At 36.9% G+C, this 72,089-nt stretch overlaps 1 long non-coding RNA gene across 1 annotated transcript; it reads right to left on the bottom strand.

Moving 5' to 3' along the window:
• Nucleotides 1–66,200: 66,200 nt before the first annotated feature.
• LOC131432348 (uncharacterized) lies at nucleotides 66,201–67,544 on the bottom strand. The gene is made up of 2 exons (XR_009229832.1): nucleotides 67,394–67,544; nucleotides 66,201–67,335 (listed from the first exon to the last, which is right to left on the bottom strand). It is a non-coding gene; the product is annotated as an uncharacterized LOC131432348 (long non-coding RNA).
• Between the last annotated feature and the right edge of the window lie 4,545 nt (nucleotides 67,545–72,089).

Below are 72,089 nucleotides of genomic sequence, written 5' to 3'. Positions count from 1 at the left end.
ACAAGCCATAGATTGGTAAAATCTGTTCATTTTTGACGGAGATATCGACATTTTTGTGTAAGCGACTTTTCACCCTATTCCAGCAGTAGAAATTTTGAGCGCTGTATGATAAAGCAATGCTTGGGCGCGACGTTAAACACGATTTTTTATACTGTTACATACAAGTACTTCTAAATACCACTAAGACAGTGACATGACATTTTGCCTCTCAACGATTTTAGCACGGTTCGTTTTTGTCAACATAATCGTTCGAGTATGACATGTAACATGTAACATTCCAGATGATGGCAGCATTTTCAAGTTGAAAGCAATTCCATTTTAAACTGAATACGCACTTGTCTTGTGTGACTAAGAAACAATAATCATCTTTATTTTCATCAATGTCTTAATTTATAGTCTGTCTTCTCCTGAGCTAGCTAGTTAGTTTATTTACTTTACAATTAGTGAGAATCTAGGTGGGAGGAGTTAGAACGCGCAGTGTAAGTCAGGTTTAACCAATGAGATCAGTTGTATAACGTCGTCCATTGTATGTTTTGTGAGTAAGAGAGGAAATAAGCTTCCTGAAGAGAGTGAGCGGGTGTGATACGGAGAGGAGAGGGCGATAGCAGTTTGGGTTATTCTCGTGAGTGTCGGTTTGAGTTAGTGTGTGTTCCTGAGTCACTTGTCGCTCTAGTTCTTGTCGGTTGGTATTCAATTGCGGGCATGAGGGTGTCAAGGAAGGGGAAGTGTCATAGTAGGTCAGGTCTGTTTGTTTTCAATTCACTGGTGGGTAACTTATTGCTTTCCGCATTTCGCTTGCCGAAATTTATGTCTATGTCGCTCTTTTCTTTGGGTCAGCGTAAATTGCTTTCATGTAGGTTGCCTTCATGTAGGTCGCCTTCATGTAGGTAATGTGTTTGTTTTGTGTAGGCATTTTGGGTTTTCTTGGAATGGTGTCGAGTGGAAATTTGTCGAGTACGTGTTTTTGGAAATTTGTCAAGTGCGTGTTCTTGGAAATTTTTCAAGTGCGTGTGGTCTGGGGTGTGAGAAAGATTTAGTCTTAAATGCTCAAATTACATCTTTTGGAAATTTGTCAAGTGCGTGTGGTCTGGGGTGTGAGAAAGATTTAGTCTTAAATGCTCATATTACATCATCCCCCTTTTGGAAGAATGATGTAACGAAGGGAAATCATTCTGTAGTGCTTTATGGGATTAGTTTACTGTTGCGTTCGAACTCCCTAACAATTTTAATGTATATTACAGAGTTTTCTTACAGCTAAAATAACCGAATTTTACAGTTTTTCTCAGAGAAGCTGAGTAAAACTTCACTTACGCCCACGGCAATTATTTTTTGATTTTTCTCTCTCTTTTTTTTTGTTTTTACGTGGTGTTAAGCTCGGTATCTGAATCTTATTTCTAGAAGTTTGATGTTACAATTTTGTATTTTATGCTTTGATGAGTCTATTTTTGTGAACAATGGTTTTTTCTTTTGATTGTAAATTTTGTATTTCGCAATTTGAATCTTGAAGTTGTGTAACTTTAAATGGACCAATATAAAATGGATCTAGCTTGCGTCTATTTTCGTTTTGTAGATACACTATGTCGTTCAATTGTATTTCTATCGAATTGCATAGGTGATCTGTTGTTGATTTTCTGAATTCTTTTTGGTGTATTAAATGTTTGTTTGCTATTTCGTGTGATTTGTGTAGTCGGTATTGTAATTCTTTATTGTACATGTCGAAATTATATATCGGTTCAATTTTGTCTGGATAAATTTCTTGTGGTAGTCTGGTTTTTACGCCGAAAACTAGTTCGTAGAGTGTATACCCATGATCTGAGTGTGGTGTTGTGTTATATGAAAATGCATAGTATTATAACCAATCATCCCAGTCAGATTGATGTTCGTTGATAAAAGATCGCAGAAACTCGTTGAGACATCTGTGATTTCTTTCCAAAGAACCAATTGTCTGAGGATGGTAAGCTGTCGAAAAGGTTTGTTTAATTTTTAACAATTTGCAAATTTGTTCTAGAACCTCGTTTTTATATTCGGTTCCTCTGTTGGTTTTTAACTCAAGAAATTTACCGTAAGTTAAAATGAAATTTTCCACTAACGCTTTAGCTACGATGTTAGCTTCTTTGGTTGGAATAGGTATATATACAACGTATTTGGTTAGTTCACACTGTATGCTAACAGGTATCTATTATTATGGATCGTTTTGGGTAATGGTCCAACCGTATCGATTGCCACTACTTCAAATGGTTTGTTAGGTGTATTAGTAATTTGTAATTTTTCTTTAGTATGTTTAATAATTTTGTTCTTTTTGCAAATTTCACAGGCCTTGATGAAATTAGCAATTGAACTTTTCATAAATTTCCATGTGTATATTTCTCTTAATTTGAGGTACAATCTGTTTTGTCCGATGTGTCCTCCTGTTGGTAATTCATGGTGATTCTTTAATATTGTTTGTATTTCCTGAGGTTTACTAATAAACTTCAGTGGTTTGTAGATAATAGTTTGTAATGTTTTAATTGTTTTTAGGACGAGACCTTTAAACATTTCCATAGGTACCATTTCAAATATTTTATCATTGCAAGAGATTGCTACTCTGCTAACTTTTAATTTTCTCATTTCTTCTTCATATTTGGAGATTGCAAGCACGAGTGTTCGTCTGATATCTCTTATTTCTGTAATTACACGATGCATCGGTTTTTGTTTTTGTATCCCTTGATATGTATCAATTATAATGTGGTTGTTTTCGAAAAAACACCTCATTTTCAATAAGTTTCTTACTTCGCTAGGAGTTTCCGTTGAATAAACAGAGAGTTGATCAGGCTCACTGTTGATGCAAGGATTATTACTTAAGTTATTCTTATAATTAGTATTTTTGGTATTATTTAATTTATCTTGTTCTTTCTCCCTTTTTATTAGTTCTTGTTTTCTTGACATTGACCTTGTATTAACCATCAAAATACTGTTTGCCTTTAATTCATCTGAAGACATTATTATGCGTGATAACGCATCGGCTGCAACGTTGCTTTTACCTTGGATATATTCTATATTAAATTCAAATTCCTCTAAATCTAACCTCATTCTAGTTAATTTGGAGGTTGGGTTTTTCATATTAAATAGAAATACTAACGGTCTGTGATCCGTTCGTATAGTAAATTTGCGTCCGTATAGGTAGGACTTAAAGTAATTAATTGACCAATGTATTGCAGTCAATTCTTTCAAAATTACTGATTTATTTTTTTCTTCGGGTGTAAAGCTTTTGCTGGCGAATGCTATTGGTAAGTCATTGCCATTAATTATTTGTGATAAAACTGCACCACATCCAACGTCTGAGGCGTCTGTGGTTAAAATAAATTGTTCATTAAAATCTGGGTATTGTAGAAGTTTTGGTGACATTAAGAAGGATTTTAAAGTTACAAAAGCATGTTGGCATTCTAATGTCCATGAAAATTTCTGGTTTTTCTTTAGTAGCTGGTTTAATGGGTAGGCTATGATTGCGAAATTTGGGACGAATTTTCTGTAATAGTTGCAAAAGGCAACGAATCTTCGCACGTCGTCGCTACTTGTTGGTGTAGGATAATTTTTTATTGCTTCGTATTTATTACTATCCGGTAGTATTCCTTTGTCTGTAATTTTGTGACCTAAATATGTTACTTCTGTATTAAAAAATTTACACTTATTGAGGTTTAATTTGAGGTTGTACTTCCTAATGCGTTCAAAAACATTCTCTAAATTCTGAAGGTGGTGTTGAATTGAGCATCCAACTACTATAATATCATCTATATATATACAAAAGCATGCTCAGGTGTTAATCCTGACATTGCGATTGTCATCATTCTTTGGAAACTGTTTGGACTGATATTTAAACCAAACGGTAACCTTTTAAATTGACCGGATTGGGTCGAAAATGCTGTAAATTTCCTGGAGTTTACTTCTAAGGGTATTTGATGGAATCCTGACATTAAATCCAGAGTTGTAAAATATTTTGCTCTACCAAGCTGATCTAAGATAGCATCAATTCTTGGCAGTGGGAATTTATCGGCTAATATTTTTTTGTTAAGTTGCCGGAAATCAACTATTAATCTCCATTTTGTATTATTGTTTTCTGATTTTTTCGGGACTAGTAAAATTGGATTGTTATATGGTGATATGGATGGTTCGATAATATCATCTCTCAACATTTTGTTTACTTGTGTTGCAATTTCGTTGCTTTGTGAGTGAATCGTTTTGTAGTTTGGAATGTATACTGGGACTCTATCGCTCAGTTCAATATTTTGTGAATAAAAATTGTTTGACGAAACTGGTTCGTCTGGTAAGCAAAATATATCAGAATAATTTGAAATTAATTTTTCCAGGCTGTTTTTAGCGTATATGGGTACATTGCTTAAATCGAGTTCAGTTAGGACTTTGTTTTTTCTAGTGTTATTTTTGTACATGTTGTTTTTCAAAATTGTGTACTTACTTAGAGGTTCTAAAATTGGCTTGAATTCTGATTGGCTGACATTTATAGGTTTGTCAGTAGTATCCATAAATTTTACGAATTGGTTTTGTGGTGAAATAATTGCGCTTGCGCAAAATAACCCTTGTTTAATTTCCTGTGAGTGTAGTACCATGTCCTCACTGATATTTAAATTTTGATAACTTCGCATCTTCCTGGTATAATGTAGTTTTTATCGATTGTATCTTGAATCGGTATTGCTATTGGAATATTGTTAATTGTAAAGTTTAATATCCAACATTCATAATCTATTAGGCATTTATGAGCCGAGAGGAAATCTCTACCTGAGATGCCATCTGCAGAAATAGGAAAATTTGGGCTTACTAGGTGGAATCTATGTTTAATAGAAACTTCGTTGTTAAATATTAATTCTGTTTCTATCGATGCGATGGTTTCTATCTCGCCATCGGTAATTCCGGTAAGTTTAATTTTATTATTTATATTGATTGTTTGTTGTGGATATATTTTGTTTGCTTTAAATACTGATATATCTGCACCTGAATCTATAATAAATGTGCATATTGAATTTGTCATTCTTATACCTACTTTGATAAAATTAGCGGCGTGTATATTCATGGTATACAAGGTCTTTCTTAAAAATTTTGGTTCATTGAGTATTGGTTATTATTTTGTACTTGTTCGTACTGACGTGGTATTATATTTAATGTTTCATTTTGTGAGGCATTTTCCGTCTGTTCCTCGTTGGTTAATAATATTCTGTTATTTCCGTTCCTTCGGAAATTTTCGTGGTATTGACCATCTCTGCGGGGTCTTCCACGGTAATTGGTTGTATTCCGCATATTACCTTCATGCCGGAATTCTTGTTTATTTGCATTAAAATTATTATGGTTGAAATTACTATTAAAATTATTATGGTTATAATTATTTCTTTTATTATGAAATAATTGTTTTTGTGCATACCTATTGTATTGCACTGGATATCTGGGTGCATTATTTTGTCTTGCCCCTCTATTAAAATTATTCACACGTTGTTGGTGCTGTTGAACTAAACGTGTGTGCCATATTTGGGAGTGGGTTATTTCGTCTGTACCCAATTCTTGTGCTTTCTGGTTTGCTTCTCTTATGTTGCTTAAATTACCAGCTTTGAGAATTATTTTTAATTCGGTGTTGTTACACCCTTTTATTAGAGCGTTTACCCCTATCTTAGTGCTCATTGATTTTGCCACTGGTAGTGGGATTTTTTGCTCGACATAGGTATTTTCGAGTTTTCAATTTCATCGCAAAAACTGTTTATTGAGTTTTTCTGTTTTAAGGTGTTTATTTTCGCTATTATACTTTCGGGAGTGGTCGTGATTTTACACCTTTCCTCGACTAGTTGTATCAAATTATTGATTGTATTGACTGTTTCAGGGATGCCTTGTCTGGCTTTTCCGGACAGTCTGGTTTTTAGAAATTTTATTGCCATGGCCATGTGGTCTGGCAGAACTAACTCATTCAGCAATCTAGCTGAGTCAATAAATGTGTCTAGGTTCTCGGGAGAACCATCGTAAGGTTGGATAAGAGCCGCCGCCTGACGTAAGTCAAACGAGGTTGTTGTTTGTGTCATTGTGTCGTTTTTGGTTGCTCTAATGCATGCTAGTTTAAATTTTATTATTTCGCAAATTTCGTCTGTCCACAGTCTCGTATTTTTTACTAAGTTGTGGAAAGTCTTGTCGTCGATAATTTCTTGTTCCTTTATAAATAAATTTTCAAGGTCTATTTTTAATTCTTGGCATCGATTCAATTTTTCTTCGAGTAATTTTTCTGATAGTTTCGTGTTGATAGAATTCTTTACGTAAATGTGGAGTTTTTCTAGCTCCTTATAATTTTGCATTTCATTTTCGCTTGGATATATATAACATTTATATAAAAAATTTTATTACATATTAAAAAAAAATTATATTATTTTTCTCTTTTTTTTTAAAGAAAAAACCTTTCCTTTCGCAATTATAAGATATAGTATGTAGTTTTCTGGACATGAATATACATGCGTAACCACATTTGTGTTTGTCGGGAATCGCCTGTTTGCGTTTTTCCTCGGTACGAATTTTAATTTCATTTAATTTCTCTTTGATCGTTAAAGGCCATTTGTCGTTATAAAAATTTTCCATTGTCGACTAAAAAATGTTTGTATACGTAATCTAAATTTAAACGTTGGTCAATTGTACCTGTCGTGCGGCCTTGATTGCTATTTTTTCTGTATATTGCTGTATATTGCTAATTTTATTAGACCTTTCAGTAGCAGATAGCCTATTGCTATTCCTACTAACGCGCAGAGTGCGATGCCTTCCGTTTCCCTCGACGGGGAGGCTATTGTGTTATTGATGGTTTCGTCTGACGAAAACCAACCCATAATCTCTATTCACAAATGTTGTTTTGTCTCAAATCAATATTTGCCTAGCTAGTTATCCCTAATTCTTAATTTAAGCACAGTACCTTTGGTTTACTTCCATCTCGTCCTCACGTTGTAGGTACTCGTGTGTGAGCGTTGTCGTCGTCTCCTTGTGCTGTAGAGGAGCCTTCCTTAGTGACCAACCAACCAACATCGGTATTCGATTAACTGCAACCAGCAACACAACGTTTTCGGAAAGTTCATCACTAATATCAGTATTCAATTAACTGCACCCAGCGTCACAAAATTTCTCGGGTAGTTCATAACTAGTATCAGTAGTCAGTTAACTGCACCCAGCGTCACAAAATTTCTCGGGTAGTTCATAACTAGTATCAGTATTCAATTAACTGCACCCAGCGTCACAAAATTTCTCGGGTAGTTCATAGTTAACGTCGCACGATGTTTCCCGGTTATTCACTGCTATGAAAAGGGCACCAATTACCGAAAGTCGAACTGATACTAACTAACGATAATAACGATCGTCATTTGCATTTTTTTTGCATCACAAAACACTCGTTTATCAGTTATTGAATTCGATTTATTGGTAGCCACTTGCTCTTCTTTTTCAATTTGAACTTGGTAACTTCGGTACGATTACTTTCACCATAATCCGTTCCGTATAGTCATATTCAACCGCAACTCGAACTCGAAAAATGTTATAGTTTTTTGCACTGTTTGCACGGTTCGAAACACTATTTAACGGTCGCCATTTAAACTGAATACGCACTTGTCTTGTGTGACTAAGAAACAATAATCATCTTTATTTTCATCAATGTCTTAATTTATAGTCTGTCTTCTTCTGAGCTAGCTAGTTAGTTTATTTACTTTACAATTAGTGAGAATCTAGGTGGGAGGAGTTAGAACGCGCAGTGTAAGTCAGGTTTAACCAATGGGATCAGTTGTATAACGTCGTCCATTGTATGTTTTGTGAGTAAGAGAGGAAATAAGCTTCCTGATGAGAGTGAGCGGGTGTGATACGGAGAGGAGAGGGCGATAGCATGTTGGGTTATTCTCGTGAGTGTCGGCTTGAGTTAGTGTGTGTTCCTGAGTCACTTGTCGCTCTAGTTCTTGTCGGTTGGTATTCAATTGCGGGCATGAGGGTGTCAAGGAAGGGGAAGTGTCACAGTAGGTCAGGTCTGTTTGTTTTCAATTCACTGGTGGGTAACTTATTGCTTTCTGCATTTCGCTTGCCGAAATTTATGTCTATGTCGCTCTTTTCTTTGGGTCAGCGTAAATTGCTTTCATGTAGGTTGCCTTCATGTAGGTCGCCTTCATGTAGGTAATGTGTTTGTTTTGTGTAGGCATTTTGGGTTTTCTTGGAATGGTGTCGAGTGGAAATTTGTCGAGTACGTGTTTTTGGAAATTTGTCAAGTGCGTGTTCTTGGAAATGCGTGTGATCTGGGGTGTTAGAAAGATTTAGTCTTAAATGCTCATATTACATCTTTTGGAAATTTGTCAAGTGCGTGTGGTCTGGGGTGTGAGAAAGATTTAGTCTTAAATGCTCATATTACACCATAATTATTTTGATTTAAACTACTTATAGCAATAAATGCTGGAAGAACATAACAATCAGTTCGTCGAGATAAGCAAAAGCGTGTGTGACCAATAATTTCAATCGATTTTCTCGGAGATGGCTAAACCGTTTTCTACAAACTCAGATTCATATGAAAGGTAATATAGTCCCAAACAAGGTTCATAAACGAAAGTCGGATCCAAATGAAATTCAGGAAAATTATATAATAAGACCTTTCATTTGAATCTAAGTTAGTGAAAATCGGTTCAGCCATCTCTAAGAAACGTGTTTTGTTTTTTCTTCACCTTTTTGCCTTTCTCATATAGAAAGGTTATGCAATCACTTGAAAAACCGACTAGTGAAAATTGGCCCGGAAGGCCAAGTGTCATATACCATTCGACTCAGTTCATCGAGCTGAGCATATCTGTGTCTGTGTGTGTGTGTGTGTGTATGTGTCAAATAATCTCACTAGGTTTTCTCGGAGATGGCTGAACCGATTTTGACAAACTAGGATTCAAATGAAAGGTCTCGTGGTCCCATACGGAATTCCTGAATTTCATTCGGATCCGACTGCCGGTTCCGGAATTATAGGGTAAAGTGTGTTCAATATTGTACACCGTCACTTAAACCGGCGAAACAAAAAACGTAAAAATTTTTCTAAACTGGTCTCAAAACTACACAAACCGATAGTAATTATCAGTAGGCAACTAAACAAACCGATTCCGGCTATCCTGGTTCCCGGTATCCGGTTCCGCAAGTACCGGAAATAGTGGTCATATATACCAAAATGGATCTCACTCACTTTTCTCAGCGATGGTTTGACCGATTTCCACAAACTTAGATTCAAATGAAAGGTTTCTCGGTCCCATACGGAACCCCTGAATTTCATCCGAATCCGACTTCCGGTTCCGGAATTATAGGGTAAAGTGTGTTCAATATTGTACACCGTCACTTAAACCAGCGAAACAAAAAACGTGAAAATTTTTCTAAACTGGTCTCAAAACTACACAAATCGATAGTCATCATCAGTAGGCAACTAAATAAACCGATTCCGGCTATCCTGGTTCCCGGTATCCGGTTCCGGAAGTAGCAGAAATAGTGATCATATATACCAAAATGGATCTCACTCACTTTTCTCAGCAATGGTTTGACCGATTTCCACAAACTAAGATTCAAATGAAAGGTCTTCCGGTCCCATACGGAATTCCTGAATTTCATCCGGATCCGACTTCCGGTTCAGGAATTATAGGGTAAAGTGTGTTCAATATTGTACACCGTCACTTAAACCGGCGAAACAAAAAACGTGAAAATTTATCTAAGCTGGTCTTAAAACTGGAATTCCTGAATTTCATCCGGATCCCACTTCCGGTTCCGGAATTATAGGGTAAAGTGTGTTCAATATTGTACACCGTCACTTAAACCGACGAAGCAGAAAACATGAAAATTTTTCTAAACTGGTCTCAAACTACACAAATCGATAGTCATTATCAGTAGGCAACTAAACAAACCGATTCCGGCTATCCTGGTTCCCGGTATCCGGTTCCGGAAGTACCAGAAATAGTGGTCATGTATACCAAAATGGATCTCACTCACTTTTCTCAGCGATGGTTTGACCGATTTCCACAAACTTAGATTCAAATGAAAGGTATTCCGGTCCCATACGGAACCCCTGAATTTCATCCGAATCCGACTTCCGGTTCCGGAATTATAGGGTAAAGTGTGTTCAATATTGTACACCGTCACTTAAACCAGCGAAACAAAAAACGTGAAAATTTTTCTAAACTGGTCTCAAAACTACACAAATCGATAGTCATCATCAGTAGGCAACTAAATAAACCGATTCCGGCTATCCTGGTTCCCGGTATCCGGTTCCGGAAGTAGCAGAAATAGTGATCATATATACCAAAATGGATCTCACTCACTTTTCTCAGCAATGGTTTGACCGATTTCCACAAACTAAGATTCAAATGAAAGGTCTTCCGGTCCCATACGGAATTCCTGAATTTCATCCGGATCCGACTTCCGGTTCCGGAATTATAGGGTAAAGTGTGTTCAATATTGTACACCGTCACTTAAACCGGCGAAACAAAAAACGTGAAAATTTATCTAAGCTGGTCTTAAAACTACACAAATGGATAGTCATTATCAGTAGGCAACTAAACAAACCGATTCCGGCTATCCTGGTTCCCGGTATCCGGTTCCGGAAGTACCAGAAATAGTGGTCATATATACCCAAATGGATCTCACTCACTTTTCTCAGCGATGGTTTGACCGATTTCCACAAACTAAGAATCAAATGAAAGGTCTTCCGGTCCCATACGAAATTCCAGAATTTCATCCAGATCCGACTTGCGGTTCCGGAATTATAGGGTAAAGTGTGTTCAATATTGTACACCGTCACTTAAACCGGCGAAAAAAAAATCGTGAAAATTTTTCTAAACTGGTCTCAAAACTACACTAATCGATAGTCATTATCATTATCCTGGTTCCCGGTATCCGATTCCGGAAGTACCAGAAATAGTGGTCATATATACCAAAATGGATCTCACTCACTTTACTCAGCGATGGTTTGACCGATTTCCACAAACTTAGATTCAAATGAAAGGTATTCCGGTCCCATACGGAATTCCTGAATTTCATCCGGATCCGACTTCTGAATCCGGAGTTATAGGGTGCGTACTGGAAGAGTTTGTGTGTCATGTTAGTTGGTGGCCGTACGAACCGACTTCGATTATACCGGTTCTCGGGTTGCGGTGCCGGAAGTGCATATAATAGTGAACCCATTTCGTTCTCTTAAGGATGGCTTACGCAATCAAAGCACTGTTTTATTCTGTATGTTATGCATAAACAATCACTTGGTTTCTTTCAAAAAGCAAAGAGAAAATTTTTGAATAGAATACCACAATATTATATGTACATGAGAAAGGCATCATTACACCACTAGGTGGATTAAAACAGGTTTTTATATATATAAAAAATAGTTATAGAATTCGCTCAAGCTTTAGAAAAAATTTCCGAGGCCCGTAGGGCCGAGTGTCGTATACCAATCGATTCAGCTCGACGAACTGAGCAAATGTCCGTGTGTGTATGTGTGTGGGTCTGTATGTGTGTTGTCAACTAAGAGTTCGAGATCTCAGAGATGGCTGGACCGATTTTGATCGGACTAGTTGCAAATGAAACGTCACCGTGAACGCTATTGAATGGTTCTGAGATCGGATGTTTACTTTTTAGGTTATTTAGTTTTATATCAAAATTATCAGTTTTTTGACAATATCTGTCGTAATTCAACTTTAGAACAGAATATGCTTTTAGACTTAGATTTCGCACGGTAATAGCTATCCAACAAGCCATATATTGTTAAAATACGTACAGTTTTCACACAGCTATATTTCTGTGTAAGCGACTTTTCGCTTTATCCCGATAGTAGGAGTTTTACGCGCTTGATGATAAAGCGATGTTTTGGAGCAAAGTGAAACGCGGTTTTCAATACTGTTTTATGCAATTGTTTCTTGGCACATAAAAGACTATGCAGCACACTCTGTTTCATGACGTTTCGGTTTTTACACGGTTCGATTTGGAAACATAATCGTTTGAACATTACATATGTATTAGAAAGATGGCAGTATTTACAAATTCAAAACAATTTCATATTAATATTGATTTATACTGCTTGCAACAATAATTGATGGAAGAACACAACTTCACAACTACATCCTTATACCATTCGAAGAAGTTCGTCGAGATAATAAAATTTGTGTGTGAGAAATAATTTTATTAATTTTTCTCCGAGATAGCTTGACTGTTTTTACAAACTTAGATTCATGTGAACAGTTCTATGTTCCAAAAAAAGCGTATCATCTCAATGCTACCCGCTTGTGAGGAATTCTGGCAACCGTCAGAAGACTGGCTACATTCCGGCTGCTGTCAAAATTGTTCAGGCGAAATTGCGTCATTATCTCGCCGTATGTGTCTTGTTTATTTCTCTCTTCCTTCTTTTTTCCTTTTTTTATATACATTATTATATTTTCTTTCTTTTTTTATACATACAAAAAACGATGGTAAATGAGACTGAAATATGTGTATGTTTGGTAGTGAGAAAGCACTGTTATTGGCAATAACATTTTCATAATTAGTATATATGAAGGGTATGTATTTATTGCCTTTCATATGTACTTTTTAATGAAAAAAATTAAATCAAGACTCTAAAAATGTAGAACCGATTCAAAACGGTTCTGCCAATCTTGTATGGCAAGAATCTGGCAGAAACAGATCCGTTAATAACCGCTAGGCGAAATTCTCTGCTGGAAACGGTTGTTGCCAGACTTTTGCCGAAATTCAGGCAGAATTCCGGCAAAAATGGCTGGCAGACATAGCCAACCGTCTGGGGGGAAATCTGCCCGCCGAGTACAAGTGGGTAGGTGGATTAAGGACGTTTTTTATATAAATAAAACGAGCTTAATCCACCTAGCAGTGAGATGATACCTTTTTTATCAATCCACATGTGTTTTTTGCACGAATATTCTTCGATATTATTTTAATGACCGTCGTTTCAAGCGGCAAATTGAGATTTTAATCACTTATTACTCTGTAATGTCGAAACTGCAAATCGGATAGAATTTGAATCTAAAAGTGTGACAATCGATTGAACATTCCATGACATTACATGTCGAAGTAAGCTCCATTTTAGAGTTTAGGGTTATTTAAGGTACTACCAAAGCCGGTATTCAGGAACCAGCATAACCCAAACCGATTTGTATGGCCATGTGACGAATAAATTGCAATAGTTTTTAATCCAACTTTAAAGCTTTTCGGGATGTTCATCTTCTATAACGGTTTGAATTTTAAAAATTCATCATCCTGAAGTTGCAGAATCGGATGTCAGTGTGATTTAAATCCGAACCGAAAACTGAATACCACTGAAACTGAAATAAGTTTATTTGGTTATCGACTATCCAAATCTGTACACCCGATAAACCTGATTAATTTATGTGAAATAGACATTTTTATACTACTCATCCTGTATCCCCTAAACCGGAAGTTGGATCTGACTGCAAAGCAAAATGTTTCATAGGATCTAAAAAAATGTTCATTTCAATCTTAGATGATTCTTAAATTTCATTCGAATCTTAGAACGGTTCAGCCATCTACGAGAAAAATGAGTAACACTATTTTAATTTCTTTTCACATATCATCCTGTAGTTCCGAAACCAGAAATCGGATCCAAAAACAATTCAGGAACCTTGTTTAGGAGCATACGACTTTTCATATGAATCTGAGTTGGTAGAAAAAGGTTGAGTCATCTTCGAGAAAATTGAGTGAAATTATTTGTCACACACGCATTTGATGATCTCGACGAATTGATTCGAATGGTATATGGGTGTAACGTTCTTCCAACATTTATTGACGTAAGTAGTTTAAATCAATATAATCATGGAATTGCTTTCAACTGGAAAATTCAGCCATCATCTGGTTTACATATGTCATATTCAAATGATTATGTTGCCAAAAACGAACCGTGCTAAATTCGATCCGAGGCATAATGTCATGAAAAAGGATGTCTACACAGTCTTTTTGGTACTTAGAAACAATTGTATGTAACAATATAAAAAATCGTGTTTCACGTTGCTCCCAAGCATTGCTTTGTCATACAATACTCAAAACTCCTACTGCTGTAATAGTGGGAAAAGACGCCTACACAAATATGTCGATATCTCCGTTAAAAATGGACGGATTTTAACAATCTATGGCATGTTGGATAGCTATTACCGTGCAAAATCTATGTTTGGAAACATATTCTGTTTTCAAGGTCAAATGTAACAGATATTGCCAAAAACTGAAAATTTTGACATAAAACTTTGTGGAACTCAAACAGTAAACATCCGATCTCAAAACCATTCAATAGCGTTCAGGGTGACGGGAAGAGCTTTCATTTGCTAGTTTGACCAAAATCAGACCAGCCATCTCTGAGATCTTGACCTCTTAGATGACAAAACACACACACGGACATTTGCTCAGTTCGTCGAACTGAATCGATTGGTATATGACATTCGGCCTTCCGGGCCTCGGAAAACTTTTCTAAAGTTTGAGCGAATTCTAGGTAGAAAACATGCTTTATCTACCCAGCAGTGAGATGATACCTTTTTTTGATCATCTGCAAGTTTCTATTCACTCATTGCCCTATAATGTCGAAACTGCAAATCGGATCGAATTTGAATCTAAACATGTTATTTGATTGAACATTCCATGAGATGTCGAAATAAGTTCCACTTTACAGTTTACGGTTATTTACGGTACTACCAGAACCGATATTCAGGAACCAGCATAATCGAATACGATTCGTATGGCCATAAATGAATATGACGAATAAATTGCAATAGTTTTGAGTCCTACTGTGAGTTTTTCTGGATTAGATTGAGTTTTTTTTTTGGATTATCACCTTCTATATCGGTATGAATTTTAAAAACTCATCACCCTGTACTTCCAGAATCAGATGAAATTTATTAATTTTATATGGGACCATAAATCCGTTAAATTTGAATTTTTGTTTTTGAAATTCGATTTGGCCTTTTTTTAAAAAGGATTGAGCTTTGAGAAACGATTCGATACTGGAACCGGAATTCTAAAATCAGTGTAGCCGAAATCAGTTAAATCCACCTCAGGAGCTGTATAGTTTACATTTGATTCAAACTGTTAGAAAATCAGTGTAGACATTTTAGTGCGAAATAAATTTTTGGGTTCCTTCCGAATCGAAAATTGAATCCCGCTAAAACTGAAATAAGTTTATTTGGTTATCGACGATCCAAATCTAATTATGGAATTGCTTTCAACTCGAAAAACCTGCCATCATCTAGTTTACATATGTCATATTCGAACAATTATGTTGCACGGTTCGTTGCTAAAATCGGTCCGAGGCAAAATTTTATGAAAAAGTATACTGTACACAGTTTTTTGGTACTTAGAAACAATGGTATAAAAAATCGTGTTCCACGTTGCTCCTAGACAGTATTTTGTCACCCAGCGCTCAAAACTCTTACTACTGGAATATGGCGAAAAGTCGCTTAGACAATAATATCGATATCTACGTTAAAAACGTGCTTAATCCACCTAGCAGTGAGATGATACCTTTTTTTATCAAACCGCATGTGTTTTTGCATGAATATTCCTCGGTGTTTTAGTTCTCATTTCATTATTTTTATGACCGTCGTTCTAAGCGGCAATTTGAGATTTTAATCACTCATTGCTCTATAATGGCGAAACTGCAAATCGGATCGAATTTGAATCCAAAAGTGTGACAATCGGTTTACGGTACAATGAGTTCACGGTTATTTAAGGTACTTCCAGAGCCGGTATTCAGGAACCAGTATAACCCAAACCGATTCGTATGGCCATATGACGAATAAATTGCAATAGTTAAAGCTTTTCGGGATTGTCATCTTCTATATCCGTTTGAATTTTAAAAATTAACCATTCTGTAATTGTGGAGCAGGGAAAAGCCCAGTGGAGCTAGTATAGTTAAAACTTTCTCTCCAGCAGACATAAAACCTCCTCATCGTTTGAATCTACAGATTAGAATTATCCAAATAATACATAATACATAAAAACTAAAACTTAGAAATTATACAATGATGAGAGAAAACTAATACTAAATATAGTATTCTAGTTACTAGAACCTATCGAGACAGATAACTGAGAAACAGCATTTTAAGAGCATTACGAGAATGATGATGGTCAAATACATTGGAGCAATTATTAAAGGTTCTTAATAACCGTAGTTAGTTCTAGATGAGAGTATTCCAAGAAATGGTTGGAAACGAAGAGTACGGTAGTGACTATCTAAGTGTAACGATTGTAGAAGATCTGAACAGTCTATACGAAATCAGTGACAAAAATGACCTTACAGACGTCACGTCCAACAGAGAGCAAATCTACACGGAACAACCGAGATTAGCTCTGCGCCTAATTCGTGTTACAAATTTTGAATTAGTTGATTTTAACAACAAAATTTCCATAATAACTATAAAATTAGTTAAAATTGAGAATTTACTTTGCTGAAAAAAACTCTTATTTTCAGAGAATGTGTTTAGTTGGCGAATATTCTGGACACAAACCAGCAATATTTCAATCCAGTACGAAATTCTCATTGACAACAAATTTTGTTATTAAAATCAGAAAATTTGTTTCTATTTATCTATCACCATCTTTACTGAAGGACAGGACAAAGAAAACAAAAATGAAATTGGTTCTATTAACAAGTTTATTAGCTAAAAACTCATGAGAAGTGTCAAAGCAAAACAATCCATTAAAAAGCTAAAAGGGACAGTCTTGTTGAAACTGCTTGCAAATTATTTAGATGTTTTTCGCATGTGTTACGATATATCCATATATAAATTTCTAAACCGATATGTAAAAATGACGTAAACTGTTAGTGGAAAGTGTATTTATTCAGAATTTGTGCGCATCTAAAGCGATTGTGCGTAATAATGGTTTTACGGGGAACAGTGAAGTGAGTTTCGAAATTGCACTCAAATTGTATATGTCAAATGATGTTTTTTGTATCTTCCAACCTTCTGGGCTACGCTGTCCGGTGTATTACTTGTACCGAGTGTTCAAAGTTTTCAGTGAGATAGTCAATTTCGCGAAGTCGAATGAAGAAAACAGCAATTTAGAAGAAAAATTTTCAAAAAGAAGTTTATGTTTCGCTTATGTCTTTCTCTCCAATACAACATCGTATTTATACCTGCCAATATAGAAAAGATAATCGTGACTGGAATTTTTTTCGGTAGTCATGTGCCATCTAGTGGCTAGTAGTCATTACGGTGTTAACGTTTTTTCGGTGACAGAGCGCCATATAGCTGCAAATGGCAGAAACCAATTCAACCATTTATGTTGGTTGAAAACAACGTTTTATTAGTTGAATGGATATGAAGCGTGCTTTAGCTAAGAAATGACAGCACGTTTAATTGGTGAATTCAACTAAAAAATAACCATTTCAACAAATATTTTATTATTATTAAGGGAATTAGAAATAAAAAATCTAAATTACCGAAAGTAAGATTTGTCTCAAAAAATAACTAACTAAAATCAGAAAATCAACTAATTTTTTCGCCAAAATGCTGATTTCGGTCTTTCCGTGTAGGTCAATCAGCTGGCAACGATCTTCGTAGCTCGGAAGGTCCACGAAAGACGACGAAGTTCAAAACGGACGAATTTGCATTGGATTGATTCAAGGCGTTGAATGTCTCGGAAATAGAAATGATGCATACTCTAGAGTTGACCGTATCAAGCTACAGTTAATAATTTTGTTTTTGTCGATTTGGCTTTTTTGAGAAAATGCTTTGAGCTTTAAGAAACGATTCGATACTGGAACCAGAATTCGAAAATCGGTGTAGTCGAAGTCAGATAAATTCACCTGAGGAGCTGTATAGTATATATTTGTTTCAAAATGTTTGAAAATCAATGCAGACATCTTTGAAAAATCGTAGTGCGAATTAAATCCGAATCAAAAACTGAATACCACCAAAACTGAACTATCCAAATCATATCTTCCTGCAGTTCCGGAACCAGAAGTCGGATCCAAACATAATTCAGGAACCCTTTCTGGGAGCATACGACTTTTCATATGAATCTGAGTATATAGAAAACATCTCCGAGAAAATTGAGTGAGATTATTTGTCACACATGCATTTGCTGATCTCGACGAACTGATTCGAATGGTATATGGGTGTTATGCTCTTCCAGCATATATTGCTGTAAGTAGTTTAAATGAATGTAATTATGAAATTAATTTCAACTCAAAAATGCTGCCATCATCTGGTTTACATATGTCATATTCGAACGATTATGTTGCCAAAAACGAACCGTGCTAAAATCGGTCCGAAGCAAAAAGTCATGAAAAAAGATTATGTACACAGACTGTTGGGTACTTAGAAACAAATGTATGTGACAGTATAAAAAATCGTGTTTTCCGTTTCTCCCAAGCATTTCTTTGCCAGACAGCGCTCAAAACTTCTACTGCTGGAATATGGAAAAAGTCGCTTACACAAAAATTTCGATATCTCCGTTAAAAATGGACGGATTTTAACAATCTATGGCTTGTTGGATAGCTATTACCGTGCGGAATTTAAGTCTGAAAATTTATTCTGTTTTCAAGGTCAATTTTGACAGATGCTGTCAAAAAACTGAAAATTTTGACATAAAACTTCGTATAACTCAAAAAGTAAACATCCGATCTCAAAACCATTCAATAGTGTTCTGGGTGACGGGGAGACCTTTCATTTGCAACTAGTTTGATCAAAATCGGTCCAGCCATCTCTGAGATCTCGACCTCTTAGTTGACAACACACACACACAGGCACACACATACACACACGGACATTTGCTCAGTTCGTCGAGCTGAATCGATTGGTATATGACATTCGGCCCTTCGGGCCTCGGAAATTTTTTCGAAAGTTTGAGCGAATTCTATACCTATTTTTTATATTTATAAAAAAAGGTAAAAAGGAACGAATCTATGGCTTGTTGGATAGCTATTGCCGTGAGGAATTTAAGTTTCTGTTTTCAAGGTCAAATGTGACAGATATTGTCAAAAAACTGAAAATTTTTACACAAAATTTCGTATAACATTCGATCTCAAAACCATTCAATAGCGTTCAGGGTGACGGGAAGACCTTTCATTTGCGACTAGTTTGATCAAAATCGGTCCAGCCATCCAGATCTCGACCTCTTAGTTGACAACACACATACAGACACACACACATACACACACATACGGACATTTGCTCAGTTCGTCGAACTGAATCGATTGGTATATACCACTCGGCCCTCCGGGTCTCGGAAAATTTTTCTAAAGTTTGAGCGAATTCTATACCTATTTTTTATATTAATAAAAAAAAGGTAAAAACAAGCTTAATCCACCTAGCAGTGAGATGATACCTTTTCTATCAATCGGCATGTGTTTTTTGCATGAATATTCTTCGGTGTTTCAGTTTTCATGACATTATTTTAATGTCCGTCGTTTTAAGTGGCAATTTGAGATTTTAATCACTCATTACTCTGTAATGTCGAAACTGTAAATCGGATCGAATTTGAATCTAAAAGTGTAACAATCGATTAAACATTCCATGATATGTCGAAGTAAATTCCACTTTAGAGTTTAGGGTAATATAAGGTACTTCCAGAGCCGGTATTCAGGAACCAGCATAACCCAAACCGATTCATATGGCCATATGACGAAGAAATTGCAATATTTTTGAGTCCAACTTTAAAGCTTTTCGGGATTGTCATCTTCTATATCGCTTTGAATTTAAAAAATTCATCATCCTACAATTCCAGAAACGGAAGTCTAAATTAGATAAAATTGGATTTATTTTAATTCGAACTTTTGTTTCTGAAATGCAATTTGACTTTTTTTTTAGAAAACGATTGAACTTTGAAAAACGATTCGATACTGGAACCGGAATTCGAAATTCGGTGTAGCCGAAGTCAGACAAATTCACCTGAGTAGCTGTATTGTTTACATTTGTTTCAATCTGTTTGAAAATCAGTGTAGACATCTTTGAGGAATCGTAGTGCGAATTAAATTTTTGGGTGCCTTCCGAAACGAAAACTGAATACAACCAAAAATTGAAATAAGTTCATTTGGTTATCGACTATCCAAATCTGCTAACCCTATAAACCTATTAATTTATGTGAAATATACATTTTTATACTAATCACCCTGTATCTCCAAAACCGGAAGTTGGATCTGACTGAAAAACAAGATGTTTTATAGAATCTCAAAACTTTGCATTCGAATCTTAGATGATTCTTAGATTTCATTCGAATGTTAGATCGTTTCAGCTTTCTACGAGAAAAATGAGTTACACAGTTTTAATTTCGTTTCACATATCATCCTGTAGTTCCAGAACCAGAGGTCGGAACCAAACACAATTCAGGAACCTTGTTTGGGAGTATACGACTTTTCATATGAATCTAAGTTGGTAGAAAATGGTTGAGTCATCTCCGAAAAAAATTGAGTGAAATTATTTGTCACACAACCATTTGCTGATCTCGACGAACTGATTCGAATGGTATATGGCTGTTAACACATGGATCAATAAGTCCCGAGACTAACAATGGAAACAACCTTTTTTTGAAAATTTTTTTTTATTCATCAACATAATCACCTTTTAGGGTCATACAATGGTTCCAAGGTTTTTCCGATTTTTCAATACCATGTTTATAGAAAAATTTATCTTTCGCTTCAAAATAAGCTTTAGTTTCAGCGATGACCTCCTCATTTGAGCCAAATCTTTTTCCCTGGAGCATTTTTTTAAGATCAGCAAAGAGCCAGTAGTCACTGGGGGCTAAATCTGGCGAGTATGGGGGGTGGGGAAGTAGATCGAAGCCCAATTCGTATTCATTTTTCTCGGAAATGGCTTAACTGATTTCTACAAACTTAGACTCATATGAACAGTCCTATGCTCTCATAGAAGGCTTCTTAATATCATTTGTACCTGACTTCTGGTTCCGGAACAACAGGATGATATATGTATTGAAATTAAAACAATGTAAAACTCAAACAAAAACTCATTCTGCTCGAACCTCCAACTGGCTGAAACGGTTGCGTCCATCTAACATTCAAATAAAAACTGCATGTTTTCTAATCATATCCGACTTCCTGTTCAGGAGATACAGGTTGATTAGTGTAAAACTTTCACATATATTTATCGGGTTTATCGGATTCACAGTTTTTGAGAGTCGACGACCAAATAAACTTATTTCAGTTTTACTGGTATTCGGTTTTCGATCCCGGAAGGCACACAAAAAATTTTATGTGGAATGCAGTACAATTTCTCTAAAATGGCTGGTTTTCAAAAATTTCGAATCCAATGTTCAATTATGCGAATTTAACTGATTTCGGCCACATCGATTTCCGAATTCTGTGTCCAAAAGTATCGAGAATAGAAAAGTTAAAAGAAGGCCAAAACGAATTCAATAAACAAAAATTAAAATTCCACACAAAATTTGTTAATTAAATCCGACTCCGACTTCCAATTTTGAAATTACAGGGTGATGAGTTTTTATAATTCAAACCGTCATAGAAAATAATGTTACTAAAAGCTCTTCAAAGTTGGGCTTAAAACTATTTCAATTTCATTTTGGGGCTAGCCAAATTTGTGTTATCAGAACTAATTGGCTCAAGTGGCACGTTCCCCTAGTTACAGGTATCATCTCAATGTTAGGTGGATTAATCATGTTTTTTCACTTATTTCTGCTCGCCTCGTGTGTTTTGTTTATTTGGTGGCTGCTCGGTCATCCATGGAAGTTGGCCATCAATGTCAACTTCCCTCTCTGAGCAGCCTAGATAGCCGTGTAGTAACACATTAGATTATGCTACCAGCCACACTCGCTTGTGGTCTCAAATGGTTCCGTGGGATGAGTATTTACTCGCTCCTAGTGACCTAACTCTCGCATGCAGTTTTCCTTTAAAAACATTCAATGTGAGCTATCCTCTTCGTGAGGAATGGTTGACTGGTTATTGGGAGCGACAACTTGATGAACACATCGTTTGTTATACGGACGGTTCTCTGTTGAATAATCGTGCTGGTGCTTGTGTCTACTGTCGTGAAATGAGGCTGGAGCAGTCTTATTCACTTGGTAGATACTGTACTGTGTTCCAAGCAGAAATCTACGCGATTCTGTGTGGAGTACAATCGGCACTTCAGCAGAGGATCTGTGGTAAACGAATTTATGTTTGTTCCGACAGTCAGGCAGCCTTAAAAGCACTCAGTTCGAATGAACTCAAATTGAAGACCTCAACATTTCAGATGCTGTTTACTTCTTATGGGTACCCGGCCGTTCTGGTATTACTGGAAATGAATGACTGTGAGTGAAGGTGCGCACATTTCGATAATCGATAAGTATCACAGTTAGAGTGACATTATACAACGGAAATCTGCGGCGATTTAAATTTACAAGTGCATGCAATTTTATTATTCGATGATGAATTTCAAGACACAATGGGAACGTTGCCATACTGGCATTTTGGGCACATGTTACACGTATTTTCTGAACATCATTTTCGTTTTGCGGAATAGTTTTACACTGAATTGAGTACTTTCTGGTTATCGTTTCTATCGATAGTTGGTTTTCGCCGCACATCAAACTGTGAATATAATTGAAACACAGACAGCTGCGTGCTGTCACGAATACTTCCAGTTCATTGTGAACAGAATGTAAACGACAATGAAGGTCGTTCTGAAACTTTAACAATGGCGGTTTCGGGCAAGCAATTGCACCCATTCACGTGGTGATCATGGGTTATCGTTTTCTTCTTAAGAATTGCACTTATTTCTTTATATTATGAACGGTAATGAAAAACCGTATGGCAAATTGGACTACATTTTCACATTTCAACCGTCGCGGCCGATACATTACATTAAACTGATAACTGATTGTTCGTCTCGCAAGAAGAATTCTGGTAACTGATTGTTCGTCTCGCAAGGAGAATTTTGGTAACTCTTCGTTCGTCTCGCAAGGAGAATTCTGGTAACTCTTCGTTCGTCTCGCAAGGAAAATCCTGGTCACGGCACCAAACTTATGATGGCGCTCACCACAAGATTATGATGAGGCTCATGTGAACCCTACGTTGTGTTTAAATTGTACGGAAATATGAAGTCTGGGACGGCTTCCAACTTAAGCCTGGGACGGCTTTCGTGCAGATTGGGACACTGCGGACACTTCGGATACATTGAGCCAAGGCACAGCTTTCGCACGGATGGGGACATCGCGGAACACTTTGGATATGATGTAATAAACTGGTACGCGTTTATTCTTGATTAACTGACTAGTATATTATAATGACTATGACAAACAATTACTATGACTACGACAATCACGACGAATATAAAAACTTGATATACTATCGAAGTATCGTAGTACTGTAGTACCGTAATACCACAGTACCGTAATACCGTAATAGAACAGTATCGTGTCTGGTCTGATCTGCACTGCCCTTATATAGTCTGCGTACATTATTATATGAACAAAGTTTGTCTCTACCGGAAAGCATATTACGTAGAATATGCCGGAAAGCCTGTATCGCAGACGAGTGTAATCGCAAACTCTCTCAACTACTAATAAAACTGATCGAAAAATAACATTGATCGTAAAATAACATTCATGTACAGTGAAGCTCACTTAACTTGTCTTCTGGCATGCAATTGTGCATTAACAGTCACTTTTATTATTATTATTACTATTGTAATTATTATTATTATCAATCTTATTACTATTCCTTTATTCTTGATAATCTATTAGCTTGTGATATTAACAGGTTTCTCCGGTATAGTAAAAAGCAACGCAATGGGGCAAAAGGAAACGTAACGTAACATCGACAAAGATAGAAACAATCAGAATAGATTAGATTGGATAGTGTTAGTAGACCAAACATATCTACATTGATTTAGGAACTTTAAAGTAATAATCGTAAGTACCGCTTCAGACATAACAGACTATATAGGAAAGCAGGGCCAAGACCGCAGCGGATACAATGCGAAATTTTGTAAAGCTTCATCGACGAGGACATTTAAGACACAGAAGCAGTTGATAGGATGACAAAATACCAATACGATACAGACGCACGACTCAATGATTGACTGGTTACAGGGTGAAGCACACACTTCCTGCCCAAGTAACAAACTCTCTGGTGAACTTATAATAGAAGATATTCGTATCTTTCATTGCAAATTGATAACCGTAAAGGAATCTGTCGCTTGGGTTACATGCTGGAGGGAACCTATCAATGATAGGCCGGTTTCCTCCTTCGTTACTAGTGTTCATTTGGGCACCATAGCCTAGTTCGTCCGGTATGGAAAGTGCGGATCATTGTAACCACCCCCCTCTGCCAGAGCAGCCCATAAAGGGGAAAAAATTGCAGTTCTAGAATTGAAACTGGATTCTGAGTCTGTTATTGGTTCTAAATTTATTTCTTGAACTCAGGGTCCAGTTCTTTATTCCAGACTTCTTCTATTCGGTTCTTTTTAGAACCATAATAATACTCCTAAAGAATTATGCGGAATTTTACTTTACTGTACTCTATACAACCCATTCTGGTAGTCATGGCGAAAAATCGTCTTCAAGTTTCAGAGTTCCGGAATATGGGTTTAGAATTCAGAGTCTGCGTGCTGAACTAACTCATCTCGTCACTCTCCATCACGAACGCTTTCATAAGAAGTTCTTTTCAGAGCCACCATCATTTGATTATAAAGAACTATACTGTTTATTTCATAATATTTAATTACGTTTCAGAATGTTTAATGTAATTAATCTGTAATTTAGTCTAGGCGCATCGTTCAAATTTCTAGTAATGAAAGAGAGGAAAGTTGCACAATTCAAACAATCGATCAGCTACCAATTCGAATTCGGAAGCATACCAATTCGGAAGCATAAATAAAGCATGTCATATTCGTATTCACGACATACAGTTATGCCTTTGACATTACACACCCGTACTTTTTTCACTTATTTCTGCTCGCCTCCTGTGTTTTGTTTATTTGTTTCCACAGGAACATGTTCGCATGACAACGAAACAGCATCGATTGCCAGAAATGCTTCCATAAAACTCGCACCGCTTGCAGTGTTGCCAACAGCACAGCTCAGCAGAATAATGGAAAACCAACAGTTGGCGCAGAAAACTTTCCTTGAGCAGCCAAAGGACAATGAATTTCTGAAGCACTCTCAAACACAATTACAGAATTTTTCTACGATCCGCAAAATGGAATGATATGCGCGGCATGAGGAAGTTTTCACCAAGGTAGGGGAAAAACTGAATGATACTGTAAAATGCGACTTTTACTGCAAAAGATGAGTTCCGTAAACTACGATTGATACGTTAATCTCATTTTGCCAAAAACATCGCGAGAAGTTTCTTTCGCAGAAACAGTTGCCACACTGAAGGATATGTTCGGGCATCAATCATCGGTTTTTTTTTCGACGCTATCAGTGTTTGCAGACAGCCAAACGAGATGCAGAAGATTTTGTCGCGTATGCAAGTTCCGTTAATCGAGCTTATGAAGATTTTAACATCCGAGAAATCACGGCGGACCAGTTTAAATATTTTGTGTTTGTAGCTGGACTTCATTCCGAAAACCATAAGGACATCCGGACACGATTGCTTGCGAAAATGGAAAACGAATCGGAGACGGATCCAATGACACTCAAAAAGCTGTTACTGGAATACCAACACAAAGAAAATCTCAAATATGACACAGCTGTTATTGAGAATCCAAAGGTAAACGTAAACGCAGTTTTCCGAGGTGAACCATCCAATTACAAAAGAAAATCTGGTAAAATAGATACACCAAAAGTAGCCCCACGACGTCCGTGCTGGCAGTGTGGTCAAATGCATTTTGTTGCTGATTGTACGTTTGCAAAACACAAATACAACTGGGATACAAATTCCAGTGGTAGGCACAAATTCGTGGAAGTTTTAATCAACAATAAATTGATGGAACTCCAGCTCCATTGTAGTGTTGGTGGCTGCAGCAGACAAACCACTTCCACTTGTTTTAGAGCACGGGTTCCCAAACTATTTTGGGTCATGGACCCCTTTACTAAAATTAATTTAGGGCTCAGACCCCCATCAACAAACTCCTTTGAAATATCTTGCTTTTCTAATATTAATGTAAAATACTTACCAGTTTCTGCGGATGGTCAAATAAACACAACTTTTTTAGCGTAAATATTTCAAATAATAACTTATACCAAACAATAGGGGATCGATTTCTAGACCTCGTGAGCTGTTTTTCAAGATGGACTTGGACTTTGTACGAAAGCAAAGATCCAACTGTTCTTGACAGCTGGGCCAAAACCAGTTTTCAAGACAAAACGACTTGTACCGTTTCATTCACAGCGGCTCGTCGAAAAATAACTTATCCGGTTGCAGAACAAGGGAGTACTTCAATGAGTAGATTTTTCAGCCTGGGTGGCACCTATTGTTGCAGTTCGAAAGGCTCAACGTGACGCCGATGGAGATCCGATGGTTCGGATTTGTGCGGACTTTTCAACGGGACTGAATTCAGTATTAGAAGCGAACAAGTATCCACTTCCTACTCCTGATGACTTCTTCGCAAAGTTGTCAGGAACTCAGTACTTCAGTGTTATTGATTTGTCGGATGCCTTGGACTTTGATGGTGTATATTTCTTTGTCATCGTTGATGCATTTTCTCGATGGCCGGAGATATATTCGTCATCTACGATGACGACGAAGGTAACGATCCAAAATCTAAGAAACTCTTTTTTACGACTTAGATTGCCGATGGTAATAGTGTCGGACAATGCAGCTCAATTTGTCAGTGATGAGTTTAGGAGAGATGAGATAAGATGAGAATCATTTTGCAAAAACAATGGTATCAAACAAATGTTGACTGCTTCTTACCACCCGCAATCTAACGGACAGGTGGAATGTTTTGTAGATTAAATGAAAAGAGCTATGAAGAAAATTAACAAGAACTCCTCCAGGAGACACTCGAGGTATTTCTGGCAACTTATCGTTAAACGCCAAGTGAAACCACTGGACAAAAATCGCCGAGTGTACTCATGTTTGGTCGACGAATGGGGACTACACTTGACCTACTGCGTCCTATGCAATCACCAGATATTAGGCAGTCTGGAAAGAGATGCTCGATGCGTCGATTCATACCTGGTGACTTGGCAAGTAGACACAGTAAGACACAACAAATAGAACAGGAGTTAGACAGACTATTGAAATAGGATATAATCGAAAACGCACCTCGTGGTTCACCGTCGTTAGACCAAAACTTGAAAATCTTGAAGAAGTTAGATTGTGTGTTGACATGCGTTACGCCAATAAAACCATCGTGCCGCAACACCATTTAGTGCCCATCTTTGATAAAATATTTCCTCACTTGAACAACTGTGAGATTTTTTCGAAGATTGATTTCGCTCCAAGCTGACAGGGTCTGGTTCACGAGACACTGTTTAGATCAACATGGCATAAGCCCGACCGAAAAGAGGCGGATGGGTAATGTCAGAGACATAACTGGATGTCGTGAATACGAAAACAACTGACATGTTCCTTAACACTTCCGAATATCAATTGTATGAATTATGCACGCATTCCCCTTTTTCACATTTTTCGCAAAAACAAAGAAAGCTTCACATGATCTCGATTACTGTGAATTTCACACAGCGAAAAGTGCACAAATCTAAGCAAACTGTTCTTGATTTGCAGTAAACTGAGGATATTTCCCTACGATTTGCGAACAACAAATCCTAATAGTTCTTTAGAAAACTTTTAGAGCCATTAAAACGGCTGACAATGCTCTCCACCGTTGTTTTTTCCCAATGCTAATGACTGGCAGCTGTGACGTAATCGCTCTTGTCGAAAGCGAAACTAGCTGTGCAGACGACAAAAAACACATCTGCTCGCAGGGGCGATAGAATACAAACTGATTGAATTTTTGTTAAGAGATTTCCTTTTATGTGATTTCGTTTGTAGCTTTTTTACTAATGGGCGGTCCTAACGGCTACAAAAATAGCCGCATACAGAATTTTAATGTCGATTATTTCATTTCGGATTTGCATATTTTATTGAAAGAAACTATCAATATGCTGTAGGGATTCGTTTCCAGCATTCAGAAGAGTCAAATTGCGTAATTCTCTACGACATTAAACTCTGGAACATTTTTCGCAAAAAAAGGCTTCACTTGATCTCGATTACTGTAAATTTCACACAGCGAAAAGTGCACAAATCTAACTAAACTGTTCTTGATTTGCACTAAACTGAGGATAATTACCTTCGATTTGCGAACAACAAATCCTAATAGTTTTTTAGAAAACTTTTAGAGCCATTAGAACGGCTGATTTTGTGTAATGCTCTCCACCGTTGTTTTTTCCCAATGCTAATGACTGGCAGCTGTGACGTAATCGCTCTTGTCGAAAGCGTGCAGACGACACAAAACACATCTGCTCGCAGATGCGATAGAATCCAAACTGATTGAATTTTTGTTAAAAGATTTCCTTTTATGTGATTTCGTTTGTAGCTTTTTCACTAATGGGCGGTCCTAACGGCTATAAAAATAGCCGCATACAGAATTTTATTGTTGATTATTTCATTTCGGATTTGCATAATTTATTGAAAGAAACTATCAATATGCTGTAGGGATTCGTTTCTAGCATTCACAAGGCCAAATTGAGGAACTCACTGCGATATTCACCACTTTTCGGAACATTTTTTCGGACGATTTGTTGTACAGCAGCAGATATTCTGTTCTCTTCCTTAGAACGCGTTCTGATTGGCTGGTGTTGACATGGAGCAAATGAGACAGGTTTTTCAATAGTGTACTATTGAAATACTTCAATGCTTTTGCTATACACGTTTAAATTGAAAAATTTCGATTCTATTGGTAGTTAGATTATATAAATCCTTTCACAGATCACTGAGCTATGAGCTTTAAAAATACGAGAAAGGCAAACGCGCCTTTTGAATTATCCTCTTTGATACTCGTTTATACCAAACATTTCAGAAAAGTTTAATTTTGAATTATTTGAGACTATGTCACAAAACTGAAAATTTTATCATAAAATTGTGATCATATTTCCATGTCGGCATGTCGCAAGAATTATGTTGATTCATTAGATACAACAATAGATATTCACGATTAAAAACTTATCACTCTCTCAGAGGGTAAATTTTGAACAGGCACCCCATAGTAAAGTAAGTCGTATGCACGACAAAAATGGGTTGTATAGAGGTACAGCAAAGTAAATTCCGTATAATTCTTTAGGAGTATTATTATGGTTTTAAGAAGAACCGAATAGAAGTCTGGAATAGAGAACTGGACCCTGAGTTCAAGACCTAAATTTAGATCCAATAACAGACTCAGAATCCAGTTTCAGTCGCTGCTGGTTCTCGCCTTGATGGCCAGCAAGCGAATGAGAGATGCGACCTGAGCGTTTGAGGTTTTAACCACGCAGAAGGTGCATTCTCCGTCGCTGCTGGTTGATGATTCCACTCCCACGACGTCTGCTTCCATCGAACGCACGAAAAGAAATGATCGATTTTCGACCACGGTTCCCCTTTGATACGCATTCAGTTGAAGATATGTGCCTGACTACCTCAAAATAGTCGTCCTTGCGCGAAAAACCCAAGCGAAAGTAAAGAGTTTTCCGCGTTGTTTTCAAATTTTAAGAAAACTTAATTTTTGAGTTGTTTGTGGTTATCGCACACTGTTCAAAATATTATCCTGAATTCCTGATCATATTTTTGATGAAATGGTGAAAGAATTATGTTGCTACCATTAATACAAGTCGAGATATTCACGATTAAGTTCTGCCCATTTTTCCATATGGCTAATTTTGAAAAGGCGCCCCATAGTAAAGTAAGTCGTATTCACGACAAAAAAAGTATGGCATAAGCCCGACCGAAAAGGTTGTATGCAAGACACGACCGATCACGATTACATTAAAAATGAAATAATTCTGAGGTACCCATAATAAATACAGAAATAAAGATGATGATGGATGCACTAAAAGTCACAAATTACAAACTTGCTCTATTTTTTGTGTTTACATTTTTGACGAATGATCAAAATGACAATTAAATTCTTTCAGAGTAATTGATTCTAGTCTATTTTATGCCTTCAACAAATTTTTACATTTGAACATTTTTGGAAAATATCCTTTAAATGAAAGTCAATTATGATGATTTAAAGTTACTTAAAAAATGAATTTTGGATTCGAACAACCTCAAGATATAAATTTAGACAAATGAAACGATTTTATATCATAATAATTTTCAAGCTAGAGAACGTACAAACTTAATCTTTTTATAAACAGCGATTAGAGATTTTAAATATATTGATCGAAAAATGTGGATGTGGAAAATTTGAATAACCTTCAACCAATAAACTCAGTAATAGTGTAATTTTAAAGATCCTTCGTTAAAAAGCGTCGATAATCTTTGGCAAGCGTCTGAAAATAGAATGGCAGCAATACAAGGAAGAAAATATGTTACACAGTCCGCAGAATATATTTTGTTATTAATTGATTTTCACTTTTGCATATTAAGGAACCAATGCATACGCAACTAAATTCTTTAATTTTGTTCATATTGTAACTTGATTTTATTAATACATGAACGAACATTATCATTGTTACAACGCATGTAGTGATAAGACACTTGTTGTTTTGATGTAAATGATAATTTAACTGAAACTGGCGGTGACCCGAGTTTATTAAGGATTTAAATGATACATGTAAAATCGCAGATCAGCTTGTCTTGAGTTTTTCTCTAATACTGTATTTTATTGCATCTGATAATTCTATATATGTGAGTCGTTGTAACTTATTTGTACTACGTTCATAATCTTTTGAAGCGTTTTATTCCTGGTGGGAAAACAGCTTGTTCGAATCGATACTGCATACTGCGATTTACATTGCATTATTTTTGCTACACTTAGTCTGGATCCCCTCTATAAGATTCTTGGAAGCAAGATTAGACCAAAATCAGGGCTGGTAATAACTAAATACCAACGAGTAGAGTAACTGGGTAACCGTTTGTGTAGAGAAAACATCGTATCAACATCGTCGTGTCAAGTAATCAGCAGATGAGCGCTGAGTGCTCATAAAATATTAGAACCCATTGAGAGACGATTTGTGAGTTGTGATTTGATGTGTTTGTACATCAACACATTGAATCAGATTCTTATGACACTGGGCCGTATGAATAAAATGTTGTAAAGTCTGTTGTTTGTAGTATCTTCTCAAAAACAAAGTCCACAAAGTCCAGTTTAACGCGGTTTGGTATGAATAAAAAAACAAGTTCGAAGATGTAGTTAATGCTACTTCCGAATTTAAGCATTTACTGCATACCGTATCGGCACAGAGCCGGAAAAGCTGGCATAAGCATTTACAAAGCAAGAAACGTACTTACATCTGTAAAAATGCCACTTTTGTCGTGAATACAACTTACTTTACTATGGGGTGCCTTTTCAAAATTTACCCTCTGAGAGAGTGATAAGTTTTTGATCGTGAATATCTCTTGTTGTATCTAACGAATCAACATAATTTTTGCTACACGCCATTGGAAATATGATCACAATTTTATGATAAAATTATCAGTTGTGTGACATAATCTCAAATAGTTCAAAATAAAACTTTTCTGAAATGTTTGGTATAAACGAGTATCAAAGGGGATAATCCATAAGGCGCGTTTGCCTTGCTCGTATTTTTAAAGCTCTTAGCTTAGTGATCTGTGAAAGGATTTATATAATTTAATTACCAATAGAATCGAATTTTTTCAACTTAAACGTGTATAGCAAAAGCATTGAAGTATTTCAGTAGTACACTATTGAAAAACCTGTTTCATTTGACCCATGTCAACACCAGCCAATCAGAATGCGTTCTGAGGAAGAAAACAAAATATCTGCTGCTGTACAACAAATCGTTCGAGAAAAATATTCCGAAAAGTGTTGAATATCGTATTGAGTTCCACAATTTGGTCCTTCTGAAAGACAGGAATGAATCTCATACAGCATCCTGATAGTTTCTTTCAATTAAATGCAAATCCGAAATGAAATACTCGACATTAAAATTCTGTATGCGGCTATTTTTATAGCCGTTAGGACCGCCCATTAGTGAACAAGCTACAAACGAAAGCAAATGTATTTTGTGTCGTTTGCAAAGCTAGTTTCGTCTCCGACAAGAGCGATTACGTCACAGCTGCCAGTCATTTGCATTGATGAAAAAACAACGATGGAGAGCATTACACAAAATAAGCCGTTCTAATGGCTCAAAAGTTTTCTAAAGAACTATTAGGATTTGTTGTTCGCAAATCGAAGGTAAATATCCTCAGTTTAGTGCAAATCTAGAACAGTTTGGTTAGATTTGTGCACTTTTCGCTGTGTGAAATTCACAGTAATCGAGATCAAGTAAAGCCTTCTTTGTTTTTGCGAAAAATGTTCCAGAGTTTAATGTCGTAGAGAATTACGCAATTTGACCCTTCTGAATGCTAGAAACGAATCCCTATAGCATATTGATAGTTTCGTTCAATAAATTAGGCCTATTGTATCATTGATCAACCCAGCCAAATAATGTTTTTTTTTATTGGAAGATTATAATCGGTTGTAAACGCTACACCTACACCAACCATATCAGTATCGCACCCACGTACAACAGTTCAGCCTGGAATTATATGATGGAAGTCAGCGGCTTCCATCGGAATTCGAATTCAACTCATCACTCTCCATCACAAACGCTTTAATAAAAGGTTCTTTTCAGAGCCACCATTATTTTATTATAAAGAACTATACTGGTTATTTCATAATATTTGTGTTTCAGAATGTTAAATGTAACTAATCTGTACTTTAGTTTAGGTGCATCGTTTCAAATTCTACATACAATTCCATACAATTGATCAACTAATTGATATTCGGAAGTGTTAAGGAACATGTCAGTTGTTTTCGTATTCACGACATCCAGTTATGTCTCTGACATTACCCACCCGCCTTTTTTAATATCTGTACTTCACTTTATCAGCAAACACACGAGTAGCAACCTCTAAAGCTACCTACCGAAAACTTGTGTTAAATACTACAGTTTGTAGCATGTTTTGACAGCAACGTGATCCACACGTAGCATTTACTACCGAATTTCAAGCATGCTACGTTTTATTCATACGGGCCACTGTCTCGCTTGTATTCCCCATCCACAAGAGTTGGCATGGGCGGCCAATTTTCGAATCGTTGCCATTTAAATCCATCATCACGTAAGGAGACAACATCACATCACGCTACGGTTCGACTTTTGTTTTCGTACATTAATGCTCGTGCTTGTTTTAAGTACCAGTACATACAAATACAAAACCGAAAATCACTGGTGTAGCTCGGTACGGTGATGCCAAACTCAGTACTCACTTTTTAAAACTAGGAATGAGAGTTGAATGCTATGAAATCAAAACTGAGAACCATCAATACCATCATAATTTGATGTCAGCGATTCTCTGTATAAGTGAGGATGTTTGTTTAGATCAGTGATGAGTTTCATCTTTACCATCAATTTACGGATTGCATCGTGAATCATGAAGTGAGCTGATGAATAGAAAAAATCGAATCTTATGAGTCAGTTTTTGCACCCTTAACCAAAATATTATGCTTTATACGACTAAATCAATTTCTAGCTATTCTATTAGGTTACACGATTATTGTTTGGTTTAATAATAGGGTCTGAGGGATTATGCTGAGAGATAGTTCTTTGTATTTAGCCACATTTAATGAAAAATAATTATCTATGATTATCATCATAACACAACTTTATACTGAATTTATTTCCGCGCCACCGTGTTGTTCGTATGTAAATGGAGATTTCAGTATGCAAACTACCCGTTGACAAATAAAAAATTTTTAAACTTTTTCGAATCAAGTTAAATGTGGAAAATTTATCAATAAATCACAGAGATACAAGCGCTTCAAATTAGGTTCGAAAAATCTATCGCCAATAATTCTAAGTTAGCCTGCTATTTACCAGAGAATCAAGATAAGCCATGGGTAAACTAAAGCAGAAATATATTCGGCCATATATTTATAGATTCCCTTTTGTGCTATAGTTCATACTGCACGCTTACTTGTGGGTACTCAGTGGGTGAATCAAAAGTACTCATTTTCGAAAACTGTGAACAGCTGTCAAAAAATGATTAAAATATAAAACTTTCACTGAGTAGAATTAGCTTCATCCGACATTTTCATGTTTGAAATATTGAAGATTTAAAGTTGCTTAAAATGGAAAAAATCAGAGATCTAGTGAACAGTGAGTCATATCAGGCTCTAGTTGGTAAGTACATACTTTACATTATACAGTGCATTTCTATATTGTGAAATAAAAATCAGTTTTTCAATGCCCTATGCGTGATTGCTCGGAAATGATGCCGAGGGATGATAAACTGTTCCGGATCCATACGTCATCAAAGCACAGAATCAAAACCAGTGCAAAAAATATAATATCTTGGGCTATGGATACAAAAGATCATGATTCTATTGAGCATTTTGTATTTTGAAAACGATTATGATTTATGTTTTATGATTTCGAAAATGATTTTTCCTATTTTTATGTTTGATTATTTCAGTCTGCTTTCTTCTTGTGGCATAGTGGATATGAAAAAGGACCCCACTCTGGATATATTTTTCATCGAGTGCGTAACATTATTAAAAGTGCACCCCCAGAGTTGAAACGATTACACCGTCTGCAATTAAATGAAACTTTGTAAAACTATTAATTTTCTTTTTAGTTGTTGAGAAATCATAGAAACGTAAAATCTATCCATATTCAATGAAAAATGACAAGTGTCAACAAAAACGAGTAATTTCTACTCAAATTTTGCGAAAAACGTATTTACCCAAAATTGCGTAATACCTATTCTACTCAATTTTGGGTAGGTATAGTTTTTGCGAAATTGGGTAGCTTTTGACTCAATTTTGGGTAGCCACAAATAAGCGTGTGCGCAAATCGGATGAGAGTTTGACATCATTCACTGAGACTGTCATTGGCTCGTGAAGGTCAATTCAATTCAATCTTTTAATGGTATGGAATTGAAATACTTAAATCACGTAACCGCATAAGTTTAAGTTAAATGTTTTCGAATCGATTGGTAGTTAAATTATATGAATTCATCAATACATGACTGAGTTCTAAGCGTTCAAAATGATGATAGAAAAGGGTTACGAAAATGGTTATTTTTGCATTTTTTTTAAATGACACCCAGTCTCGTACAGTGATGAGTTAGCAAAAGCGACAATCCAACGAGCGAACGCATATACAATCTAGTCATCACCTCACTGGACGAGCTACTTGTTTCATTCGCAGTCAAGCATCAACTGAAATCAAGAAATTATTTGCAGCATATATTTATAGATTCCTCTTCCAACTACGCAGAATGATGCGGTGTTTTTATGCATGACGCAAAGCTTCCTATGCCGAACAAGAAAATGACGTCAATTTGGTCAACTGGGATTGGTGGATGAAAACATAGGTCAATTCTAACCATTTTTTCAATAGTATGCTATTGAAATACTGAAACGACATTGCCATACATGTTTAAGTTAAAAGTTTCCGAATCGATTGGTTGTTAAATTAAAGACTGTCCCATAAAGTATGTACGCACTTCGATTTCGCTGTAAATAATTCACAAGTGTTAGATATTCAAATTTTATTCGATATACTGATAATATTAGACTACAACAAGAGAATATTTTTCTCAACATTTGCTACTTGGCCATTGTAGACTAGCTGGCGCACCTTCTTGCGAACATTCCTCATCAAGTTCCGTACAGACTTCTTGGTGACAAGTTTTGACACTTTTTTCCAATCTTTTTCGAACTGTTGAATGGTTTCGGCTGCCGAGACATGTTACCTAAGATGTGCCTTCGCTAATGCCCGAAATTCCTCAATTGGTCGAAGTTGTGGGCAATTTGGTGGATTCATGTCTTTTGGGACGAAAGTGACATTTTTGGTAGTACCATTCTACCGTTGATTTCGAGTAATGGCAAGAAGCAAGATCTGGCCAGAAGACAACAGGATCCTTGTAGATTCGAATCATTGGTAAAAGTCGTTTTTTTTGTAAACATTTTTTGTTCATTGAAGCAGTGGTGATGAAGTGTTTCGAAATCTTACCGCAGCTACAAATTGCTTGCCAGACCATAGCTTTCTTATCAAATTTTTCGATTTCAATCGATGTCTCGGACTGGTTTAACACTTGCCTATCTCGCACCGTATAATATTGTGGTCCCGGCAAGGATTTGTAATCGAGTTTCACGTAGGTTTCGTCGTCCATGATTATGCAGTTCAAATTTCCAGCAAGAATCGTATTGCACAGCTTCCGGACCCTCGGCCTAATCGATGCTTCTTGTTTCGGACTACGTTTTGGTTGTTTCTGTTTCTTATAGGTTCGAAGATTCAAACGTTCTTTAGCACGAAGAACATTTGACTTCGAAGTGCCCACTACAATCTATCCGTTGCAAAATCTGTCATATACCGGGTAAAGCCAATATAGCCGATCCGACTACCCAAATTTCGGAAATGTATCGCTTATGATCTTTAGGAAGAGAGACAAAGTTGCTGGCTATCCTCGAGTCAGCTAAACCTACTGCACTCACTATGAGCGAATAATCGACCACACTCTACGTTGTACCGAATTGAATTCAGTAAAGGAAGCTTTATCTACGGGTAGGTGGAACGAGTCACTGAAATCTTACCATCCGTTTAAGGATGAACTGAGCGTAGTAAATGATAATGTCATAAGAAATGATCGAAATTGCAATTCCAGTGGATACACACCACAGAGAATTGAAACTAGTACATATATGTCATCCAGAAATAGAACGGACAAAGAAACGTCTTCGAAGCAAAGTATGGTGGCCAAACATTGATAAAGAAGCTTAAGAAATAGTAAGATCATGCTTGGACTGTCAGTTAGTAACCAACAGTACTCGTATGAAACCCATGGTAGTCAGAGAATCACCTAGTCAGCCTTGGCATACTCTAGCTATGGATATACTGGGACCCCTTACATCTAAACAATCTATTCTAGTACTGATCGATATGTATAGCCGAATACATATACAGGAGAAATTCATCACATCTGAAAAAGTTACCTCAGTCCAGCGAAACAGAACAGGATACATCACGGCATTCGGACTGGATAATGTACGATACGATTTAATACTTTCATTACTGGAACGTTCACACGCTCCGTGTGGGACAACGAAACAGGTTACGCAGGGACAGGCGAACAATAAACAACTCGTGGAAAGAACTTCGGAATACGCGACGATAAGAAATTACACACGAATAGCTTAACTGCGTCTTTATTAGCGAATGGTTACATGTGGAATAAAAGAACAAGTTTGTTTCTTCCGGTATCTTCTCTCTCTGTCATCCATAGTGCGGGGGACATGACAGTAACGGTCGACGAGGAATTATCGCCAGGGTACATGACAGTGAACACTCCTCGATATTTTCAATTCTGCTTTCCATTTACGCTATCGGCTAAACACAGCATCTCCACGAATTGTTTCAATTTTTGTGCTCCGAGAGGCTTAGTCAATACATCGGCAATCATGAATTCCGATGAACGATAACGCAACAATACGACATTTTTCTCACAAAGATCTCTGGCATAGAACATTCGAGTGTCTATGTGTTTCGAACGCCTGGACTGACGATCCACTCCAGCATACTCAATACAACTATTATTGTCTTCGTAGATTGTAGTCGGACCTTCCTGTTTAAGGTCCATTTCATCCAAAAGCCTTCGTAGCCAAACGGTCTCTTTACATGCCTCTGAGAGAGCAACGTACTCTGCTTCCATGCTTGATAAAGATATCACAGACTGCTTACGACTCGTCCAGCACACTGTTGCTTGGCCCAACTGGAACACGTATCCAGACACTGACTTCCGATCAGTAGGATCACCACTCCAGTCTGCATCGCTGTAACCAACTAGCATCATCCTCTGCTGTCTATTTACTAAAAGTTTCAATTTATAATCACTGGTCCACAGCAAATAACGAACGACTCGTTTTAGCTCTGTCCAATCGGCTTCCGATGGCTGGCTTATCTTTCTGCTCAAGATTGACACAGATACTGCCACATCCGGCCGGGTATTAGTCGACACATACAATAAAGCTCCGACTAAGCTGCGGTATTCACTGTTATCCGTAAATAATTTGCTACCTTCACGATTTCGATAATATCCAACATCTAACGGTATTTTAGATCCTTTCGCTTTATCAAGCCCGTATCGTATTGCTAACTTCGTAATGTAAGAGTGTTGATCTAAAGCGTAGATACCGTCATTGTCTTTTGTGACGCGAATCCAAAGGAAATATGAAATGTCCCCAAGAGAAGTCAAACTGATACTGTTCATTAGCGATTTTTCAACTTTATCGACTTCGGTTTTGTAAACATTCGCAACTATCATGTCATCAACATGAATCAGGATGTAAACCATTTCACCAGTCGACAATTTCTTGCTAAATAAACACGGATCCGCTTTGCCTTGTTTTAAACCCAGTTTTCCAAGAATTGCACACATGGTATCGTTCCATATCTTAGCTCCTTGCTTCAAGCCATACAAACTGCGTTGAAGTTTACAAACGAGATGTTCCTTTCCAGGGACTACAAAACCTTTCGGCAGCTGCATAGATAATTCCTCTTGTAAACGCCCATGAAGGTAGGCACTTTTGACATCTAGGTGCCGTACAGTCATGCGTTTATAACCCGCAACTGTTAACAAGATTCAAAAAGTAGTCAGTGTTGCAACTGGTGCGAAAATGGTGTCATAATCAATGCCTGGTTGCTGGCTGAAACCTTGTGCAACAAGGCGCGCTTTAAACTTCGAAACCTTTCCTTGAGCGTTCTCCTTACGTTTGTATACCCCCCATCTACGGTTGAATGTGCAACGGATATTGCATTAAGCGAGCCATTGTTTAGTTGGATAAAACGAACATCTCGACTTATCACAATTGTATTGTTTACCGGATTAAAAAAACGATATGCCTTGCGGTCTTCACAATAACCAACGAAAGTGAGTTTCACCGCCTTATTGTCAAATTTTAATCTTTTCTTGTCATTTATATGCACATATGCAGTACTTCCGAAAATTCGCAGATGACTCAAAATTGGTTTTTTCAAGAACCATTTTTCATACGGCGTTTTATCAATCGAACGAGAGGAGAGCCTATTCTGAAGATAGGCAGCAGTCACAACAGCTTCACCCCAAAATTTTTTATCAAGCCTTGCATCAGTTAACATGCATGTTGCCATTTCTTGCAACGAGCGATTCTTTCGTTCGGTGACCCCATTCTGCTGTGGAGAGTATGGCGCTGTTAATTGAGATTTTATCCCTTCTTTCTCATAAAATGACTTGAGCTCTGCATTAACATACTCCCCGCCGCCGTCAGAACGGATAACACAAGGTACTTATTTCGTCTTCATTTCGGCAACAAATCGCTTAATGCAACTGACTGCATCAGATTTATGACGAAGCAAGCATACAATCGTGAACCTACTAAAATCGTCGATCAAGGTTATCAAATATCGGGCTCCGCCGGGTGTTATAGTCGACATTGGACCACAAACATCAGTATAAATCAGCTCAAGAATTCTGCTGGTTTTGCTATCAGAGGGGCGAGGAAATGGAATACGAGAGGATTTACCTGCGAGACAGTGTTCACATACTTGTCTCAAACCGCAATCGTTTAACTGCAATTCGATCCCAAGCTGTTTCTTTTCTTCTTGTTCCACGGCAGCCTGATGACGATGCCCGAAACGCCGATGCCATGTATGCTGGCAATTCGGCAAGTGTCCAATCTGCTTAGTTAGCTTCACGTATTTAACCGTCTTCAATACGAACAAATTTCCGTATAGTTCACCGGGAGCCACTTTTTCGCCACAAGCACTTACAATATCATAATGGGAACCAGCGAAATTCACTTTTAATCCTCTTTGTGTCAGTTTCCGCACTGACAATAAAGCACTGTCCAACTTTGGAATGTATAATACATCCTTAAACAGGATTTTCTTCACATTTCCGGCACTATTCACGCAGTTGACGTATCCATCACCGATCCATCAGATTTTGTTGTAGAACCGTCTGCCAGAACCACTTCCGTTCTGACTTCTGCATCCAGCTTTATGAAGAACGAACGATCATTTGACATGTGGCTGGAACAACCACTGTCAATATACCAGCAACTGCGATTACGGACACTGGCAGTGTATCTTTATCAGCATCCTTCTTTTCATCACCTTTTTTCTTTTCTTGTTTACCACCTTTTGAAACTTCATCACTTTTCTTTGATTGCTGCTGTTTCAATAATCGGCAATCCTTACGAAAGTGTCCGGGTTTTTGACAGTGATAACACAATCTTTTATTCTTTCCTTTGAACTTTTAGGACTTTTTCTCCCGGATCAGTACATCGTTCCGATCTTCGTTGATATTCATCCAACACTCTTTGTTTTATAAACGGCAATGTTAAATCAGCCTCCGCTCGGTTCTCAAGGGTGGTTACCAGGTTGCTGTACGATTCCGGCAAGCTTCTTAGCATCATAGCGATTTTCAGCGGGTCTTCCAAGGCTTGTCCGGCACATGTTAGACGGTCGAATAGTTCTTCAAGCTCAACTAAGTGTTTTTCAACATCACCGCTTTCATATAAATTCAGGCTACAAATTCTATTTAACAACGAAACTCTAGATGTTATTGTTGCTTGTTCGTGGTAAATTTTTAGTTTTTCCCACGCATCTTTTGCCGATTCCGCATCTTTAATCAGATTTAGCTGACCATCCTCTAGGTAAAGAACTAGCGTTGCGTGACACTTCTGGTTCATTCTATTCCAAATTGCGGTCACAGGTTCCGGTTTGGATTCACTATAACATCCCAGAAACCTTCCCGTTTCAGGAGCATTTCCATACGAAGTTTCCATGTCTGGTAATTTGATTAAACAGTCGTACGAAAAGAACCTTGCTATCTGACATTTTCGTTATCGGTTTGGCTTCCAACCGTACTCAAACTTTCACCTTCACTGAAAGTATATTTCAACGATATGGTTTTTAACACCAACCGAATCGAAATCCGATTGTTAATACGACTGTTCCGTCGATTCAAGAACCAGCTCCAAGTAGAGGTTAGAATGCCTACACATTCAATAGCCTGGTCACAAAAGCACGACGCGTTAAAACTTCTCTATCAGCTTCTGGTCCCATAACCTGTGGGACAACGAAACAGGTTACGCAGGGACAGGCGAACAATAAACAACTCGTGGAAAGAACAAGTATATTTCTTCCGGTATCTTCTCTCTCTGTCATCCATAGTGCGGGGGACATGACAGTAACGGTCGACGAGGAAATATCGCCAGGGTACATGACAGTGAACACTCCGTCCGTCAAGACGTTCCATGACGGTGACGTTACGTGTGAATGGCTCCATAAGAATACATGTAATTAATGTTGACAGTGACGGAAGGAGACGGATCGTCTGAATAGTACATAATTCTGTCTTCAAGTCTTCAACGGTACACCCATCGAATATAAGCAGGTAAAACGGCAGTTATGGGTTGAAGACTAGAAAGGTGAACTTTGAATGCTACAAAAATCGATTAATTCGCAGAAAGAGAAGGTTGTTTTGTGTAAATGTAACTGGGAGCACTGGGTAGAGAGAAAAATAATAATAATGTATTCGCTGAAAATCATTTCTACCTATTTTTTCAGGCAAAATCACTATTTGTCGAGCTCTTCTATAACCTACCCAAAATAAGGCACATTTACCTAAATTTTGAGGTCACTACTACTACTACTACTACTACTACTACTACTACTACTACTACTACTACTACTACTGTAATAAGTTTTCAACTTTTAATGTAATAATACGCAGGTGTACAGTATTACAAATAATATGTATTTCACGGTGTTGACTAACGTACGCGTCTTCCGATACTTGACTATGAGTTAAACTATTACAAATAATATGTATTTCACGGTTTTGACTAACGTACGCGTCTTCCGATACTTGACTATGAGTTAAACTGACTGACTCTAAAATATAAGTGTTGCCAATTATTTCATAATCAATCTTGTTACACGCTTTCTTTTTCAAATAGCTAATCTATTATATGATCAAAGATCAAATCGCTTAGGAGGACACACTATACGCCCACTACGGGTATGATATGGATTACTGGAAGACGTCTCGTTTATAGCAGACATTGAATTGGTTGATTCATCGTCAATCGGTATTTCGGAATCACTTACTGAATAGGAGCTGTCGTTATCAGGCTCAAGACTTAACGATGCGTCAGGCGACTGTGCTATGAGTGTATCATCACTTTGATTAGCTTGTAATTGTTGATTCGTTTTGTTAGTACGAAACGACGGCTGACTAATTACTCTAGCTGGACGATCAGAACGATTTAAATACTTTTGAATATGGTCTTCGTATAGCAACTCATTATCATTTTCCCCTTGCCTCGTTTTAGCAATGAATCGTCTATTTCTTCGGAAGTGATTTCCGAAACTATCCCTAATAATATAAGATCTACTATTAGCAATCCGAACCACCTGTCCATAGTGCCATTCTTTTTAAAGATCACACTGTCACCAACTTTCAAGACTGGTAATGATTTCGATGAGCGATCGTAATAATGGTTTTGATACTGGCGTTTGCGTTCTATCTTTCTGGTAACATGAGATTCATCGAGAATGTTCCGCAGAAGTAATTCACTGGATATAGGAAGGCGAGATTTCAGTTGACGCCCAAAAAACAGTTGAGCCGGAGACAAACCCATACTAGCTATAGGAGTAATATTATATTCAAGCAAACGATATCTAAATGATTCAGCACCATCTGTTTCATAACATCTTTTCAAAAAATTCTTTACAATAGCCACTCCCTTTTCTGCCAATCCGTTACTTTGAGGGTATCGAGGACTAGAGAACACGAATTCAATATTACATTCATTAGCGAACGAGTCAAATGCAGCTGAATTAAACGGGACGTTATCACATCTGATTTGCGTAGGATATCCATAATCACTAAATACGCGATCTAGAATTTTGATCACATGATGAGCTGATTTTTCACCCAATTGTCGTGATATGACGTATCCGGAGTAAGCATCTATGATCGAGACATGATCATGGCCCGCATACTTATTATTATTATTATTATATCGTTTATTTATCCCCGGTTTTAACCTAATTCTGGTCGTTCACCGGGGTCGCATACTCGTATAGGTCAATTCCAACACGTTGGAAAGGATAACTTGGAGAAGCATCTTGAGGTAGGGGCTCTTTTTGAATATTACGGGTGAATTTTTCACAAACACGACATCCTTTTACGAGTTCAGTAACATCGTTCGTCATTCCAGGCCAAAAGAATTGATTCCTAGCCCGAGCGAAAGTTTTTTCCACACCTAAACGAGGCGCATGCAGCCACTTAGATATTGTTACTTGCAACAACGACGGGATAACTAGACGATGCTCTTTCAATAATAATCTGTTTTCAAGTCTCACGTTCGAACTCACAAAATGCCAGTTGAGTACGAAGTGCTGTTTCGAATTCGGTGAACGGTTGTTTCTCTTTTTGAATAATCGTATTAAACTTGAAGGCCTCTACCGCCAAGTTTTTTCGAGGTAGACAGTAAGTGTCGAATGCAATTATAACTTCTTGTACAACAGCAACACCCGCGATAGATTCGGCAGCAGGCTGGTTGTTTAGAGCTGCAACTTCTCCGAACATAGTTTCTGTGTCTCCATTGTTTGGAAACAATGTATTGTAAATTTCTACACCGTGTTCACCGACTAACTATAAAAATGTGGCAATCTTGTTCCTTTCCGATTCGTCTGCTTTGTTGTTTGCAATCATGTAGATGTTGAATTTCTGCTTCCATCGAGGCCATTCCTTCGCCAAATTTGTGCAATATAAAGACTGCGGTAGACGATCAGCGCTAGTTGCCATCTTTATATTTGACTATTACTGTCAGACGTTTCACATTCACTGTGTGAGTACACTCGAATGTCACAATGTTTTCCACATAGATTTCAATTGAAACACAGTTGACCGAATCAAGCATTTTGCACATACATTTGTGCTGTACTCATTTCCACTAGAAAATGAAGTGTTTAACACATTACATTCAGGTTCAATAGCAAAACACATTACATACACTTAACTCATATAATGAGTGTAAAAACTGTTGATATTTAGTGGAAATCGTGCTACATTAATCTGAAATGCACATCAAAACGGTAAGATATATCGTTACCTCTAGGTTCTATTCATATAGAATATTATTCATACGAATGTCACAATGTTTTCCACATAGATTTCAATTGAAACACAGTTGACCGAATCAAGTATTTTGCACATACATTCCCAGTGAAATTCGTCGACCCGCATAAGTCCGATCATCGGACCGATTGAGCACAATATGGGGCCGATCGTAGCGCTTCGATCAGCCCGTCATCGGACAATTCTGCACCATTTGCATCAACCGCGACGACCTAAAAAAGTTGTATGTTTATATCATGTATCGCTATAGGAACAGAGCGAAGGAACATCAAACAAGGCATTTTCGAGCCGACGGCTCCCGGATAGGGTGTGAAATACATTCTTTTGTTTCGATCATAGAGGCTTTAACCTTAAGGTCATTCGCCTCTTGGGGCCAGAAAAACTCTAACCCTATGTTCGGAGTTGGAAATCCAACCCCGATATATCCCTTCCCTTGAGAATCAGGACATTCGCTCTCTGCTTTGGTATTTCTTCACTCTTTTATTCTACCGATACACTATGTAAGCTCAAAACGCAATCAAAAGCTTTCTTGCACGATGCGTCCGATGTTCGGATTTACTGGGTTTGTGCTGTACTCATTTCCACTTGAAAATGAAGTGTTTAAGGTAGCGCTTCGCCGTGGTCAGATCGAAGCGAGACAACTCACTGCTTCCTCTTGCTTTGTCGCCGAAATTTCACCCTAAATTGCAAATTTCTAAAATACTAACCCGATTCACGAAAAATCAAAAACATACGATTGTAGGTAAATGATTTTACTATGCATTTGGCGAAAAATATCAGTTAGAAAGCTTTTCTTTCGCGAGATTTCGTGCGAGTTTTGTTAAACATTTTGTTTTATTTTTTCCTTTTCTCGCTATAAACAACTCGCATATGTAGGGATGTGCTACGTTTTCAACAAAGCGTCAAAGCTAGTAACGATGAAAATCATTACTGATTTCTCGTTCTATTGAAACATAAATAGTAATTATTTTACAAAGTAGTAACACTTACTTACATTTTCTACTCATCTATATTCAACGTTTACGCAGAGAGAACGGAAAACGAAAACAAAAGAAATGTTGTTAGCGTCTACCGCATGTGGCATCTTGCACACCCCAATGCATGCGTTGACATTGTGTGCGTGCGAAAGAATAAGGAAAAACTCATTTATTTTTATAACTCGCACGAAATCTTTCGATAAAAACGTTTATCAGGCACAATTTATATACGAATCGATAGAAAAATTAATTATCTAGAATCGTATGTTCTTGGAATTTCCGTTTTCTTTCCCGTTTTCTCACAATTTTTGGTAAAGTGCGTGAAACCCCGGGATAGGCAGCGAACTCCCGTGACCACAGCGAAGCGCAACCTTAACACATTACATTCAGGTTCAATAGCAAAACACATTACATACACTTAACTCATATAATGAGTGTAAAAACTGTTGATATTTAGTGGAAATCGTGCTACATTAATCTGAAATGCACATCAAAACGGTAAGATATATCGTTACCTCTAGATTCTATATGATTTTCATACGAATGTCACAATGTTTTCCACATAGATTGCAATTGAAACACAGTTGACCGAATCAAGTATTTTGCACATACATTTGTGCTGTACTCATTTCCACTTGAAAATGAAGTGTTTAACACATTACATTCAGGTTCAATAGCAAAACACATTACATCCAGAGAAAAAAAACACATCGAAGCTAAGTGAAAAATAATATAATCTTGCATCTTAATGAATTTGCACATGACATCTTAAAACAAATCGCTTTGGATATGTATTGAAATAAAAAAGCATATTAGATTGAAGGGCTGTTTACATTTGAATCGATCGAGCAAATTTTTTCAGTGTACAACACACACCCTCATTGAACATAACTAGAAATTGAGCGACACACCACTCAAATTCATAAAAAATGCACATACTCAAGTTCAATTCTCGGTTGATTTTTCATTAGGGCGTAACAGCAAGTGACAGTTCCTCTTTGTTTACATTCTCTTCTATTAATTACCAAGCGGTTTCCACGCAAAATGATACCGGAATATTTCAACTTTCAAACAGAATAGTGAAATCAAAGAAAATCTTTTTAATCACATCACAATAATCGAAAGAGAGGAGGAACAAAGAGAAACTGTCACTTGCTTATACGGCCTTCTGAAAAATCAACCGAGAATTTTTCAAGTTGAAACATAGATTTTAGGGCATATTCAGGAGTGTTCTAGTTCTAGATGCATAATTTATGTCAGTTTTAAAATTTTAATCTAGAAATTATAACAAAATAAACTGGCAGCCCCAGCAGCGTTTTATCTGTGTTTCAAATATAGAAAAAATAGAACGGCAGTGTATACCAGTTTTAAATTTGACAGTAGAACTGGTCGAATAAATAAAACTAAAACGGATTGCTGGGGATACGTTTGTTTCAGTTTCATTTACATTATAGACCACTCATATGAATCTTGCAGCTGCTGAATTTGCTCTTAATATGGCAACTCTCGGTTGATTTTTCATTAGGACGTATAAGCAAGTGACAGTTTCTCTTTAATCACTCTCTCCTTCGATAATTGTGATGTGATTAAAAAGATTTTCTTTGATATCACTATTCTGTTTCAAAGTCGAAAGTTTCGGGTATCGTTTCATGCAAAGAGTCGAGTGATAAACGTGGAAACCGCTTGGTAATTAATAGAAGAGAAAGTAAACAAAGAGAAACTGTCACTTGCTTATACGCCCTTTTGAAAAATTAACCGAGAACTCTGATTTTATGTTGCAAATACCTAGTGAATTTCGCCGAGCCGCGTCGTATCAATTATTGAAGACATATATGCAGCTCGGTGACAAGGATAGGGCGCTGGGGACGGGTATAGTGTGATGGGTAAGACGATGCCTTTCAAGCGCGGGCTGGGTGGTTCGATTCCCAACCCCGCACATAGGGTAAGAAAGTTTTTCTGGCCCGAAGAAGGGAATGACCTTAAGGTTGAAACCTCTATAATCGAAACAAAAAAGGGTAGGGCGCTGCAGCAAGTGCTATCGTAGCCAACATCTGGGGCATTAGGTGGACAATCAGAGCGCTTAGAGAATGGTAAACAAACATTTGAGCCTTTCAAATCGAGTAAAATCTTAATTTCCTTATCGTTGTGATGATATTCCGATCGATAATTTGCGGTAAAGGGTACTGAATAAACAAGTAGTTTGAAATATCTAATTTTTTGGTAGTCATTCTTCTTCATTGTTTTGGTTTTTGCAGAATTATGCTGGCCACAGTTTCATGACGTCATAGCAAGGGGCTGCATATATGCAACGAAAAATAATATAATGCCTAGATAACGGTTGCGAAAATCATAAAACTGTCTATGTGAATCTATAGCACTTAGAACTATTTTTTTCTTGGCTTACATGTTCATGACTTACGAGACACCAAGTGCTTTTTCCGCAGTGTATGATATCGCAGAAGTTCAATATTGTAGAAAAAATAATTCAGAAATTGTGCAATACTGCTTTCATAGCGACCCGAAAACTCGAAGCGAATGTACATATTTTCATCAGGTCAATCGGTCGAACAGATCTCTTGGGTTTCGTATATGAAATGATTACTGGATCTGAGATGAATGGGGGTACCTTTAATATATATTATAAATTATTAGGAAATGGAATTGAGATTTCTTGTGTTTACACTTCTATTATCGCTTGCAAGTTATTTTCGTTCAAACCAACCGTGTATTTTGTAGTTTCCTTAAATCTTGTTCTAAACAGTTTTTATACTATTGACGGTATGCTCACCTGTCTTTGCTATGCAACCAATCAAATTAATTCCTAATTAATGGAATTTAAATGAATTATTTTTGAAAAATGAATTTCAAAATTTTATTAATAAACAATATTTTCCAAAACAGCGTATCATTGAGTTGAGAAAAAAGGATACATATGCTACAATACGTCTAAAACTGTTCCTACACTATATAAATAAATCACATTGATTTTACCTGAAAACAAACATGATTCTCCCCAATAGGAAAATTACATTTACTTGTAAAAGCTACGTGACTTTCATAGCTATTAACTGAAATTTTCGTAACAGTTACATGACCTTAAAAATCGTTTTGAGCATTGAAAATTCAAACAATATTTTCATGAAATGATGCATAAGAGAACTAAGCATGACAATTACTGTAACCAGTATGAAACGAAAAGCAAGCATTGTTGATGTCATGGTTATTTAGGCTGTGAACCATTTCGTGGTTAATTTTAACTTTTGGTTGAAATCTGACACTCGAGTGATTATTTTGTGTCGAGTAGTTTGTGTCGGTTAATTTGAACTTTTGGTTTAAATCTGACACTCGAGCGGTTAATTCGATGTTGTCAAAAATAACCCTGCTCGAGAGCATGGTTATTTTTGACAGATCGATAGTTATTTTCCGACACTGAAAAAAATCTTGCAATGAAAATTCTAATATTATATCTTTAGTCTAATATCTGAAATCTACGTGATGGCTTTCTCAATACTTAACAGAGAACTGACTGTTGAGTCGATGACTGACGTTTTACAAAGCGGGTTTATTCAATTAAGTCGAGTGCTTTTATAGCGACTGAAATCTGGCAACTCATTCGAGGTTTATATCTTTTAAGCCGACTGAAAGGGTGCTATTTACATATTACGAACTACTACAATTCTTCCATCTTCAGCTAATTAATACAATCCTAAACTTTTAATACATTATGTACATTATATAATGAAACAATTCATTTTATATACAAAATTTGATAATATGAATTCATTGGTAAACAAAATTTTTATCTTTTTTCTTAACGTTTAATCTACTCGAACGCCTAATGTTAGGCAATGATGTTTGATCATTGGATAAGCAGTTCTTCTGCTGGCCATGTTCGACCTCAACTGGAACTTGTGATTTCCGAGTTTCGATGATTTCCTCCGACGAATCAAATCCATCGAAAATGAACGAATCCGAAACGAATCCATAAAAATCTTCATCATTTTGCTTGTTGCGCTGCTTTGCGTTGTGTTGGTTGATATCGTCATCCTCACGTCTTCGCTTTCTCAGACGGACTGGCGGAAAATCGTCAAAAATAACTGACGCTCTCGACCGATGCTTTCCTTCCGCCAAACGGAGTTGATGGCTGTGAGCTGACACCAAACGACCACCGAGCGAGATCTGGAAAACGTTTGTGGATAACCGCTTTATAAATTTTGCTATTATCCAGCGTTTTATGTCAAGAGGATTAGTATTTTTATAGTAGATTGGATCACCTACTGTCAGTATTGCTAAAGAATCTTGTACTTGTTTGTCAGTACTTGATTTAGTACGGTTTACATCATGCAGTGGTTTGGTTAATTTTCTTTTATAGTCATTTTTAGGGTTAAGCAAGTCAAAGATAGTTTTTGGTTTGAAAATAAAAAGCTTTTCCGAAGGAAAATGGCCATTATCATTCAGGCAAGTATTTCTATAGTTAAATAAGAATAAATTAACTCTCTCCTCTGTGTCATAATTTTGAATTTGTGGATCCAAAAGAAATTTCTTAAATACTTGTATGGCGGACTTTTTAATACCTTTACTCCTTGATTCTCCAAAAACTTGATGAAAGAATGTGAATTAAAAGGTGGACCCCCATCCGTGACCACCACGTCTGGGAGACCAAATCGAGCGAACATAGCCATGAATTTTGCTATTACTTTCTTACCGTCGGTGCCATACCTCATATGATCCAATTCCAACCACTTAGAATAGCTGTCGATAATTAGTAAAAATACTTTTTGCTGGAAATAAAAGAAATCGGCATGTATGCGACTAAAAGGTCGTGAGGTAGGTATCCAACCCTCGATAGGTGCTTTTTTTATGTACTATAGCCATTTGATTACATATCTTGCATGCTCTTACAAAATCTTCGATGTCTCTGTTCAACCCGAACCAATAAACGGATCTACGTGCCAACTGCTTTAACTTTGCTATACCCACATGATTTTGATGTAAAATCTCTAAAACATTACGTTTCAATGCCACTGGAATAATTACTCTGTCTTGAAACAACATACATCCGTCTACTTCCTCCAAATCCAGATAATGAGCGTGCACATCTTTAAATCTCTTATCCAATCTCTCTGGCCATCCTTTTCTAAGAAAAGTTTTAATTTGTTGCAAAAAATCATCCAGCTCAGTTTCTTTTGCTATTGTCCTATAACCAATTGGAATGCTTGACGTCATATTCAATCGTTTAATGAATTCTCTTTGTAAATATTTAGGCACTTCCGTGGATAATGGGAACCTAGAGCAAAAGTCTGCGTTTCCCATTCGGGAAGACGGACGATAAACAATATCAAATTCATATATTGATAGCTCCAAGACATATCTCTGCAATCTTGTGGCATACAATGCATTTCTACCTTCTTTGCCAAATATCCCAATTAGCGGTTTGTGATCCGTGTAAACAGTAAATTTTTTCCCGTACAAAAACTTGTGAAATTTCTTCACTGTACTCACCACCGCCAAAGCTTCTAGATGAATTATAGGGTTTGATTGTTGTGCTTTGTTCAAAGAAAACGACGTAAACGAAATTGGCTTTTCTATTCCATTTACAACATGTGCAATCACTCCACCAAGTCCATAATTGCAAGCATCTGACACCACTACAATTGGTTTGTCGGGATCGAAATATTCTAATAAATTACTATTTAATAACTTGGTTTTGCATAAATTAAAAGTGTTTTGACAATTTTCTGACCAGTGGAATCTAGTGTCTTTTTTCAGTAAATTATACAAACAGCTTTGATGTGATGACAAATGGGGAATAAACTTTCCATAAAAATTCAGTAACCCCAAAAACGCCTTAAGTTCGGTAACATTTTGTGGTGACTTTGCATCACGAATTGTTTGAACTTTTTCTGGACAAGGCATCAAACCTTTATCTGTGATGACATGTCCAAGATAAGGCAAAGTTTGAACAAAAAATTTGCATTTTTTCAAGTTTACCTTCATATTAGCCTTAGCCAATCTCTCTAAGACTAAATAAAGCTTCCTCTGACAGTCTTCAAAGTCAACACCTGCTATGAGTACATCATCAAGGTAACAGAAAACCATCGGCAAACCTTTCAAAATCTGGTCCATAACTCTTTGAAAAATCGATGCGCTTGAAGATGCTCCTTGTGGTAGCCTATTGTAACAATACAATCCTTTTAAAGTGTTTATTATCATGAATTTTCTAGATCTTTTGGAAAGTCTCAACTGAGTATATGCACCAGCAAGGTCTAAGGAACAAAAAACTTTAGCTCCTGATAACGATGCGAACAAATCTTGAGCCACTGGACGCGGGTAAGTATTGGGTGTGATTACTTTATTGATAGACACCCTACAATCAATAACCAAACGAATACCATGATCTTTCTTCATCACCACCACAACAGGTGATGCCCATTCACTCACCTCAACAGGCGTGATTACTCCATCTTTTTCAAGAGAATCAAGGTGTTCTATTACTTTTTGCTTCAATCTCAAAGGGACTTCATAGACCTTTCTGAAAATTGGTCTGTCTTCCTTCAGGACAAGATCTGCCTCATAACCCACAATTGGGTCTGAAAACGTTTTATTAAAAATATGTTTAAACTTACTCTTCACATCTTCAATCACCGAATCTATTTTCATATCCGAAACCAAAACCTGGTTGATGCTTGCACAGTTAGGCCGAAGGCAGAGTGGGCGCGAGAAGCTGTGCCGAGCTGGTGACTGACATTAGCAAACCTAGAGATGGAATGATATTAGCAGTAAATCAAAGAGACCCTGTCACAGTGAAAATCGAGCAGATTTCTCGCTTGTACTCTGACAGGGTCTCTTTGATTTGCTGCTAATATCATTCCCTCTCTAGGTTTGCTAATGTCAGTCACCAGTTCGGCACAGCTTCTCGCGCCCACTCTGCCTTCGGCCTTAGAAAATGTCTTGCGCCAATCTGGGAAAAAACTATCAAGCCATTTGCGGCCAAAAAGTGGAGAAATTTTGCATGAATTCCTTATATTTTTCAACACGATCAACTCCTGGTCCGAACATCGCTTTCCTGCAACCTCAACCGATACTAAAACGATTCCCAAAACTTCCAACCTGGCTCCATCAACCACAACCAAATTATTCTTGTATGGCAAGAGAGGCAAATAGCCAAATCTTTTTCTGAAAATATGTTCGCCAACCACGCTAACAGCAGAACCACAATCCACTTCCATAGAAAGTTTCGCATCCTCCACCAAAACGTCCACCAAGCATGGTTCGCTAATATTCTTCACTAACTCTATTTTCAAACATTTATCATCAGATTCTGAATCACTACTTTGCATATCATTTTTCAATCTTTTAAAATAATCAGTTCTACTAGCTGTTTGAGCTGCGGGAGGGGTGTCGACAAATTTTACATGCATTTTCTTCTTACGCTTCAATTCAAAGCAATATTTCTTTGTATGGCCCTTCTTGCGACAAAATTGACAAAAAAATGTTCTTCTGCCCGCCGAAAAAGACCTACTACGACTTCTACGTCGCATATTGTTAAACACTTTTCTATCGTCACTATCTAATTTAGCAACAACTGTAAACTTTCCGTCATTTATAATTTTTGTACGCACCCCGGCAACTTCCCTATTCACTATAATTTTTTCAGCTCTAGCCAAAGTGAGATCTTCTTCTCATCCGGCATTCAGTAAACAGTGTCCATTATACCGTAGGCTGCTTGAATCGAAAAAGAAAAACGTTTTGTCTAGTGGATAGCAACTAACTGACAGGAGGCTATCGGAAATTTTGTATTTGAATATAGCCGGTTTGTCTACTAACTTTGTCGCAATGCGGCATCTTGTAGAGGATAGAAGGCCAAATACAAATTATAATACGGAATACTTCGACAAATTTTCAAGGACACATTTTGCATCGTGCGGTACACTGTCATGATACACTGTCAGAGTGACAATGTACTTTAACGAGTTTTCTATAAAACTAGCAACACTGAAGGGTAAGAACAAATTCACCATGGTTACTGTTTATTGTAGTGAAAAATAAACTTGAACTATGTTGTTGTGTATGAGATATGGTTATTCCATATCGGATTTTGTTTTTTGTCCTCCTTGGTTTTTCAGGATTTCTGCTACTTGGCTTTTCGAAAATTGCTCAGTATTATATATTAGAATGTCTCGGCACTGTTCACCGAATCATTATGGTAGCCATCTGTTTTTCTCATTGCAAATCACTCCCGTGAGAGGAGTAGGAATTTTTCCAACATCTGCTAAATGCGGGGAACCTTTACGTCATAATACTAATAGAAAATAATTCAATTAATAAGTTCATCCATCGTGAAAGAAAAACTGCTGTGTCTGCCACCGTGCTATTATCAATTTGTCTGGGTCACGCATAGATGAGTGACTATTGGGAAAACGCATACACAGCTTGCATTTGTTTCTCTTTTAATTTTTATTTTATCGTGTAGAGCGCTAATCGCTGTTTCCGTGGTACGTATACGAATCGTACCCATGTTCCACACCAAGGCCCGTTTATGAAATAAAGTCCCATCACTGCCAAAATATATCGCAATTCTTCATCCATCGATTAGCTGGAGTGTACCTTTGAATTTGTTGCAATACAGCAACGGAAAACATAAACAAACAAACTTGTTTTGCGCCGTAGCAACTAGCATAAAGCGTTGCCAGAAACGATCTCCTTCCACATTTTCAAACTATCGCAACGAAAGGGAGTAATTTGCTAGGCTTACTTGTTCAGGCTGTGAACCAAACATTGGCGGTTCGTTTGTATGGGACTTAGGGGTATTATTATTTGTATTTGAGAAGGCCCTTGTTAGTTATGCTATCGGAAACACATATAGTTGATTCCAGTGCATTTGATCAGCTGGGTATTCCTGGTTACACTGTTGCTTATAGCTTATCGCATTCAAGACATACCGGTGGAGTAGCAATTTACGTAAGAGAATCGATTAAGTTCAGCATTCGATCAAACGAAATGATTGAAAATAATTGGTTTTTGGGCATATCAGTTGAAAGAGGCATGCAGCAGGGAAATTATGGAGTTGTATATCATTCTCCTAGTTCAAGTGACCGTCGTTTTCTGGAAATTTTAGAAAACTGGTGGGAAAGCTTCTTAGATTTCAGTAAATTGAACATAATTTCAGGAGATTTCAATATTGACTGGCTCAGGGACCAAAATTCGAATCATTTGAAACAGTTGTCAGAATTCTTCAACCTCAATCAAACTGTGAATGAATTCACGAGAATTTCCAGACATAGTAGAACTTTAATAGATCACCTGTATTCAAATTTTGACGGTATTCGTTCATTAGTGGCGGACGGTTGTAAGATTTCGGATCATGAAACAATCTCAGTTTACTTGACGAGAGGTTCCATACTAAAAGAAAAGAAAATTAAAATAAAATGCTGGAAAAAATACTCAAGCCAAGCTATATCTCAACTGGTATCAAGAAGCCTGGATTTTACACAGTCAGCTGGAAATTTAGATAGCAGAGCGACTGTTCTGACTGACGTGTTGAAAAGATGTACTAGTTGCTTGGTATCTGAGAAATACGTTAGCTTGACTAACTCGAGCCGGTGGTACTCTTTAGACCTTTTACGGTTGAAGCAAAAGAGGGATAAAAAGTATAAAACGTTTTGCAGAACTAACAACGAAATTCACTGGCGTGGATACACGAATGCTCGGAATATATACTCACGAGCCTTGAAAAAGACTAGATGTGAATATTTCCAGAGGAAGATCGATCAACATCAACGAAATAGCAAGGAGTTGTGGAAAATCCTTAAACAAATGATTAAGCCAACACATAGTTCTTCGAAAAGCATGAGTTTTAATGGGACAGAAGAACGGTGTGAGCAAACCATAGTTGAAAAATTGAACAGTTATTTCATAAACAGTGTTCAACTGATCAATCAGAGTATTGATCAGGTCAGTGAACCTAGTGAAATAACACAGTCGATAAATAACAATTGCAGATTTGAAGGGTTTCACCCAATCACTTTTGGACAGTTAAGAGATAGTTGTTTTAAATTGGAAAGATCGACAGGTATCGATAATGTCAACGCAAAGGTGATACAAGATTGCTTTCATGTTATCGGACACGATCTTCTAAACTTGATAAATGAATCGATACAAACTGGGCACGTACCGAAAGTTTGGAAAGAATCATTAGTTATTCCTATTCCCAAAGTTGCTGCAACGGATAAAGCCGAAGAGTACCGTCCCATCAACATGTTGCACACGCTGGAGAAAATATTGGAACATGTAGTTAAGGACCAGTTGATGAACTATTTGAACGGTAATAATTTGCTAATGCCGGAACAATCTGGATACCGAGAGGGACATTCTTGCGAAACCGCTTTGAATCTGGTATTAGCAAAATGGAAAGAGAGAATCGAAGTTAAAGAGACTATTCTTGCAGTGTTCTTGGATCTAAAGCGCGCTTTTGAAACAATCTCAAGACCTTTATTGTTACAAACTCTACAACGCTTTGACATTGAAGGAGTAGCATACAAATGGTTTGAAAGCTATTTATATGATAGAAAACAAAAGACTGTATTTAACGATTTTGTGTCCAGTTCTCTAGATAACTCACTTGGAGTGCCTCAAGGCAGTGTCCTAGGACCAATTTTATTTATTATGTATATTAATGATATGAAACGAGTTTTACGGTTTTGTGATATCAATTTATTTGCTGACGACACGGTTCTATTTATTGCATCTAAGGATTATAATGAAGCTGTTGCACACTTAAACGAAGACCTACATTCTCTAGCACGTTGGTTAAAATTCAAGCAATTGAAATTGAATGTCGCAAAGACGAAATACATGGTTATTTCTTCTGCGAGCACTAGACATGATGCTAACGTTGAAATTGATGGTGAGATTATTGAACGCGTTAGAGAGATGAAGTACCTTGGAGTCGTAATTGATGAAAAGTTAACATTCAAATCTCACATTAATAACGTGATCAGGAAGATTGCCAAAAAGTACGGAGTATTGTGTCGTTTGAAAAATGATTTAACGATCAGTAGTAAAATTCTTCTGTATAAATCAATCATTTCACCACACATTGACTTCTGTCCATCCATTCTGTTTCTTGCTAATAGTACACAAATCATGCAATTACAGCGACTGCAAAATAAAGTCATGCGATTGATACTTAAATGTAATAGATACACTTCCTCTACTTTTCTGCTGAGTGCATTACAATGGCTTTCGGTCAAACAAAGAGTTTATTACTTAACAATGGTGTTAATTTTTAAATTAATAAATGGTATGCTGCCTCGATATTTGTGTGATCGAGTTGAGAGAGGAAGTGATTTACATAGATATAATACCAGAAATGCATCAGATGTAAGAACACCAAACTTTCTATTAGGTAGATCACAGAATTCGCTACTGTACAAAGGAATAATTGTTTTCAATTCGATGCCCAGACAAATTAAACGTGCTACAACTCTAAATGAGTTCAAACAATTATGTATTTCACATGTAAAATCTGTCTTATGAACCGATTTTAAAATATATATTATAATTTGATTTCTTTAAAATTATGTAAAAAGAAGAAGAATGTATTTTGACTTATCACTATTTTTTGTAGATGTTAGAAGTTATTATGATCTATATGATGATGATGGATTTTTTTTGTTATTAGTATTTTAGAGTTGATAAAGATAAAAAGTAAATGAGTTGTCTACAAAAGTTTGAGCCCGCGCGCGTAAAGCAGTCAAAGACAATCTAGAAATGGAATAAGGCTGAATTAAGAGATGTTATTGTTTGAGACCAATTATGATTTTCTTGAGTTATGCTGGGATCTACAGTTGTTGATGAAATTGGGCTTGGCTCTGCTCATTCGCAGTCTCGTTATTCCATCGTAGCTGGTGGTGATAACGATGAACTGGTCCGGCGGGAAGGGCCTGGTGAATTATTGTCTGATACTGGTCGAGATATTGGGTTCGATTCCTAATTTGTTCAAGGATCTTCCCGGGTTGGAAATTTTCTTGATCAACCCTGGATAGTAATTGTAATATATAATGTAGTATAGTAATTTCTTTTTGTTCAGCTGCTCTATCGAAGGAATATCTATGCCTGCTAAGTTAACCAGCTCGTTTCAATTTTTGATTGCTGGTTAAAGCATGTAATAATATTAATTATCACTTAGATAACTCGTTCAGCTCACACCTTTGTAGGGGTATGAGGTGGGACCATCATCATCATCATTCTTCTAAAAGACGCTGTTCAACATTTTTATCAAATACTCCCATCACTAATTTGTCGCGAATGGCTGTTTCTTTAAATGCTCCAAACTCACAACTTTCAGCAACTTAACCTTGAGAATAAAATCCTCTGCCTTTTCATCGTCCCCTTGCAACATGGTGTAAAATTTGTATCGTTGGAACATATCCGTATCCGACTTGTCAAATCTTTTTTTTAGAGATTCAATGATGGCGTCAAAAGCCATAGTAGAAAGATCTACACCAGGATGCAAGAGTTTTAGCTCACTATAAGTTTCTTGTCCGCACAACGCAAGGAAGTACGTTTTTTTTATCATTTTCTGGAACTTTATTGCAACGAAACACCCATTCGATCTGTTCAATATATTGGGCAAACGAAATAGTACCCGGTACATAAGGCTCAACACTGCCAATCAACGGCATGCTTGAGAAAGCAAAAAAAAACGTAAAAATATATATAAGAAAGATTGAAACGCTCCAAGTAAAAAAAATCTAATTGAAACAATACAAAAATATATCTATATGTATGCATATATATACTGCACTTGTAAAAAAAATATATGTATATGTTTAAAATATATTAAAAAATCAACCATAGGCAATAAAAAAACACGTACCTTAAACAAAATTCTGCGCAATCCAGACAAAAAAAATTTCCTCAAAAAAAAAAAATATCTCAGCAGCGAAAACGGCACCGCAGCAGCAGCAACCAACAAGCAGATTGTCGTGTATCCACAATCTGGCTTTGGGAACGGTTTTTCCCAGTATCCAAAAAACAATATTTCCAGAGCAATTTGCGCTCAAAATCCTCCAATGCCGGTCACGCAGACAAATCCGCAACGCAGCGGCCAAATTTCCGCGCTCTGCCTGGTGACAAAAGAACAAACAATAAGTTCTTTGAATTTGATACAATTGTGAATAAAATACGTTTATAGATATCACAAACAAATTTAGCGATATTATAAAATTCATCAGAACAAAAAAAAACTACCTCTTTGTATTAGAAATTTGAAATAAAAAAATTGATTTCAAATATAATTTGCCAACTGGTATAATGGAATCCAAAATGGCTTACAAAAGAGGCAAATAAAACCGACGCCACCGACTCACCTGCAAATAAAATGTCCAGCACACCAAGCGTTTTAAACACTATTTTATCACCAGCGCACTACCGGGCAAAATTATACCCCCGGATTTTATATATCTTTTTCACTTACTCATTACCGGGTAAAAACTCCCCCCGGATTTTATAAAAAAAATACTTTTTCTCGTCGCCACTGAAATCTACGTGATGGCTTTCTCAATACTTAGCAGAGAACTGACTGTTGAGTCGATGACTGACGTTTTACAAAGCGGGTTTATTCAATTAAGTCGAGTGCTTTTATAGCGACTGAAATCTGAAGGGACCAGAGATGCCATTTATACAGATTAATCTGTATTATACAGATTTTTACACCCTCATACAGATTACAGATTTTATACAGATTCCCCAAATTTAATACAGATTTATACAGATTTCACAAAAAGTTTTAAAGAAAAATTAAACTGCTTTCGTCTGAGCTATCTTTTAGCATTTGATTGCAGTGACGAGATGAAAGTTTATTATTCAACGGACAAATCACAAATTGAAGTAAAAATTTGTGTGTAGATATTTGATGATCAACATTTAGACAGAATGAGTACGAGAAAGCATAGCCAAAGCGAGTAATGCACTTACAGTAAATTGAAAGGACCTTGTCAGAGGTAAAGCTGAGCAGATTTATCGCTTGCACTCTAACATGTTCCCTTTTGCTTGCTGAATTAGCAGGGCCTTTTGGCTTGCTGATATTAGCAGACCAACAGAGAGAAGCATACTCCTCTTTTGGTCTGCTAATGTCATCCACCAGCTCGGTTCAGCTTCTTGCGTTTATTGCGTTTGCTTGCATATTAAGCCAACTTTTAAATCTAGAAAAGTATATGGAATTGAAATTTAATTGTGGTTGAAAAAACATTCATATTAAATTCCGTCTTTACATATTTTCATGAACTACGAAGATATGAAAAATAAATGCTCAATGAAACTCTCATTCTTTAATCTTTAATCTGTTGAGAAATTTTATTTTAGTAGTGAATACAGATAAATACAGATTTTTTATACAGGGTAATACAGATTTTCTCTGAAAATATCTGGCATCTCTGGAAGGGACTGAAAGGGATTCCACCTTGAACCAAGCTTTCGTCGATACCCTAGGGATAATGAAGTGTAGCCATCGTCCCAGTACGTCATTGCTCCATGAAGTTTGCCAACTTTCGAGAATTTTCTGACGAGAGATGCTGAAAAATTCATTGAAGCGAGCATTTCACCTTAGCCAACGAGTCCTTTTCATTGCCCGGAATGGAAAAATTCGAAGGGACCCAAACTAACGATATCGAATAAAACCGTCCAGATAAAGCTCTCAAGTGTTCCCATATTTTCCCCGGAAAATAAGGGGGATACTTTCCTGGCTTCATTGCCCGGAGACCTTCTATTGAGCTTAGACTGTCCGTGACAATAACTAATAGTCTTTGGGCAAGGTTTCAATGATCTCGAGGGTGTACTGAATAGCAGCTAATTCTGCGACGAAAACTGAAGCCGGATCACTGAGTTTGTAAGAAGCGGTGATGTTTTGATTGAAGATACCGAAGCCTGTGGACTCGTTGATGTATGATCCGTCAGTGTAGAATATCTTTACACAGTTGACTGTTCTAAATTTGTTATAAAAATATTGGGGGCCACTTGAGGGCGTACGTGATCCGGAATTCCAAAAATCTCGTCTCTCATGGATGTGTCGAAAAACACAATGGAATCAGAAGTATCCAAGAAATGAACACGGTTGGGAACAAACGAAGAAGGGTTAATATTCTGAGCCATGTAATCAAAGTACAAGGACATAAAACGGGTCTGAGAATTGAGCTCGACAAGCCTTTCGATATGAGAGATTCTAAAATCGATTTTTTAACGGTAAGACGCCCGCCAGCACTTCGAGACTCATCGTATGAGGTGACTGCATGCAACCTAAAGAAATACGCAAGCAACGATACTGGATTCTTTCCAGCTTGATGAAATGAGTGTTCGCCGCGGATCGGATGCAAAAGCATTGGTATTCCATCACGGACAATATCGTTGTTTGGTACAACCTGTTCAGGTCTCCTGGGTGGGCACCCCACCACGATCCGGTTATCGTACGAAGAAAGTTGATCCTCCGTTGGCATTTTTGTTTCAGATATCTAATGTGACATCCCCAGGTGCATTTGAAGTCGAAACAGACCCCGAGATATTTAAATGTGAAGACCTGAGCTATGGTTCCACCCCCTAGTTGAAGCTGTAATTGTGCTGGTTCTCGCTTCCTTGAAAATACAACTAGCTCAGTTTTCTCCGTAGAGAACTCGATACCCATTTGAAGAGCCCATGTCGACATGTTGTCGAGGGTATCTTGTAATGGTCCTTGAAGATCGACAGCTTTGGGTCCTATAACAAAAACAACGCTGTCGTCGGCAAGTTGTTTTAGCGTGCAGGATGTGTTGATACATTCATCAATGTTGTTTACGTAAAAATTGTATGAAAGGGGGCTTAAGCATTAGCACTGATGAAAACCCATGTAACTGAATCGTATTGTCGACAAATCACCATGCGCGAAATACATGCGTTTTTCGGACAATAGATTATATATAGATAGATAGATTATATAATTATATAAGTTGTTCATAACTGGCGAAAGACCATGCTGATGCAGCTTCTAAGACAAAATATTTATAGAGACTGAATCAAAAGCCCCCTTGATGTCAAAGAAAATTGATGCCATTTGTTCTTTGCGAGCAAATACCATTTGAATTTCTGTTGAGAGCAACGTAAGACAATCGTTCGTTCCTTTGCCCCTGCGGAAACCAAATTGTGTATCTAAAAGCAAGCCATTAGTCTCCACCCAATTGTCAAGACGAAAGAGAAACATTTTTTCGAACAATTTCCGGATGCAGGAAAGCATAGCAATCGGCCGATACGAATTGTGATCGGAGGCTGGTTTTCCTGGTTTTTTAATGGCGATCACTCGCATTTGTCTCCAGTCGTGTGGGAAATATTACCCGTAAGGAACTTATTGAATAAATTCAGCAAGCGCCTTTTGGCAGGGTCAAACTCGAGAATCTACCATCGAAAACGGTGTTTTGTTTGTATTTGATGTAGCGGCGCGGGTGATCTTCTGTTCCGGAACAGAGTTTGGGCATAGTTTTTTAGCGAAATCGAATATCCAGCGGTTGAAATATTCCTCGCTTTCATTCGTGGTGTTTTGGTTGCGCATTCGTCGGGCTGTGTTCCAAAGAGTGCTCATCGATGTTTCTTTTGATAATTCGTCAACAAACCGTCGCCAATAACCAAGTTTCTTTGCTTTGACTAAGTTCTTCATTTGCTTGTCTAACGCCGCGTAATTCCGATAATTATCGGTTGTTCCATTTTTTCTGAACTTTTTGAACGCTAAAGATCTTTCCCCGTTGAGTGATGAGCACTCTTTGTCCCACCACGGATTAGGAGGACGGATGTTTGTTTTCGCTAAGCCAGCGGTACCCAACCGTGGTTCTCGGTGGATTGTAGATGGAAGCAATGCAAAGGTCTTTGCCTCTCATTGTGACATGACATGCGACAACTTCAATACCTGGTATCGATGGGAGGTTAATTCGATAGAAGGAATAGCACTTTTTGATCCCCAAAAGTACTCCTCCGTACGTCTCGATCCAGGCGAATAATGTTAAAATCGTGGAAGTTTAGGGATACATCAGAAGTTAGCCAAGTTTCGCACAATGCAAATACGTCACATTTCAGATTATTCACAAGAATTTTAAAACAATCTATTTGTGGGATGATACTTCTACAATTCCACTGTATAACAGTGATTGAATCCGTGACCTCGGTGGATTAGTTAGCCATCGAAGGATACGATCGCTGAAAGAAGGGGCCATTTTGCAGTCAACTGCTTCAAAAAAGTTCTAACTGTAGGTATCAAAGCCATAAATAGGCTTTTAAGAGGATCAGTAATATTGAAGGTGTTAGAAATCTAGTCCACAACATCAGAGAGTTTTATGAGCCCAGCACCCAGCTGGTTATCTGTTGGGTTTTCAGGGGCACTTGGGGATTTTGGTGTCCCGGGAAGTGGTGGGAATTCCTTCTCAGAATTGAGTTTTCCGAGACCAGGAACTGTTTGCTTCGGAGCTTTGTCTCCACTACCTCTAAACACAAATGTTGGAGGCCCATCGGAAGAAAACTTCGTATCCTTACTAGGGAGCTTAGGAAAGGATTTGTTTACTCTTTTCCTATAGCTATGAGGGACCGCCGAAGGACCTTCTAATGGGTCGTCAAACTCGCTCTCGTCCGTTGACAAGCAGGTATAGATGGTTGGCACTATTGAGCATGTCAGCAAAGGAACGCTTGGAGTGTTCCTTCAGGGAACGTTTCAAATCATCCTTGCGCACTTTGTACGCGGGACATGCCATCAGGTCATGCGAACCCTTCTTACAGTAAAGACACTTTGCAGTACCCTTACCGCAGGAGCCATCCGCATGAGCCTGGCCAATATTCCAATAGAAAAAGAAACAAGAAAAGGCGGGTGGGTAATGTCAGAGACATAACTGGATGTCGTGAATACGAAAACAACTGACATGTTCCTTAACACTTCCGAATATCAATTAGTTGATCAATTGTATGAATTATGCAAGCATTCCCCTTTGCACATTTTTCGCAAAAAAAAAGAAGGCTTCACTTTTTGTTGAGAGGCTTGTTTCTACCTGATTTCGTTTGTAGCCTTTTCACTAATGGGCGGTCCTAACGGCTATAAAAATAGCCGCATTCAGAATTTTAATGTTGATTATTTCATTTCAGATTTGCATAATTTATTGAAACAAACTATCAATATGCTGAAGGGACTCGTTTCTAGCATTCAGAAAGGTCAAATTGCGTAATTCTCTACGACATTAAACTCTGGAACATTTTTCGCAAAAACAAAGAAGGCTTCACTTGATATCGTTTACTGTGAGTTTCACACAGCGAAATGTGCACAAATCTAACCAAACTGTTCTAGATTTGCAGTAAACTGAGGATATTTCCCTACGATTTGCGAACAACAAATCCTAATAGTTCTTTAGAAAACTTTTAGAGCCATTAGAACGGCTGATTTTGTGCAATGCTCTCCACCGTTGTTTTTTCACCAATGCTAATGACTGGCAGCTGTGACGTAATCGCTTTTGTCGAAAGCGAAAGTAGCTGTGCAGACGACACAAAACACATCTGCTCGCAGTGGCGATAGAATCCAAACTGATTGAATTTTTGTTAAGAGATTTCCTTTTATGTGATTTCGTTTGTAGCTTTTTCACTAATGGGCGGTCCTAACGGCTATAAAAATAGCCGCATACAGAATTTTAATGTCGATTATTTCATTTCGGATTTGCATAATTTATTGAAAGAAACTATCAATATGCTGTAGGGATTCGTTTCCAGCATTCAGAAGAGTCAAATTTCGTAATTCTCTACGACATTAAACTCTGGAACATTTTTCGCGAAAAAAGGCTTCACTTGATCTCGCTTACTGTGAATTTCACACAGCGAAAAGTGTACAAATCTAAGCAAACTGTTCTTGATTTGCAGTAAACTGAGGATATTTCCCTACGATTTGCGAACAACAAATCCTAATAGTTCTTTAGAAATTTTTTAGAGCCATTAGAACGGCTGATTTTATGCAATGCTCTCCACCGTTGTTTTTTCCCAATGCTAATGACTGGCAGCTGTGACGTAATCGCTCTTGTCGAAAGCGAAACTAGCTGTGCAGACGACACAAAACACATCTGCTCGCAGTGGCGATAGAATCCAAACTGATTGAATTTTTGTTAAGAGATTTCCTTTTAAGTGATTTCGTTTGAAGCTTTTTCACTAATGGGCGGTCCTAACGGCTATAAAAATAGCCGCATACAGAATTTTAATGTCGATTATATCATTTCGGATTTGCATAATTTATTGAAAGAAACTATCAATATGCTGTAGGGATTCGTTTCCAGCATTCAGAAGAGTCAAATTGCGTAATTCTCTACGACATTAAACTCTGGAACATTTTTCGCGAAAAAAGGCTTCACTTGATCTCGATTACTGTGAATTTCACACAGCGAAAAGTGCACAAATCTAAGCAAACTGTTCTTGATTTGCAGTAAACTGAGGATATTTCCCTACGATTTGCGAACAACAAATCCTAATAGTTCTTTAGAAAACTTTTAGAGCCGGCTGATTTTATGCAATGCTCTCCACCGTTGTTTTTTCCCAATGCTAATGACTGGCAGCTGTGACGTAATCGCTCTTTTCGAAAGCGAAACTAGCTGTGCAGACGACACAAAACACATCTGCTCGCAGTGGCGATAAAATCCAAACTGATTGAATTTTTGTTAAGAGATTTCCTTTTATGTGATTTCGTTTGTAGCTTTTTCACTAATGGGCGGTCCTAACGGCTATAAAAATAGCCGCATACAGAATTTTATTGTCGATTATTTCATTTCGGATTTGCATAATTTATTGAAAGAAACTATCAATATGCTGTAGGGATTCGTTTCCAGCATTCAGAAGAGTCAAATTGCGTAATTCTCTACGACATTAAACTCTGGAACATTTTTCGCGAAAAAAGGCTTCACTTGATCTCGATTACTGTGAATTTCACACAGCGAAAAGTGCACAAATCTAAGCAAACTGTTCTTGATTTGCAGTAAACTGAGGATATTTCCCTACGATTCGCGAACAACAAATCCTAATAGTTCTTTAGAAAATTTTTAGAGCCATTAGAACGGCTGATTTTATGCAATGCTCTCCACCGTTGTTTTTTCCCAATGCTAATGACTGGCAGCTGTGACGTAATCGCTCTTGTCGAAAGCGAAACTAGCTGTGCAGACGACACAAAACACATCTGCTCGCAGTGGCGATAGAATCCAAACTGATTGAATTTTTGTTAAGAGATTTCCTTTTATGTGATTTCGTTTGTAGCTTTTTCACTAATGGGCGGTCCTAACGGCTATAAAAATAGCCGCATACAGAATCTTAATGTCGATTATTTCATTTCGGATTTGCATAATTCATTGAAAGAAACTATCAATATGTTGTAGGGATTCGTTTCTAGCATTCACAAGGACCAAATTGAGGAACTATCTGCGATATTCACCACTTTTCGGAACATTTTTCCCGGACGATTTGTTGTACAGCAGCAGATATTTTGTTCTCTTCCTTAGAACGCGTTCTGATTGGCTGGTGTTGACATGGATCAAATGAGACAGGTTTTTCAATAGTGTACTATTGAAATACTTCAATGCTTTTGCTATACACGTTTAAATTGAAAAATTTCGATTCTATTGGTAGTAGGATTATATAAATCCTTTCACAGATCACTGAGCTATGAGCTTTAAAAATACGAGAAAGGCAAACGCGCCTTATGAATTATCCTCTTTGATACTCGTTTATACCAAACATTTCAGAAAAGTTTAATTTTGAATTATTTGAGACTATGTCACAAAACTGAAAATTTTATCATAAAATTGTGATCATATTTCCGATGGCATGTCGCAAGAATTATGTTGATTCATTAGATACAACAATAGATATTCACGATCAAAAACTTATCACTCTCTCAGAGGGTAAATTTTGAAAAGGCACCCCATAGTAAAGTAAGTCGTATTCACGACAAAAACAATATAGGCTTCATTCAAATCATATTTTTATTTATTGTATTATCAGAGGTCAATAAAAGTGCACGAATGTATTTCGATGTGTTTAATTTATAAAATATGCCATAAGTGTGAGTTTCTGGCTTTTCCAAATGAGAGATATAGTATTTTGTGTCTAGAGTACGTTCGTTGGATTCTTCATCTAATTCTAATACAATATCCTTTTTACAACAAACAATTGTAAAGTAACTTCCAATTACCCCAACACCTTTTGCTGTGATACCTGTAGGTACATGTATTGGAGCTTCAGTTAAAGTATAGCACGTTCGGTTTCCACTCAAATATTTGAAACCATATATTTTTACTATTAACACTTCCTCGTTTGCTTTCATCGCTATCCATTCTCCGCAGCGGATAGAAGTAAATACTTTATCAACCTCACGCACAACTGCTTCATTGACTGCTGATGTTTCTCGAAATCGATAAGAGCGATTACTCGAACATCTTTGAGTGCCATTAGATAAAATCCATAGGAACGTACTTTTCTTGACATGAATCACAGTACCTTTCTTGTTTCTAATGGCGAATGTATGTCAAAGTTTCGTCCAATTGCACTATTTCCGGGGCATTGTAGAGAAATGAATTCAAAATCAGTTGGTATTTTTCGCGAATGTCGTAATGAAAGAGAATCTGTAAATTCGATATCCAATTTATCAATTCCAAGACTGATAAGAGTATCAAATGCATATGCTCTTGATTTCGTTAAAGTACATACAATTTCTTGAGTTGATGGCATGTCGAAGTTTACAGTATTTGTATTTTGTTGTATTCTCGAGAAGGAAATTCTTCATTCCTGCTATACATAATATCTTGTTTTGCTTGTATGCGATTCAGTCTGGATTGAAAACTTTTCATTGTGAAATTAACCGCTGTCGATTCAGTTGTTCTAAACGATCGTGCTGCACGAAAAAAACTTTCGCATGTCTGACTGTGCAAAAGTGTAGGTATATATGGTATGTTTTCATCTCTACAAATGTTGATATATTTTACAAGGCTGTGAGCATTTAGTTCCAAACACCAATATGTATTGCTTGTAATACAATGTTTAACTGTTTTAAATTTATTCATGCACCATTTTCTCCAAGCTCTTATCACAAACAGCGTATACCTGCAGCAAATGTAAATTCAATTGATGTGTTATACCAGAACAAATTAGTTTATACTACCAACAACGCCGATATGATGAATTTCATCAATGATAAATACAAAACAGTTGCTTGGCTTGATATTACTGACTGTTTCATGCAGAGCAGTACCTCTTATCGCGTATGGATTGATCTATTTTAGATCTAAGACTAAATCATGTCAATCGCAACGCTGAGATCTACACTGAAATGAAAATCTTATTTATATTCATTAGATTTGTCATATGAATCATATGCAGAATATAATTCATAGAAATTATATGGAAACTTATAATCTTTATTTAATGTGTACGTCAAATCTAAATGGACGTTATCATAATGAAAGTTATAAAAATATCCAATATAATTTATATGGAAATCCGATGGAAGTCGTGAATCGTACTGCTTGAAGATGAAGAAATAGTTGTGTCTCCTATATTCATCAACTGCTCCAGACCATTTTTTTTTCAGGAAGTTCCGCATCTCAATGTAATTTAAAATCGCTGACAAGACAGCTCATCCAACTTCGTTCAAGGATATGCGTTAATGGACCATGAAATATATATCCGGTACATTTCATTACTCTATCTGTCTAGTAAGATTCATTTTTATTTTCAGTCTCGGGATCTCACTTCTCTTTCGCAAATATCATGAGGTGCTCCCTTACCGAACGGAATACTAGTAAAGCTTGAATCCTCAAAGAAAAGTAGTAGTTGGCGATTATCTGCTATTCGTATGAGCTCCATTGAAAGTTATATATATATATATATATATATATATATATATATATATATATATATATATATATATATATATATATATATATATATATATATAAATTTGTATAAAACTAGTCATATGGTATATATGAACCTATCTAAATAAAATCGAAGTGAATATAATATGCGCTTCATAAATTGTTCCAATGTATGTTGTGCGGATATCTAGTAATGGTTATAAGACGCGCCAATCAATTTGACTCAGACCGGAAATTTCATTCGTTATATGGAAATCCTGTAAAAATAACGTTAAGAAGAGTTTTATGTTTCATAAGATTATCTCATATATTTGACATGATGTTGAACACATCTTGTAACTATTATTGGAAATGCTAATAGTGCAAAATCATTAGAATATCATATAATGTGAAAAAGAAAATTTAGCTCAGTGTAGTTCTATTTTTCGAGCACAAATTTGAAACAGATTTAGAACTGCTCGACGAATTTGTTTCAAATGAAAGAAAATTTAAAACACGAATAGAACACTGTTTTAAATTTCTTGCGTGAGTGTGTGTAACGAGCTATATTGGCAAAGTGGATGTATGGTTTTCAAAACGTTCAGATTTGGATTTTAAAGCATAACTGCATAGCACTATTTCTTGGAAAATTTTTCAAAAGGCCGTGTTAACGAGTGACAATTTCTCTGTTTAATTTCTCTCAGCATATGTTTACCTTTCCACTCTTTGTGTGAAACGATATTAGGATCCTTTGATTTTCGGTGAGAACTGGGAAATTCTTAAAAATCTTCAAAGTCGCATCTCAGTAATCGGAAAAGAAGGTAAACAAACTGTTACTCACTTATACGGCCTTTTGAAAAATTCGCCGAGAATCGCCGTGTATTTCCACATTTCCTCTTGTGCAGCTCACGTCAACACCTAACGACATTTTCCTACATTTATCACATCAGATCATACGCGTGTACTATTTCAGTGCATTTCGAGAACTTTATAGTAAAACTGAGGTACAGACTATGTTTGAAATGATTCATTGATTTATTTATTGATTTTGTTTTGTAGAAAATGGAAAATTGTGGCATACCAATCCAGAAAAGGGGAAGGAACTTTGGTCCTCAAGATGACCAGCAGCTTTGTAAATCATGGATCACGATTTCAGAAGATGCAGTGAAAGGCACAGATCAATCTGTGTCAATATTCTGGACAGCGATAAAGAATGACGGTAATTTCCATTCTAGAACAACCGAAAGCCTGCGTCAAAAATGGGGTATTATCAATCGTGCGATCTCAAAGTTTACTGATTGCTATACGTCTATTAGTAGTCTGAATGAAAGTGGCACTAATAGCGAGGACGTGCTACAGAAAAGTTTGGATCTATATAAGCGTGAACAAAAAGAAGATTTTAAGCACATGGAATGCTGGGAAATTTTGAAAGTTTTTCCAAAGTTTAATATACATAACGGTAAGCATTCATTAAAAGCACTGAATAATAGCATATTATGATCATGCGATATTTTTAGCAACTCAGAAGTTACCCGGAACAAAAAAAGCTGAATTATTCGAAAGGACCACCTACAAAGAGACCCATTGGAAGGAACTCAGCAAAAAAGGCGATAATAGCGAATGCTTTTGAATACAGAAGAGCGGATGCTTTAAAACGTATTGCTAATGCGACAGAGCGAAAAGCAACTCTATTCGAGGTTTATACCACTGCTCTCAAACAGCAAAATCGTTTACGAGTTGCCACCGCTCGGTTAGACGAATTAGACGCAGTTTCTCAAAAAATTCCTAGAATCGAGAAGCAAAGATTACTTAAGGATATGAGCTCGGATTTACACGATGAAACTAGCATCTCTCAATCATCTTTAGATATCGAAGAAGAGTCAGAAGAAAACATGTTTGAAGAATACATTGAAGAGGACATTTAAAACTTAACTAACTTTTTTATATTGACTGAATACCTATAATTAAAATAACAATGTATGTAGGGCATACTATTCGTTCCAGTTAAATTACTCGGTAAGATGTTTTTTAGTTCATTTAAACTATATAAACTCAGAATGATAGAACGATAATTCACAATATAAAGTAAAATAATTTGTAACATAAATACACTTTTTTGAATGTTTTAATTGCGGTAAGTTAAAAGCTCGTTGGAAATCAATGCAAAGGATAAATGTAAATGCTCAATACATATCACTTTATCTTATATGATGGTTCTTTTACCGGTATAACTACATCACAGATAACAGTGAGTGATTTCAATGTGTGTAAGTAATTTAACAGTTATTTGGCAAAGTGTAGTAACAAGTAACAATTAGCGTTTCGAGCAGCCCAACAATTATTTATGAGCTCCTATGTTGTAAATCATGCATGCAAAATCGTACACAACGACGATTTATAGCGAAGCTTATTTCAATAAGATTGCATTAGCTTGGATGTCTGTTATCTGTGACTATATGGTGAAAACCAAGTGAAGTTAATGCATGCCCGTATTACGATAGTGAAAAAAGTGATCATTTGAATCTAGCACAGGACCAGACAACTGGCTTCTTTTTCCAGAAAAATATTTCTCTTCTTATTACGGTTGCTCCCTGCTGTAAATAATAAATGCCTCGCGATCACTGTTGCCAGTAGAGATAATTATTCATTCTGAAAACTTTCTCTTCTTATAACATGCAATTATTTATCATTTGAAAACACTTAGACAAATGTTATATCGCTCAAAAATATAGCTCTGGATTCATTTTGATCAGATGTTTGTTTTGAAGAAAATGTTTAGTTGAAAGAGCTTAATAAAATTTTTCTAAAACACTCAATTTTGGGTAATTATTTTTGCAGCTTTATTAACTAAAGTATTCAACATATTCTATTAGAGAAAAATAATAACATACAGATCCAAATCCAAAGATTCGGTGCTATTCTCAACCAACATAATCAATATTCTCGTCCATATCACACTTCGTGATTTCAGGCTTTCTCTTTGTATCATCCAGTGATTGTTAAATGTACTCGTATACTTTCCGCATTGACAGGACTTAAAAACAAATTGAACTTAAATCCTATTGAAATTAATAATTTTGAAAAGATGACCCCCAAAAAAAATATCCAATATCAAGCTACATTGTTACCGACGATACTGACAACACTTTTTCTACCACCCTGCAGTAATATTGATTTCAACAACTTGTACTTGCTTATGTCAATTTCAACCAATCACGAGCTGGTCCGAAATTGGTCCTAAAAGTGGATTAACAATTGTCAGGTCCTGTCCTAGATTTGAATGAGCTTGATGTTATTATGAACATCACGTCACAATCATTTTGTTAGAAATATATTTTTTCACGACAGCGATCATTTCACTGTACGTGAAGATAATAGATAAAGTGAAGTGGAAGTGAGAACGGATAATTGAATACATGTGAGAACAGTTCTTCGTATTCTTTTCTTATATGTATACCATGTGAATTTATTCTTGAGAATGACCATAATTTTGCCTATGAGATCTTGCCTTAAAGCGATACATTCATTCTTATCCCTTAATTTTAATCTTTTTGAACAATATACTTTAAGGTAGCGCTTCGCCGTGGTCAGGTCGAAGCGAGACAACTCAATGCTTCTTCTTGTTTTGTTGCCGAAAATTCACCCTAAATTGCAAATTTCTCCAATACTAACCCGATTCACGAAAAATTAAAAATATACGATTGTAGATAAATTATTTTACTATGCATTTGGCGAAAAATATCAACTAGAAAGCGTTTCTTTCGCGAGATTTCGTGCGAGTTTTGTTAAAAATTTTGTTTTCATTTTTCTTTTCCTCGCTATAAACAACTCGCATGTGTAGGGATGTGCTACGTTTTCAACAAAGCGTCAAAGCGTATAACGAGAAATGTTTTTACGCTGCGAAACTAAGGGGATGATAAAAGTGAAAACGTGTCGACTAGCTGTATCTTAGCTTATTTGTGACCGATATTGAAAGTTTTATCATCTTTAGAAAGGTACATT

Source organism: Malaya genurostris, chromosome 2 (genome assembly GCF_030247185.1).
Source record: "Malaya genurostris strain Urasoe2022 chromosome 2, Malgen_1.1, whole genome shotgun sequence".
Lineage (NCBI taxonomy): Eukaryota > Metazoa > Arthropoda > Insecta > Diptera > Culicidae > Malaya > Malaya genurostris.
This window is presented reverse-complemented; position numbering and strand designations above follow the sequence as displayed.